Source organism: Amborella trichopoda, chromosome 5, assembly GCF_054954075.1.
Source record: "Amborella trichopoda isolate Santa Cruz 75 chromosome 5, AtrichopodaSantaCruz75HAP2 v2.0, whole genome shotgun sequence".
Taxonomy (NCBI): domain Eukaryota; kingdom Viridiplantae; phylum Streptophyta; class Magnoliopsida; order Amborellales; family Amborellaceae; genus Amborella; species Amborella trichopoda.
In genome coordinates, this window is record NC_142340.1 from 5,520,046 (window position 1) to 5,572,174 (window position 52,129).

The 52,129-nt window shown below is 35.8% G+C and overlaps 2 protein-coding genes across 9 annotated transcripts; both read left to right on the forward strand.

Annotated features, from left to right (window-relative positions):
• The first annotated feature begins 9,236 nt into the window (after positions 1–9,236).
• HAG2 (histone acetyltransferase of the GNAT family 2) lies at positions 9,237–24,118 on the forward strand. Of its 8 annotated transcripts, none has more exons than XM_011628468.3 (10): positions 9,237–9,715; positions 14,233–14,274; positions 17,322–17,431; positions 19,682–19,750; positions 20,186–20,224; positions 20,330–20,406; positions 20,472–20,571; positions 21,135–21,225; positions 21,983–22,143; positions 23,169–24,118. In XM_011628468.3, exons 1-10 carry the CDS (start codon positions 9,643–9,645, stop codon positions 23,856–23,858), a joined length of 1,452 nt encoding a protein of 483 aa, XP_011626770.2. In that variant the 5' UTR covers positions 9,237–9,642; the 3' UTR covers positions 23,859–24,118. The 8 variants fall into 8 exon arrangements, with proteins under 8 accessions (XP_011626770.2, XP_020528793.2, XP_020528794.2 ...); XM_020673134.2 differs by having other exon boundaries at positions 9,271–9,715; positions 20,469–20,571; XM_020673135.2 differs by having other exon boundaries at positions 9,271–9,715; positions 20,469–20,571; positions 21,138–21,225.
• A 5,183-nt stretch (positions 24,119–29,301) lies between these two features.
• LOC18443492 (mitochondrial-processing peptidase subunit alpha) lies at positions 29,302–44,680 on the forward strand. Its single transcript, XM_006853681.4, has 13 exons — positions 29,302–29,450; positions 37,181–37,405; positions 37,504–37,800; positions 37,895–38,062; positions 38,498–38,665; positions 38,783–38,863; positions 39,081–39,147; positions 39,580–39,677; positions 42,397–42,469; positions 42,570–42,640; positions 42,735–42,784; positions 43,872–43,984; positions 44,300–44,680. Exons 1-13 carry the CDS (start codon positions 29,412–29,414, stop codon positions 44,350–44,352), a joined length of 1,503 nt encoding a protein of 500 aa, XP_006853743.1. The 5' UTR covers positions 29,302–29,411; the 3' UTR covers positions 44,353–44,680.
• Positions 44,681–52,129: the final 7,449 nt, after the last annotated feature.

The window sequence follows — 52,129 nt, forward strand, 5'->3', positions numbered from 1 at the left end:
ACACACACATTCTCTTCATCCTCATAATTAATCATACGAACAAAAAAAAAATTCAATTTGCACCATAGATATAGTCAAAATTAGTACCCTCCAACAATAAATCCCAACCGTCCATTTGGTGAATTTCGAGATCTATGCCTTAACAAATTCAAAATAAATTTTTTCCTTTTTTTTAGCATTGTTAATCTAATGATGATAACATTATATAAAAATTTTGGGAGTAAAAAAATCCTTTTGAGGCCTATATCCAATCATCTTATTAAAATGGAAGGCTCATATTGATTGGGCTAGAATAACACTTTCTAGGAAATTTTTTCAAAATTTTATCTTTTGCGATTGTTCTCTAGAATGAAAAGAGTATATATTTAAAAATTCATGTAAAAAAAATGTCTCTAACGTGGTTTTTTACAATGGTTGCATTATATTACTATACAACCATTGCATGAAATCATTCCCCGATATATTATATTATTATGCCTGAGTTAATGGGTAGACACATGCCGCAAGAATAAAAAGAGAACATATATGTAGAGATAAAGCAGGTTGTATGTGCTAGAAATAGAGGAAATTTAAGGTAAGGTACCTTTTTAATTATTTAAATTAAACTTTTATTTAAGACATAAAGAAGGAAAAAGCTTATATGAAGTGTTAGCCTTATATTGTAGAAGTAAGGTGTACCTCAAACAACCATAGTAAAAAGTTGTTTCGTCATTAGAAAATTCTCCAATTGATCATCTTGACCTCGATATATATATCTATGATAAATGATCCTACAGGACCCTCCCCCACTCATGTGTGTAGGACCCCAAAGGATCACCATTAAATTTACCACGGATCTATAGAAAAGTCAAGTCCCACATCCATGGGGTAACTTTTATAGAGATCCATACCAAATTTAATGGTGATCCTTTAGGGTCCTACACACGGGTGGAGGAGGGTCTTATATAAAGAGTAATGATCATATAGGACCCTCCCCCACCCGTTTGTGTAGGACCCCAAAGAATCACCATTAAATTTGGCACAGATCTCTATAAAAGTTACCACATGGGTGTGGGACTTGACTTTTCTATAGATCCGTGGCAAATTTAATGGTGATCCTTTGGGGTCCTACACACATGGGTGGGGGAGGATCCTATAGGATCATTTCTCATAAAAAAAATGAGAAAATAAATTTCAAGTACTCAAATTAGTGTTTTTTTAACACATTATCTAGACCGTCAATTTTCAAGATTTATGTGTTCACATAAATCGGCTAGATTTGCATTGTTTTTGGAGCTTTCAATTGCATTATAAGGGTAAAAAATACACTTCTAGGCCATGATAAGAGGCATGAAATACATCTTTTAATCTAAGATTTTGAGGTGCACCTTACTGTGAATGTTTAAGATTGACACGTTATACAAATATAGAAGATGAAGATTGACTCAGGTGGATAGAATTTAGGGTTCAATTTTTAGGATTTAGATAGATGTTATAGAAGAATGAGAAAATTTTGGGAAGAGTGGATGTGTGAGAGATATTATAGGAGGGGTGCAGTCTGTATAGAGGTGAGGCGTCAGACAATCAAAGTAAAACCCACATTCAAATAGTGTGGAGAAATGTGGTTGCAATGCTGGAAATCTTTATGATAGCCTTAAAATATATTTTCATCTTTAATTATAAAATCTAAAGCTTCAAAAATAGTGTAGATCGAGCAGATCTATGAAATCTTGAAAATTGACGGTCAAAAAATGCATTACAAGATGCACTATTTCAAAAATAAAATCCATTTTTTTCTCATGTCCATGTATCTTGATGTCAAGATGATCAATTTGAGGATATTTCGGTATCAAAACAACCTCTTCTAGTGAAATGTTTTAGGTGGGCTCTAATTTGATTGTTTAGAGCCTTGGCTCCATATAAACTATTTCCTCGTAGAGGATATCATTTACTATAGGGAAAAGTTTAAGGCGCATTGGTAGCTCCTAATATATTTAGATATAAAGTAAAGGGTGCGGCTTGTATAGAGTCTAGGCTCTAAACAATCAAATTAGAGCCTACCTTCAAATAGTATTAAGAAATGTGGTTTCAATACTGAAAATCTTTGTGATAGCCTTAAAATATGTTTTCATCTTCATTTATAAAGTTTAAAGCCTAAAAAATAGTGTAGATTGACATATCTATGAAAACTTGAAAATCTTGAAAATTGACGATCCAAAAATGCATTACAAAATACATTATTTCCAAAACTTGAAATCCATTTTCTTCTCATGTCCATACACCTTGATGTCGAGATGATCAATTTGAAGATATTTGGGTATCAAAACAACCTCTTTTAGTGAAATTTTTAAGGTAGGCTCTAATTTGATTGTTTAGAACATAGGCTATAAATAAACTTTTCCCTTATATAAAAGATGTGCTATTATTCAAACCAGTGTTTAAAAAAACGCCGAGTCGAACCGGACTTGCCCCGGTTCAACTCGAGAATCGCCATGGAGGGATCGAATAGCTTAAAAAAACGAGGAATTGTCTGGTTCTAGAGAGAACCGGACAATTCTGCACAGTGACTAGCCGATTCACTGTACGAAATCGGCGAGTCCTGTGAAGAACACGGGTTGCACAGTGTTCTTCACGGGATTCTTCGAAATTTGTCATTTTTTTATCATTTTTCTTGTTTTTTTTGGCATGTGATCTAATTTGCAGGCTTTAAACAGCTTTATTCAGCTTTTACACGGATTAAATGGTTGAGAAATTTGGTGTTTTTGGATCACGAAACTTGCATTTTTAGGGTTTTCGCCTTTCCTTGTATTTCATGCCAAATAAGGCATGAATCTTTCAAAATTTGTAGGCATTTTGATCGTAAAGTATTTCATCAAAACCTTTTGTTACTAATTTGTGATAATCGTTGAGAAAAATAGAGTTTTTTGGAGATTGAAGGCTCCGGTTCACAAAACCAGGTAAGAAGTTTGGGTTTTTTTTTTTTTTCCGCCATATGATTAATTTCACTGCATATTTTGAAGATAATGAGTTCAATTTGTAGGGTTTTTAATCTTTATTGTGTCTATTATGATTTAACATATTCAATTTTATGTAATTTGGTCAATTACATCATGAAATTTGAGATGAACACAGAGATGTCTGTGGAACCAAAATTCTGCTGTTTTTTTTTTTTTTTCCGCCTTTTGATTTTTTTTTCATGATATATTAGAAATAATGTGTTCAAAATTTAGGGTTTTCTTTATATTGTTGTTTATCAGAAAATGTACTCAATTGGATGTAATTTATTCACTTAGAGGTGGATTTTTTAGTTAAAATGGCTTATGTAAGATGGCTCTGTGAAGAATAGAATTCTTTTTTTTTTTTTTTTTTTTTTTTGTGTAATCCATGATCGAATTTTTTGTAATACTTGATCGATTTTTTTGTAATCCATGATCGAATTTTTTTTTTTTTTTTTTTGTAATCCATGATCGAATTTTTTGTTTTTTTGTTTTTTGTAACCCATGATAGAATTTTTTGTAATCCATGATCGAATTTTTTGTAGTCCATGATCGAAATGTTTGTTTTTTTTCTTGTAATCCATGATCGAATTTTTTGTTTTTTGTTTTTTTTTTGTAACCCATGATAGAATTTTTTGTAATCCATGATCGAATGTTTTGTAATCCATGATCGAAATGTTTGTTTTTTTTTTTTGTAATCCATGATAGAAATGTTCGTTTTTTTTTTTGTAATCCATGACCGAATTTTTTGTTTTTTTTGTAACCCATGATAGAGTTTTTTGTAATCCATGATTGAATTTTTTGTAATCCATGATCGAATTGTTTTTTTCTTTTTTTGTAATCCACGATCTAATTTTTTGTTTTTTTTTTATTTTTTATTTTTGTAATCCATGATCGAATTTTATGTAACCCATGATCGAATTTTTTGTAATCCATGATAGAATTTTTGTAATCCATGATCGAATTTTTTGTAATCCATGATCGAAATGTTTGTTTTTTTTTCTTGTAATCCATGATCGAATTTTTTGTTTTTTTTTTTTTTTTTTATAACCCATGATAGAATTTTTTGTAATCCATGATTGAATTTTTTGTAATCCATGATCGAATTGTTTTTTTCTTTTTTTGTAATCCACGATCGAATTTTTTGTTTTTTTATGTTTTTTTTTTTTTTGTAATCCATGATCGAATTTTATGTAATCCATGATCGAATTTTTTGTAATCCATGATCGAATTTTTTGTAATCCATGATCGAATTTTTTGTAATCCATGATTGAATTTTTTGAAAATTTGTGATTTTTTTTTTTAATCCATGATCGAATTTTTTTTTGTAATCCATCATAAAATTTTTTAAAAATTTGTGATTTTTTTTCTTTAATCCATGATCGAATTTTTTAAAAATTTGTTAAATTTTTTTTTTTGTCCATGATCGAATTTTTTTTTGTAATCCATGATCGAATTTTTTGAAAATTTGCTGTACTTTTTTTTTTTATTTCTTTTTATCCATGATCGAATTTTTTGAAAAATGATGATTTTCGAAAAAGATGTGAAAATCGTGATAAAGTTTTAATTATCATGATGTATTAAACCCAATTTTTAATTTTTATTGTTTGAGTTTGCTGTACTTTTTTTTTTTTTTCCATGATTGAATTTTTTGAAAAATCATGATTTTTTGAAAAGATGTGAAAATCGTGACAAGGTTTTAATTATCATGAGGTATTAAACCATATTTTAAATTTTTATTGTTAAAGTTTTCGTTGAAAAAATTGTATGTTGATAGATTATTTATGCAAAAAAATGCATGTTATTATATTTTTAATGCAAAACTGTATTTTTTTATCTGTTGTTCATGGATTTTTTAGTTGGAATGACTGATGTTAGCTGGCTCTGTGAAGAATTGTTTTTTTTATTAATTTTTTAATGCAAAAAATGTATGTTCTTGATAATTAAGTTGTAGCCATGTTTGGAGCTTGCATTTTGTATTATATTATCTTGAATGTTTGTAATTGACATGTACAAAAATATTATTGTCAATAGAGGTATTTTGCAATAACAAATAACAACAAATATAACTACATGAACTACCGCAACATATTATCACAACACATGGTGATTATTTTTCTTTTTGAACTGTCAAGTTAATTTTATACTTTTTACATCTTAAAACAGTTGAATCATGTCAAGATTTGCAGAAGACCTTGCATGGCAACATGAGGTCAGACTTGATCCCAATAAAAAAGACAAAATTATTTGTAATTACTGTCAAATAGTGATAAGTATTGGGTACATAGGTTCAAGCAACACTTGGCAGGGGTTAAGGGAGAAGTTTCTGCATGCACTAGTGTCCCTAGTAACGTAAAAAAACAGATGGCGGCAATTCTTAATGCTAACAAAGGTAAAAAAATTACCAAACATAGGATGAATGAGGAGATAGCTAGTTTATATACGCCATCAAGAAGGAATGATACAGAATAGTAATATAATAATGACCTAAAAGAGCAATATAATAATGAGCGGGACATGGCCACAAGATTGAATTTACATGAACAATATCAGAGGGAACGTGGGTTTAGAATGCTCGGTGGGTCTAGCTCAGACATACATGGTGGCCCTAGCTCAGATATGCATGGCGGGCCCAGCTCGAGCACGTATGGCGGGCCCAGCTCAAATATGTATGGAGCGGTTGGTGGCAATATGTATCAAGGAGAATCAGATGTTGAAGAAATTATTTCTAGGTTACCTACGAGTGCCAGTATTGCATGTCATGATCGTAAAGACCCATTTTTCTCAAAGCCTAAGTCACAACAGATGACCCTAAAAGGCATGGTTAAATGTACAAGAAACATATTGGGGATATATGTTGGTAAATGGTTATACGATAAATGGATTTCCTTTGATGCAGCTAAATAGCCCATATTTTCCACCTATGGTCAGTGCAATCCAGAGAGTCGGGCCCGGGATAAAACCCCCGATGGCATATGAGCTCAGTGGGCCAATCAAACGAATTCAATCAATGGCACCAGCGTGACCAAAACGAACAACAACGTCGTCTATCATTTTATTTTTAGATCGTATGTTACTAATTTTATGCTTTATTGTAGTCCATGTATGTTGATATACTTATTCCATGATAATTCTATGTTTATCCTTTTGTGTGATGTAAATTAAATACTGAATAGTAGTTCATGCAGGGAAAGAACATATCAATATTCGCATATTCATGCAAAAACATGAAAATTCTTAATGGAATACCTTCATTTCTTATTAAATTCCTAAAAACCAATATTTATAATGAATTTTAATAATTTTTTTGGATTTTTTTGAAGCTTTAATTTGACCGATTCACCCGATTCCCGATCCGGATCGTCGATTCGCCGATCCGAATCGGTTTTTTGGGTGCCCAATCCAGGTCACCGATCCGTTTTTTAAACCATTGATTCAAACTCTATCAATGTAATTAACCCTTATTTATAAGACTTTATTTTCATATGTTATGCTATTTGATATGATTGTCTAAAGTTTCAAGCTCCTTATTAGAGGAACATGAAGCTCAAAAAATGGTGTAGACCTAGTAAATGTGCAAACCAATGGTTTAAAAAACAGATCGGTGACCCGGATCGAGCTTCCAAAAAACCGATCCGGATCGGCGAATCGGCGATCAGGATCAGGAATCGGGTGAATCGGTCAGAATAAAGCTTAAAAAAAATCCGAAAAAATTATTAAAATTCATTATAAATATTGTTTTTTAGGAATTCAATAAGAAATGATGGTACTCCATTAAGAATTTTCATGTTTTTGAATGAATATGCGAATATTGATATGTTCTTTCCCTGCATGAACCGTCATTCAGCATTTAATTTACATCACACAAAAGGATAAACATATAATTATCATGGAATAAGTATATTAACATACATGGACTACAATAAAGCATAAAATTAGTAACATATGATCTAAAAATAAAATGATAGACGACGTTATTGTTCTTCTTGGTCATGCTGGTGCCATTGATTGAATTCGTTTAACAATTTATTGATTCGATCTAAAAACGAATCATCGATATTAGCAGGCATCTGACTATTCCCAAATCCATGAGTGTTAGTGTTTTGTTGTGTTCCCAATCTAAAATCCCCGAAGATTGTCCATCCTTCATGCTCACCTGCATTGTCGTGCTCATCCCTACACTGTTGCTGTTGGGACTCGATATGTGAATAATATGGCTGGGATAGGGTAGCCTCAGAATCATCATCTCTCTCATTTTCTCTTTGAATAATATGGATTAAAAAAAAAAAAAACAAATTTTTTAAAAAATCGATCATGGATTAAAAAAAAAAATCACAAATTTTCAAAAAATTCTATCATGGATTACAAAAAAAAATTCGATCATGGATTAAAAAAAAAAATCACAAATTTTCCAAAAATTCTATCATGGATTACAAAAAAAAATTTGATCATGGATTAAAAAAAAAAAATCACAAATTTTCAAAATATTCAATCATGGATTACAAAAAATTCGATCATGGATTACATAAAATTCGATCATGGATTACATAAAATTCGATCATGGATTACAAAAAAAAACAAACAAAAAAAAATAAAAAATTCAATCGTGGATTACAAAAAAAGAAAAAAACAATTCGATCATGGATTACAAAAAATTCAATCATGGATTACAAAAAACTCTATCATGGGTTACAAAAAAAGCAAAAAACAAAAAATTCAATCATGGATTACAAAAAAAAAAACAAACATTTCGATCATGGATTACAAAAAAAAAACAAACATTTCGATCATGTATTACAAAACATTCGATCATGGATTACAAAAAATTCTATCATGGGTTACAAAAAAAAACAAAAAATTCGATCATGGATTACAAGAAAAAAAAACAAACATTTCGATCATGGATTACAAAAAATTCGATCATGGATTACAAAAAATTCTATCATGGGTTACAAAAAAACAAAAAATTCGATCATGGATTACAAAAAAACAAAAACAATTCGATCATGGATTACAAAAAAAAGGATCAAGTATTTCAAAAAAATCTATCATGGATTACAAAATATATATATATATATATATATATATATATATATATATATATATATGAACAAATTGAAAGTTATTCGATAAATGAAAGAGATTCACTAAATGTCTTCAGGGAGTGGACACAGGAGCATAAGAGTGTCTTGGAATTTGCACTCTCCATGGTTGGAAATTATTGATATTAATGATTCTTGGAGACTTATATATGATGTTTTGGTAATTTTATTTTAATCTAGTTTATATATATATATATATATATATATATATATACACGGAAAAGATGGGATTAGCTCACTAGTTCATATAAATATATGAGCCCCGTCCCAGATTGAATCTGGGCCGATCTGACGACCACGAATGTCAGTTAGTGTCTGAATTTTTTTTTTTTTTCTACAGATCTAAATGAATTAAAATTTTAGATGTGTGTTTTTATCATCAAGGCTCACCTAATAAAAATATAAAAAAAAAAATTTACAAAAAATTAAATGACCAAATACCCCTTGAAACATTTCAGGGGTATTTTGATCAATTTATTTCATATCAAATATTTTTTTGATATTTTTTGAAGATTCACTTACTTTTGATGAATACACGCTTAATATTTCAAGTGATTTGGATTTGTAAAAAAAAACTAAAATTCAAATACTACCGGACATATGTGATCTTCAGATCGACCCAGAATCAATATGGGATGTTGGGCTCATATGTTCATATGAGTTAGTGGGCTAATCTCATCTTTTCCCTATATATATATATATATATATATATATATATATATATATATATATATATATATATATATATATATATATATATATATATATATATATATATATATATATATATATATATATATATATATAACATATGCATAATACTTAGAAGTATGAACCCCCAAGATTTGTGCTTAATATGATTTATAGAAAAAAATATAAAAATGAAATGCTAGATGTGACGTTAAAAAATGGGACATGAAGATAACTATCAAATTCTAGAGATATTTTTTTAAAAAAATTTTGAATTTTTTAAAAAAAAGGCATATTTATATGAATTTACCCAAAAAAATAAATAAAAATTGATGTGTACCTCAATACTCCAAATCACCACTATGGCCTGACCATAGATGCAAGAATAGGATCTCCACCATGGAGTCATGATGTTTGACTCAATGGTTAACGCCCACAATGTAGTCCTATGGGACCGTAGGACATTTCTATCCTTAAAAGCGCTTTTGCCCTTCATTGCTCTCCTTTCCCCGGGCCCTCTCCCTGTCTCTCTCTTCCATGGGCCCTGTAGTGGGTACTCGGCCCACTATACTGACAAATTTCCCCTCTGCGTTAGATCTCTTCCCGCCTCTCTCTCTCTCTCTCTCTCCTCCCCGCCCCCCACTCTCCTCGCCTCTCTCTCTATCCTCGCGTCTCTGTCTCTCCTCGCCTCTTTCTCTCTCTTCGCCATTACCTCTTTCTCTTATACACACCTTTCCCGCTTCCCGCCTCTGCCCCTCTCTCTCTCTCTCTATCTCTCTATCTTTGTGTGTTTTTAATCCAAATCGCTTCTCATCTCTGTGTGGAAATTCCACCACTTTCTCTTCGCAAAGTCTACGCCCAAGGATCAGTGAAGAATGGCGAACAAGAAAAAGGAAGAAGGGGCATCCTCAGAGAAGAAGCGCCGGCGAGTTGGATTCTCCATCATAGGTCAGCTCCATTTCACAATTTGTAACTTTTTTTCTGCCATCGTTTTTACCCTTTTCCTAGTTAGTTAAGCGTCTGGTTTTCTAGGGTTTATCATAGGTTATAGTGGATGGTTAGTTACTGGATAGTTTGATTGTGGAGTTGCCTTTATTTGGGGTTTGTTTGAATAGGGATTGATTTGGCTATGTTTTGCTATTACATGTGTTCAAATTTTGTTTTACTGCTTGGTATCATATAACTAAAAAAAATGGTGTTATTTGATTATGTAATTATTACTTCTCTTTGAAATCTTTTCAATATTGATCTTTCTTGTTTATGTTGCGTATTTTGAAATTGATCTAGTTCTATTAATGATTTAATGTTATTTTGCTGGTGAAATTATGTGTCTCTCTTTCTCTTTCTTGCTGAAAAAAGGGCAAATATCTTAGCTTCACTATCTACTACCAGATGTTTTATATCAATTTGATTGGATGGTTTTCAGTGGTGTTCATGGTTAGGAGCCGAGCCAATGCGATGTTGCATTTCCAAATTCTTGACATTGGCATATAGTTCAATGGAGATCAAATTATTTCTGCATGTGAAGAGTGGTTATACATCACTTAACCTGTTCCATAACTGAAAGAGTACCCCTAGCACTCTGTCTTGGTAGAAGTAATATACAGGAGGTATTATGTGATACATTGTTTACGATGGACTCACTGCAAGTTTTTCTCCGTCACTTTTCGTACATAGGGACCTCACTACTCATGCGCTATCCCACTCAAGGTCAATTGGGAAGTTATGTTTATCATCTTTCCTATATGACTCTTAGGCTTTCATTCCATGAGAGAAACTGATCTTCTTCTATTATAGCGAAATATTTGATGGTGGAAAGTACACCTTCTCTCTTTCTCTAACTAACTGGAAAATTTTATGATAGTTAACCCTAGGAAAAGATTCATTTCTAGTTCCTTCAGCTGCTTGTGAATGTGTACAAACAATTACATAGTAATCAGTTCTACTTTTTAGTTGCTGATTAACTTCTAGGTAGTCCCCATTGTTGGGAAGCCAGCCTTCCTATCTACACGTGAAATGGATCAAAGTACCGAAAATAGGAAAAATAAACCACAAAAAACCACCAAAAGATATGCCAGGTAATGATAGAGAAGCAATCCACTAAAAATATAGTGAAAATGAGGCAGAAAAATATATGTCGAAAACTCGTTTGGGATGAGAAAAACCATGGGGCAAATATAATCCACTTAGGCGATAAAAAGGGGGCTTACAATGTGTCCTAAACCCTGTTTTCTTTGACTTGAGGTTCTCTTCATTTGTCTTATTATCTCTAACAAAACCAAACAAAAAAATCTCTTTGAAAAGGATTCTATGGGTGCTGGTTTCTTGCTTTCTTTTTTCCCTCTCAAGAACTCATACAAAAGAAAACTCTAAACACATCTCCTTGTACAACTCACTTGGGTTCTCTCTTACTTCTTTTCTCACGAAAAAAAATAATTATTGGCACCAAAATGATTCCCATACATTCATGTCAATAAGAAATCTATCGACAAAAAATATTCTCCCTCCTTAAAGATTTAGGTATTATTTCTTAAAGAAAAAAGACTTCTACATGTCCAGACCCTTTAAGGTAAACACCAGGAAAAGAAAATCACATGGGGCCCCAATGAGTCTGGATCCCATGTGCACCCATGGTTTGGAAAATCCTGAAATTATCATATTTTTTCTAAATGGGGTATTTGATTCAATTGAAACTCCAATGGGATTACAGGAAACAAAGCAGTTTAGACTTTAGACCCAAGAACGGGATGATTATTTGCACAAAAGGAAAAAGGACGAATAAGAATGCAGCAATGTTAGAGTCTGCTATTTTTTTGTAATGCACAAGTAGAGGCATCTAAAAGTTCCATGCAATTAGTGAATTGATTAGTGATTGGGTAATCAATCACAAAGAAAAATGTTCTTTGTGGTAATTACAATCTGCAAAAAGATATTTTGATGGACGTCGTAATGGAAAAGATGGAAGCTTGGATGCACACAAATTAGCAGCCATGGGTTGTAATTTATACCATGTATAATAAGTTTTTGTACATTGCATCCTGAATTTTAGTTGTGAAAATATGAGTAAATGCTTAGTGGGTTCTCATAAAGATCTTAGTGGGTTCTCATAAAGAAAGTCCAGTCTATTTTTCCTTTTTGCTTGTGGTTACTCCTATATGTGGATAGATTTTCTGTATCAGTGATTGTTGAAAGGGTAAGTGGTATTCTTGAGGAAATAGAGCATTCAGGGCCTTAGTTTCCTTTCAGAGTCATTTAATTTATATCCCTAGTAAAAGAAAATTGGGTGAGTTGGTTGAGGATATTTTTCTCTTTGCCGCCCTGATTTTCTAGGCAGTATTTGGAGGATTTACATTTCCTTGATCGAATAAATTTATTACTTATTGCTATGGGCTATTAAAAAACTGCAGTATATATTGATGCAACATAATTCTCAACTTGTAAGTCCATGAGAAAGTGCTGCAGAGGGACGAGTTAGTAAACCCATCACTTGATGAATATAACTTGTTATTGCTTCTTTTTGTCAATATCTGTAACACCTTAGTTTGGGTACTTAAAAATATATTGTTTGGGAAATATATTACTGGCGTAATACATTACTTGTAAATAGATTGTTCTGTTTGGGTAGTATCTAGATGCAACCTGAAGAATACATTGCTACTATTTGGTTATGTCTGAAAGAAATCTAGGAAATACATTACCAACATTTTAGCTAGGAAATATTGCGTTAATCTTATCTATAGTAAGGTGGTATTTTTAAATACCTTTTTTTCCTTTTTAGGATAAATAATTAATTAAAACTACTTAATTTTCTAATATGTGAGATAGTATGAAGCATGACCACTTACTCCCCTCCACTCTCTCTCTCTCTCTCTCTCTCTCTCTCTCTCTCTTATTTTTTAGGGTGGATATGGTGAAAAAAGGACCCTCGAATTGTGGTTTCCTTATGGTGGTATGGCTTCAGAGGAAAGCTCAGGAGGTGAAACAATGGCCTTGTTTCTCTTTCTAGAAGCTGAAATAGCTTCTCCCTTTCCATCGAATCTCTTGTTTTTCTCCTCACTTTGATATCCATTAATGGCCCTGCTCTCATTAAACCATCTGTTGCCTTGATAAAGAAGCTTTAGCCATGAATTAGCAGCATCAAAAGACCACCAAAAACCGTGAAAAAAATATATGAAAACATCTAAGCTTATTGCACTGAAAATCATACCAAAAAACCCTAGATACAATCACAAAAGTGCAAAAACAAATGCCCAAAAATCATGACTAAGAGAGAGAGAGATAGATGGCCCATCACCTATAGGCTAAGCCTCTAACCACAATCTTGTTCACAACATAAGGGATCAACCTGTTCAAGAAAGTAACCCCCTCAGCCATTCTTTCTCTGACAAATTTTGCACCAATCTCTCTCTAGAAAGTTCTGTGCCAATCGCTCTCTAGAAGGCTTTGTACCACTATCTCTATGTCGAACACTAGCCTGCCATCAGAAGCCAAGCCTTAGATTTTACTTTTGGAGAAGAAACCAAACGTAAGTGGGAGAGGGCGGAAGGCTTACCAGCGAAGAGAGAGAAACAGCTGGGAAGGGAGCTGCATCCAAGAAAGAGAGTGGGGTTTTTAAGCAGACCTCAAAACATAGAAGTCGATTCAATATTTTATGGCAGCCGAGGCTTATATTACCCGTCAAGCCCTGTAATAGATTTTGCAACTCTCCAAGTGTGAAATGGATTTCACAATTTTCGGGGAAATCTTGGGTAATGCGTTTTCATTTCCAGCCATCTTATGTGTGCCCAAACACTGAAAATAGCATATTTCCTTGTAATCTATTTCCCTGTAATAGAAATACAGGTACCCAAACGGCTCCTATTAGTGCAATGATTATTCCTTTTATAATCTATACTGAAGGTTGAAGTGTACAATCTGGTCATGCTACGGTTCTGGTGTATATATATTGTGTATTTGTTAAGAATGAGACAAATGCATTTACATTTTTACTTGTCAATTTCATATAGTTAGGTCAATTTATCTAATGATCATGGTTCTGTTGTATGAAAATGCAAAATAAAGGTTGGGAAGTTTGTATTAGTTGTTATCGAAAACATTATCTGCGTCTATATATCGCCTTTGTATATCTTCTTCAAAGTTTTTTTGGTTATACTGTAAAAGAAAAGATAACTATATTACAAATATGATGAAGTTGAATCATGATTTTTGTATACGGAGTTTAACCCCAAAATCATCTTTGTTGATGGAAAATTCGTATCGATCATGCATCAGATTTTTTTAATGTGTTCAAATTTATGATGGAATTGGTGACCACATATTGACCATGTCCGTTTCTTTATGAATCTCTTGCTGAACTCCTTTAGTTTAAGGATACAGATCATCTAGATACAGTGTTTCTTTGTTTTTATGAATTTGTTGCTATTTAAAGTGTCTCATGCATCTTACTTGTCATATTTGTTGTGCAGATGCTGGGATTGAAGCGAATGAGTGCATAAAAGTTTTCTTGGGTATGTGTTTATCTATTTATATGTTTCCTATGCAATAAAGTTAGTTGTAAAGGTTTTATGAATACTTTTGCCGGGGTTGTTATTGGATCACTTGGTAGTTAGTAGTAGTACAATATTTAGTCAAGTAAGAAGAGCCATGGATTTGCACTGATCAGATTCCATTTGCTCCTGTCATGCTAAGTCGGTCGCAGGTGGTACTATTTGAGGATTAGGCTTAGTTGTTGAGGTCAAGGTCTTCTAGGCTATTTATATATGCTAGGTTAGTTGGGGAACATAGGCATTGGGATTCTCTTAGGGGTATATCTAGGTTGTTGTGTTGTTCAAGGTTAGGAGATACCTAATTGAGTAAGATGCATTTGTTGGAGAGTGTGTTCATTCCCTAAAGGAGAATAAATTAAAATGTTAGGTTTTGGTGCTCGAAGGGCATTTCCTTTATTAGATGGTTCTCTAAATGCTTTTGTCAATCTGGTAGTAATGATCATCTTGGGAGATTTGTATAAGGTGCTCAAGTGCCACCCATTTTGGTTACAGTTAGGAGTTTAATTCAATGACCGAGCTTGAGTCAGTGGTCCAAATCGGCAGAGTCTCACCACAACTTAACCAAGTCTCTCTATGAAAATAGCGAAGAAGGGTCCATGACCTGGTAAGACTCGGATATGTCTTAGGGTTTTTGAATTGGACCAGGTCCCCTGCTGGCTCTGATTGACTTGGGCAAGTTCGATTGAGTTTTCAAACACTGGTTTCATCCTTAGAAAATCCTCATAAACAAGCGTCTATAACAATTTTTAAGAACTAGGAGTCTAGTTGGGACTCATTAGGGTCCCTATCTGAATTTCTGAGTCTGAATTAATGAGTCTAAACAAGACTAGGTCAAGTCTGTCAAAAAATTAACAAAGAAAATAAAGAAGAAGGTGAGACTAAGGGCAATTCCTAGGGTTTCCTTTCCTTAACTACTGTTGCGTATTTGATTAACAAAAAAAATATCATCATCATCATCATTAGAGTCGTTTCCCAACTATTTGGGGTTGGCTATACGAATCTTGGTCTGCCATTCTTCAGGATTCATGAAAAGTTTTGTCACAGTTGTATGTTGCTTGTCTACCGAACACAACCCACCTCCTATATCCGGGCTTGGGAACGGTGAAGGGAAAGTTTAAGGTCTCCACCCTTCTTAGACCAACGTAAATGTATGGGATTCAATATTAATGGAAACTAACAAGCCTAGCTTCAATGGCTTAGTGAATTCAATAGATTTCCAAGAGCAATGTTCTGAACTAACAATGGTCAACCCTGAATATAACCCTAACTCAGCCCCTATTTATATATGTTATTTGGACTCCCTAATCCTAATCTGCTGTGATTAGAACCCTCAATTAAATTTGGTGCCGAGTTTGACACTTTTTCTTTGACAAAATAAAATAACATAAACTGTCCTAAAAATAGTCCTAAAATGATACCCCAACTTTGCATAGGCATAACTTTTTTTTCCTCCGATATTTGAAATTACTAGTATGATTTCGTCTTGAGCTATTGGGGCCCAAAAATGCCTCTAAAGCCCTGAGTGTCGGGCCTGAAATTTTCTGTTGGAAGTTTGCCTGCACCACTTGTGGAGTTCCCCATCTAAATCGACCTGGGTGAGTCCTGAGGCGGCCCAGCGATTTTTAGTCACATATCAGTAGTACAGGTAACTCTGGTACCTTGACTTCTATGTATTGTGTGGGGAGGAGGCGACAATGGTTCATCTTTTGATCTGCTGTGAAATTTTGTGAGGAGTTTGGATTTCATTGATTCATATGGCATCTCTTGGGTCCTTCTCAAGTATCTAACATGCCTGCTTTTCTCTTGGCCTTCAGAATCCTTTTTGCATGATTCACCTTTTTTGGTGTTGTTGCTTGCTTATGATCCTTGGGTTTACGGAAGTAGTGCAATAATAGGAGTTTTAGAGGTATTAGCTATAAATAAAAAGCTTTAGAGGTATGATTATGATAGTGGATGGGGGTTGGTGGTAACATGAGTGTGTTTATTCTCATTTCTTGGAGTTGGATGCGTATAATGGATCCTGATGAATCTCATGTGCTGGATGCTGATTGAGGGGCATTTTGTTGGGTGAGGGTAGAATATGGAGATGTGCAGGTGCGATACCTTGGAAACTTGGAAGCTTAAAATCTGAGATTAGTTAGTTTAGAAACCAAATACTGGAAGGAATTGGAGGGTGTATCATGGATGCATGGATGTTGTAGAAAAGAACTTTGTAGGATTGATTTGTTGTTCGTGGGTTAATAGGATTTATTAAATCATTCTTAGCCCTCTAGCCCCTCGTAGGAGTTGATTGTGATTCACTTCAAGGGAATATTTCATAAAAAAGGGAGAATGCCTAATTAAATTAGAGTTTATGTCATGTAACGAGTTTCTCCTCTCAAAACATTCAAACTGAGGCTAACAGAGCAATGTTGTCTAGATTGGACCAGGTTTTGATAGACCTGAGTTGACTGAATGGAGTTTTTTTTTTTCTGCTTTCATTTTTTGTCCTCTAAATTTTGTGCATGTTTTTAGCTCTTGTGCTTATTTTCATGTTAGAAACAAAAATAATCATCGAAGATGAGAACTATGGCCTCATTTGGGCGGACCAAACTTTGGGAACAGGGCTGTCTTTCCCTCAACCCATTTATGAGTGAAAAATTGCGCAGCTTGATTCTCTTGGTTATTCATGCGGTCTCCCCTTTTCTCCCCACTTATCAAGAAAACACTCCAGATACTTTTTTAACCTGCAAAAAGGAAAAAAAGAAAGTAAAAAATCTTCCCATTTATAGTTAACTTTCTTGATCTATGGAGTTGTTTAGCCTTCCAAATGGGGGTAATTTCAATTTGAGTTGCTATATATGCGATTGGGGTCCACTTGAAGGAGTCTGTGAAGTGGTAATGACACTAATTCAATTTTCCTATTCAGACGCTAATTACTTGAGGCCTTGTCTTCTTCTTATATTTTTTTAGTTTTTTCTTTTTTTTAATTTTAAATTTTCTCTTTTGTTTTTTCTTGGTCCTTGTAGTAAGCAGCCAGGGAGAAATGAATGGTGCAAATGGATTTTGTATTGAGCCAATAGACCTGAATCAGTTTGCTGGGAAAGATGGAAGGATATATGGTTACAAAGGGTTAAAGGTGATTGTCGGTTTTGATTTGTATTTTACTTCCTGTAAGAAAGCATGCTACTGATAAAAAAATGTATTTTTTAGTCAGAAAATACTAGGGTTTCTGCTTATAGGTGAATCTAGTTTCCTGTTTTCTTTAGTTCTACTCCAGTTAGACATTTGAAGCTAAGGTAGTCTGGGATATAGAAAAGATACTAGAACAATCTTACGATATGAAATGTACTGAATGACTTCTTTTGATGTGGTTCTAAACTCATGTACTCACTATGGGCCAAATTTAAAAATTTATAATGCACATTATTAGAGATGTTGGTAGAGGTCCCTTATTGTGTGAGACCTCAGCAGCCTAGTTATAATTTCTCTGTCACCATTTTGTCTGCAGCTCAATGCAACTTGTTGTATACCTTATATAATTAACTGCATCATACTTTGAGTCAAGGAATATGCTTTTGACTTGTGGAGATGCTTCACACTTGGAAAACTTTCACCGTCTTATTTTGGCTTTAATACTCAATATTCATCCTCGGTTGATGACCATAGGATTAATTCCTATGAAGCTGACCATTGGCTTAATTCCTACAACAAAAGGGCATCAGAGGAAACAGAGCTTTTTGAATAGGGTAATTGAGTAGCCCTTGTTAACGCCTCCCTCCTCTCTCTCCTCTCCACTACTTGCCCAAAAAACCCTGCTCTCTCTGCTCCCTGTACCCCACACCCCACTCACTACCCCCTTAACCCTTGCCCAATATTTGAGTAAGAAAGCTGGGCACATCCAAAATAATCTAATAAGCTTGTCTCAAACAACTATTTCCAATGTTATCAAGGCTGGACCCATCATCAAATTTTTGAGGTACAGGTCCAGTTGAAACCAGTTAGATTGACTAGTTCACCAGTCTTATCTCGCCTGGAGAGAAGAAAATAATAATAATCATAATAATAATAATAATCATAATAATAACAACAATACTTAAAAATAATATATATATGTATATATATATATATAAGATAACGACAAAATGGTCTGATAGGTTGTTCTCTATCTGTTCAACAAGCTGATTCAACTAGCTAAACCAACTGATTCAACTGGTTTGAACTTGATTTGATTGGTTTTGACGAATTATGGATCGGTTTTAGGCGTGACCAGTACCATGACTGGTTCACAGCCCAACAAATCGAATTGGTTTATCTGTTCCAATCCTAATAACATCAACTATTTTGCGATGTCAAATCAATTTGTAATTCTGGTCATATAGAATAACTACTTATGTATTTTACTAGATATGCCATCCAATGTTGAAACTTGAAACACAACACGTGTGTATGTCAATACACCTAGAATGTGGGTCTTGATCCAAAATGATGCGATATTGTAGAGATTTTTAGATTTACATTATTACAAACAAGATTGTGCTTGGTCTTTTTGTGATAAATGAAAGGTGGGCACTAGTGCCACCAATCGGACAAGACTTGCGAACCATGAGTTTCTAAAGAGTGATGTGTTTGCTTCCACTGTGCCTATGTAACTCATTTTTATTCAGCGTGGTATCTTTTCACCTTCATGATCATGAGCAACTGGTATGTCTGATACATTTATTCTGATAAGGATTAAGGACCCTATCGTTATTACAGACTCGTTACACCAAATGAAACTGCCGTGGCCAGTTTCACCATGTATCCGAAAATAACTGTATTATATAAACAATTGGCACCATAATGTGTATCTATGACTTGAAATTTTCGTTTGGGTCATCTTTTGTCTTAGTTGCCTCAGGCAGGCCATTTGAGGTTCTTGTGGCCCTGCCTTTGTGCACAACGTCTTAGCATAAGGCGCATCTGCCTCCAGTAAACTTTGTCGCTGTCTTTTGGGGGGGGGGTGATTTAGTGGTCTTCTCTAACAAAGATGTCAGAAATATAGGCTTGGCTAAAGTTTTTGTGACAATGCCCTTATCAAGTAAAAAGCTTTCACAAAAAATGTTTTCCGAATTGCCCCTCTTACCTTTCAAACTAAGCTAACCAACCCAGATTGTATAGTATCAAGAAATTTAATGTATTAATCAATCAAATGTTTGTTTCATCCTCTCCCTACTTTTACCCATAAAATAATTGTTTCTAGATCTGTATTCCCCTAATGTTCTTGTTGATATGCATTTGTGTTAGAATTCATATTTTTTACAATATGTACATGTTAAACTCTGGCATTAGTCTTTTCTTTTTTGATCAATTACACTATGAATACTCATTCCACCCTAGTTGGTTGCAGATTGAGGTTTGGTTAAATTGCGTATCATTTCAAGCATATGCAGATATAGTGTACGAGAGCTCATCAGATGTAAGTTCTACTTTACTCCCTATGATCTATGTTCCCTTGTAAAACTTCTTTGTCCTTGTCCACCCTGAAACAACCCAAAGAAAATAAAACAAATGAGTTGTCATGGGATGCACAAACACTGTATGAATGTTGTTGAATGGTCTCTCCAGGCTGCGTGCTTCAGGTACCCTGTTTTAGCATAGTTGGCCTGGCTTAATCCAAAGAGGCTGGTAGTATTGGTCCTTAAACCGTGCAGGGTGTAATTTGTATTTTTTTATTTTTTATTTGATACAATTAATAATAAATTTTTTTCATTGTATTGATAATTAGAGTTTGAATGCCTTCTCTATAATAAAGTGAATGCCTATAGATTTCATTGCCTTTTCTAATAAAATGAAGAATTTGAGTTCCACCGACTCATTTTATATAATGACTTGTGCATTTGACTGTGTGAAGTGCGGCAAAGGGATCACGGATCTTAACCAAATTCTACAGGTAAAAACCACTGATACCCAACTTTTTCTTTCTTGTTGACAAATTTGTCATGAAAGGAGCAAACTAATGTCTTTTCTCTCATTTTGGATACTTGCTTTGCAACAGAGCATATTTGGAGAATCATTGATTGAAAATAAGAATGACTTTCTTCAAATGTTTTCGGCTGACAATGATCTTCTCAGGTAAGACTTTATTGCTAATACATGTTTTCATATTCAAGGTTACTTGAAGCTTTTCTCTTCAGCAGACATGTTGTTCCCCTGGGGGAAGTGGTACACTGTGAAGCATCTGGAGAAAAGACGATTTCATTTGAGAACCATTCAGAAAAGGGAGCTTGTTCTGAAGAGGTAGCCTTTAGGTCCTTTACTTGTGATTCCATTAAAATCGAAATCAATTTTGACATTGGAGTTCTCTTCTTTTTTAATTAAAGCTATTGGCATGTGTCAAACTGTCAGTTAATATTTTATTGCTTACTGCTCATTGAAGAGAAAGAGCTAATTTCATTAATGAGAGAGAGTACATAAAATCATATGGGGTCAAAGTACCACTACCTAGCAAAAGAAAAAGGAGAAAGAAATCTGCAATATACAATAGAAGCAAAGGAGTGAGGCAGAATGCCTAAATACTTGAACAAAATAATGCAGCAGATATGTACTAATTTTGTAGCAAAGTCGTCGTTAATTTGATTATTTTTTCCATTTGAAGGGATTATTTGTGATGATTATGTCCTGTCCAATAGCCCAACATTAATTTTCTTTAATTTTTTATTATTGTATGAAATATTTATTTTATTTTTGCAGATGTTCTTTTTTCATTTAATTTTTTGAGAACTACAAGTTCTCGACTCTTTTCAAAGTGATTAGAAAATTTTAATATAAACCATTACAATTATGCAGTTTTTGTTATATAGCAGGACCAGATTGTTGTAATGGACATGGGGAGCATGCACGTTAAAGAGCTATACAATCATCTGGTGCCGTTTCTTCTTCTTCTCGTTGAAGGTATATCTTTGTCCTCTTCTATTTTCAAGCTGTCCAAGTTGGCACAATTTCCTTAGATGAAGAAGGCACAAAACCATAACAAGTTGCTATAAAATCACCCAAATATCACTTCTAAGAGGAAAAAAAGAACCGAATTAGTTCTGGTTTCTAGGAACTGATTGAACTTCTCCACTGGTTCCATACAAGGCAAAAGCATTGTTAGCAGATGTAGAAAATGATTTGTAGACCTCCCCATCGTACTCACCCTTGTGTGTTTCCCTCTCAGCCAGTGTATCCGTGTAACTTTTGGTGTGTGCTAATTTTGTTCCTTTCCAAATATATTCTTGTTAATTTTTGTGTGTTCTAATTTTGTTCCTTTTCAAATCAAGTGTTATTTTCCCATTTTGGTGTCCTTCTACAAGATTTTCCATGGTTGATTTTAACAACTGTTTGAGTCCAAGCAACTTACTAATATCTTTGCGTACAAGATCAAGTTACTAGTGATTATCTACTTGAAGAATTTGCACCACTAGTTTAAAGAAACCTATTTTTCTTAAATATCACAAGATTCTTAGTTTAATCGAGATTTTCTAAGTAGCTTTTTGAGAGAATCGATTTTCTTAGAATTTCCTGAGGACAGCCATAACTTTGAAAATGTGCCAGAAAATTATCTCACCAAAAAATTCCTGAGAATAAAAAATTTTGCTAACTAAACATAGAAGGTTCAGTGGCAAGTGTGTGCAGTGAACTGTAAAATATTGAACCCTCTGCTTTACAGGCAGCAGTCCAATAGACCTCGACGATCCGAAGTGGGAAATGCTCCTCATTGTCAAGAAGAAAGTTGATGGTTCAGGGAACACCCATTATAGACTACTGGGTTTCGCTACCATCTACAGTTTCTATCATTACCCAGATACTTCTCGCTTACGCATTGGCCAGGTCAATTTCTCTCTCTCTTGCAGTGATGCTAATATAGTTTCTCTCTCTCTCTTGATGCTTCCTACTTTCATCTTTATACATACCAATCACAAATCCCCCTCCTCTTTAATGATATGCACCTAGCATCATATTCGTTCTCGAGCCAATACATTTTCTCCATCTAAATGTAATTTTTGCCATGTATATTTTGGAGAATACTGTCATTTTCTTACCATCTAGATTCTATAACATTTTTTAGAGATGGACAGAACACTTTCAATGGCTGACCAAAAGCATTTACTTTTTTCTTCCTACCAACACTTTTGCACTCTTACGAAGGGTAAGTTGCAGTTTCTTAAAGGCATTATCAATTCAAAGCATTAGTGGCTGAGCAGAAGCTTAATTTGGAAAAAAATATGGTTTCTTACTTTTGCGAAATTTTTATGTGAATTAAAAATTCCAATGTAAGAATTCATTTGTTCTCATTTATAGAGTAGTAACCGTACAATTTGAGAAAAATTGTTTTGTGACTTTTGTCAACAGCGTAGAAGCATGAAATTTATAGTTTTGGTTTCTGCTCTAGTAGTTGGCATCTCGTTCTCAATGTGAAACTTTTTATTATTCGGATCTGGGTGGTTAACCTTTAAGTCTGAGGCCATGTAACTCCATGACCCTCTCTCTCTCTCTCTCTCTCTTTCTCTCTTGTGGCCAATTTCTCCCTGCACAGAAAAATAATGGTCTCGAATTAAAGGAAAAAAATATTTATTTTTAGGAAAATACATGCAGTTCTCTCCTTATTCAACCCTACATCAAGGGATCAGGAGGGCAATAAATCTCAGCTCTAAAGGCCTCTTTATTTAACTTATTGTTCTAGAGTTGGGCCATGCTGCCAGGTCATTGTGCATGTGTGTGTATATATATATATATATATATATATATATATATATATATATATATATATATATATATATGTATAAAGGAAGAAAGAGAGAGAGAGAGAGAGAGAGTAAACCATTGAGTATTGACTATTCAACCTTATGGTGCAGGTTCTTGTTTTACCTCCTTATCAGGGCAAAGGGTATGGGCGCCACCTTCTTGAGGCTGTGAACACTATTGCGGTATCACGAAATATGTTTGATATTACAATTGAGGAGCCTTCGGAACACCTCCAAAACATTCGTGATTGCATGGATACAATTCGGCTTCTCACATTTGCGCCTCTCAAAACTATTCTTTCATCTCTCTTTTCTAGGCTTAAGGAGGAGAGGCCACAAAATAGTTCTATTGCATTCAAATATTTCCCTCCTAAAAGTTTGGTTGGAGAAGTCAGAAAAGAGCTGAAAATATACAAGAAACAGTTTTTGCAGTGCTGGGAAGTTCTTCTTTTTCTAGGTTTCTACAAGATAAGTGCAAGCACTGAGATTTTCAGGGCCTGGCTAGCTGCAAAAGTTGAAGCTGAGACATTTGATAGGGGTGAGATAAGTGCTATGAAGAAGTGTGTGATTGATGTGCAGAATGAATGTGGACATGACAAGACATTCGTCATGGTGCGATTTGAGGGTGAGGTGAGTCCAGAGATTGAAACTGGAGTTCTACAGAAAGATGAGTCTGGAGAAAGAGAAAGAAAAGAAGAGATGGAAAAGTTCATTGAGGGGCGGCTGAAAGAGATCAAAGCGATCTCTGAAAAGGTCTCCCTCCACTGTGAGAATTTGGGAATTCCTATTTCCGTTGCTTGAAGTTGGAAAGAATTTTACACCGGAGAGAGAGAGAGAGAGACAGAGAGATTAGAGTCATGACCAACCCTTTTTGAGCTTTCATTGAGTATTTTTGCAGGGTGGAAGGTTTCACTTTGTTCTTTAGAGTTGAAAACTGCAAGAATCAACTGCACTGATTGGACTTGGTGTTTGCGGAGGACTTTGGTTGTAATTTAGTAACTTGACAGGTTTTTCATTTTTGTATTGAGTTGAAAATCCGTAATAGATATTGATTCAAAGTATTTGCCTTGGGCCTTTATTTTTTTCCTTCTGTTTAACAGAGTAGCAACCAGTATGCGTGGCTAAGTGGAGGCTCTCTCCCCCCTCCAGGCATAAAAGCAAGAGTGTTTATAAGTGGGCTGGGTGGCCGAGCCAGCCTAAACAGGGCCAGAGCCCTTTCATGCGGTTGCTAGCTGGCCTGGGCTGGTTCTCGTTTGTCTGGGCTCGGGTCGGCCAAGTCATGGCCCGGCCTCGCCTGAACATATAATAGAAAAGCCCATGGCTTATCGGCCCAACGTGTGAACTGTGGAGGATTTTCTTGATTTTACATGTTTAGGTTCATTTTAGAACCACCATATGATTATTTAAAGAAAAAAGTTTATATAAGGTTATAACCTTAAAATGTAGAATTACATATGTACCTAAAAAGTCTATCGAAGAATGTTTTGTTAATGTTGAAAAGTCATTTAATAAATCATCACGACATCGAGATGTATGAATATGAAAAAAAAAAGATTCAGAGTCTTAGAAATAGTGCACATTGCAACGCATTATTTAGATCGTCTATTTTCAAGATTTTCATATGTTTATAGATCTACTCGATTTGAATAATTTTTAGAGTTTTAAATTATATAATTAGATATGAGAACAGATTTTGAGATAATCCTAATAATTTTTTACATCAAAATTATATGTCATGATAAAATTTGGAGGTATGCTGTAATTAGATTGTTTAAGGTTGCAACCTTATGGAAGCCACACATTTTTTTTTAAAAAAGCACTTTTTTAGTTATTTAATCTTAGGAATTATATGAATAATACCATTTACCTTTGGTATAGGGAAACAACAATTGCGTACAACCAACTAATTTCACATCCAATAGTAAAGATTAATTGTGACCATTTTGTACCAAAAGTAAATGGTCTCATTATATACTCTCTTAATTTTATAACGTGATTTCCTTTTAAGGCAATTCTAGAGTGTGTGTAATGAATTATTCAAGAGAGATTTTTTGAGGGGTCAAAACGTTTTACAAAATCATTAAAAATGTTAAAAGATCTCAATTAATATTAGAAGGTTTACTTTTTAATTTTCATTCACTCAGGGACTTCTTCAAAAAGTACCTTAAAAAAAAGTTGAAACCATGGCATTTTAGTTGTTTAAGCTACTTTGAACAAGCATGGTACTCTTGTCGGTTAGTTGGGACCTCTTAAGTTAGTCAAATTATTGAAATGCCTCAGGTATTTTGTCATTTTATTGGTGCCTCTGGTGTGTGTCAAATTAATAAAAGTGTGTAATTTTATTGGTGCCTCTGGTGTGGGTCAAATTAGTAAAATTCTTCCTATTTTTCAGTAGTGCAACTTGGGCACTACTGAAGGTGTTCTTTAAGGAGGAAAACAAAAAATATAATAAATAAAACCTGTAATGTTGGGCACTACTGAAGGTGTTCTTTAAGGAGGAAAACAAAAAATATAATAAATAAAACCTGTAATGTTAATTAGGATGTTGTCACTCCCTGATTATTCATATAAAGGGTCTTTTATGGTATTTCCCCTTTCTTGGGTTACTCTCTACGTTGAGCAAGTAACATGGTCAGAAACAAATTTACAATTTGCTCACATGAGAGTATAATTTTTTTTTTAACAATATTGTTATATGGCGTGTGCAATGCACAAGTGTGCCCAAATTATTTAAGTTTTGTATTAGATTATTGTAAGCAATAATTTACTAAATAAAAGTAAAAGCAAAAGTGCCATATTTCTTTTTTTTTTACTAGAAATAAAAAAATTAGAGTAACCATAAACTTTAAACCTGTCCAATATGGAAATAAATTATTTTTATTATGACTCTATTATGTAAAATAACTTATTTTTGTGATCCCTAAATTCTAGAGGGAAAAGAAGTAAAAATTTGTAACTAAAAAAATTAGTGTATAGATTAATTGATTGAATAATAAAAATAAAGAAAGCTTAAAATTAATAAAGAAAAATTTAAAAGTAAGAAATTATCAAAATCCCGTGCATCCAAGGAAACTATAGAAAGGATAAATTCCTATTCAACCAAAATTGATTAATTCTTTCCTACTTTTAAGGAGCAAGGAATGATCCAAAGCATATTGTGTTTTAAATAAAACTGACGTCCTCTACTCCAAGAGAATTACATGCAAATACATCATAAGAGCCTCTTGAGTCATATTACTGACATGCCTCTCTTTCCCATGTTAATCAAAAGCAATTTGAAAAAAATAAATATTTTTTTTTTTATGGGAGATACCTAAGTGAAATGAATAGAGAAAAAATAATCCCTCCTTCTATTACAGCATTTGACCCATTCAAAAGGTTTTACCTAGGGCTAGAAAGCCAATCGGGTCCATTTGGCAGATCAACCCGAGAGAGATATCGGTTCAAAAGCATGGACCTGATTATGAATTGGATCAGGTTTGGGTCTGGGTACGGGTTCAAATCGACTTGATGTGACCTGACCTAAGGTTTTATATGATCTTTTAACATATGAACAAATAGTAAAATTGCATTTAACTTAGTTGGAAAAGTTTATATAGAGCCAAGGCTCTAAACAATCAAATTTGAGCCCACCTCAAAAAGTTTACTAGAAGAGGTTGTTTTGATGCCCAAATATCTTCAAATTGATCATCTCGACATCAAGATGTATGGACATGAGAAAAAAATGAATTTCAAGTTTTGAAAATAGTGTATTTTGTAATGCATTTTTAGACTGTCAATTTTTGAGATTTTCAAGTTTTCATAGATATGTTGATCTACCCTATTTTTGAAGCTTTGAACTTTATAAATAAATATAAAAATGTATTTTAAGGCTATCACAAATATTTCCTGCGATAAAACCACATTTCTTGATACTATTTGAAGGTAGGCTCTAATTTGATTGTTTAGAGCTTAGGCTTTATACAAACCGCACCCTAACTTAACAAAGACTTCCACTTAATTTAATTACGGATTATGTTAGGGTACACATACATGCGAGCATTTCGTAAATGTACTAAATATATTTTAATATTAATTACCTTTACTTTGTAATAAAATTCATTTTGGAGCAAAGGTGTACGATAAATATTTTTATAAGAATTTAATACTCCATGTAGGTGATGTAAAACCCATATAGATGATATCATTCTCTATATAATTAATAAATGTTACTCTTTCGATCATGAATTTCTATTTTTTGCCCTTAAATAATTACCTAAAATACCCCTAAAAAAAGTTACTACATTATAAAAAAATATTATTAAATGTAAAAAAAATTTTGAATATATTTAATAAAGAGAAAGCATAAAATAAGACATTTATTCTTTTGTACAAGGTGGTCACAATAATCTTGACTATTGGATGTAAAGTTGGGTGGCTGCAATTATTCCATTGATCAAGCTCAAGCTTCAAAATAAATTTTCTCAAACTTTTTGACACTTCCAAGCTATCAATTTTCACATCAAATAGTTGTAAAGCATTGTGACCAATGGAGAAAATTACAAATAAACTCGCAAGGCTAGACTTTCTATGCAAAATACGCCCAAAGAATTTTTTGTTCTCACTTTTCCCCCTAAAATATAATTCTCTCAAATTCCCCCACGTAAAAGAAAAAGTACATTTTTTTTATATGAAAATACCCTTTTTTGTGTATAAAATTTTAATTTTGGTTGGACATTCACATGGGCTGCTGGACTGCTGTTTGACATTGCCAGACCCCGTTAAACTAAAAAAGTGTAAGATAAGTCTTTGATATTACTGGACCGCATGCTGGACCGCATGGGCTCATTGTCGGACCGCTCTTTGTCAGTACCGTACCACCACTTGTACAGCCAGACTACCACTGCTAATTACTGAACCGACATTACACTGCCAGACCACTCTAAAAATATATTGGACTGCCTTTTGGTGAGAAAGAGGAGAGAGAGGCATGGGTAAAAGTAATGGAGGTAGTTTAGACTTTTTTTTTTTTTGGGTTGGGAAGGTTTTTGTTAAGAAAGTATATTTTCGGGTAAAAAGTGAGAAAAAATATTTGGTTTGGGGGTAACTTGCAAAGAAAATCTAGTATGTGGTATTTGTAATTTTGTCTAAAAGATAAATGGTCTTATTGTATCCAATCCCTTTAGTAAATACTCACATGTATGTTACACAAATAATTTCAAGATGAAAATAATAATTTTAAATTTTAAATTGTAAAATTAAACATCTTAGCTTTTGTACCATGATGTATGCCGAGACTCCCGAGTCAAGGTTGGTTCGGGTCTAGGTTTGGTTCTTACCACCCATTAGATCTTAGTCTAGCTAGAATGGTCTAGGATGCTGCCGGGTCAGAGTCTTGGTCCATTATGTAAATTGTCGCCTCAGTCTCGACCCGGACCCAACTCAACCCATTCCAATACATAAAGGAAAAAGTTTATATAAGGATGCAACCTTATAATGTAGAATTACTGATGCACCTAAAAAATCCATCGGAAAAGGTAGTTTTAATGTTGAAAAACCCTTGATTGATCATTTCGACATCGAGATGTATGACCACTAAAAATAAAAAGATTTTAAGTCTCAGAAATAGTGTATTTTATAATATATTATCTATATCGTTCATTTTCAAGATTTTCATATGTTTATAGATCTAATTGATTTTAACCATTTTTGACATTTAAAATTTTATAATTAGATATAAAAATAGATATTGAGATAATCCTAAGAACATTTTACATCAAAATTATATATTATCATAAAATTTGAAGGTGCACCTTACCTCTACAACTACAGATGCATCCGTATGCCAATTGCACCCATACATAAAAGCTAAATTTTTTACGATGCTCGGATTTGTAAATGAAATCTCTCCTTGTCGAAGGGAAAATTGTTTCATGCGGGTTGGATGGAATTTCTACATATATTAGAAAATGAAAAGCATCTATCTTAAATATGGATGCAAGTAGGTGTTCCATCTAAAAATAATGGAAACTAACTATCCAAATATTTTCTTAATAAAATTATTATTTGTAGTTTTTAAAATTTATTTATTTATTTGCATTGACGATTTCCATTTTAGAGATTATATGTCTTAAAATCCATATAAAGAATAGATTTATTACAGGCCCGCATTTCTACATGTGCGGGCTTGGCCGCATAGAACCACTTCTTTGCCAAAAATGCCCTTGCTGGAGTACTAATACCAACAAAGCTTTAGTGCTCGCCCATTCCCTTCCTGAAACCAGAGACCAGCACGTTCTAGGGTTTTCTCTCTAATTTTTTTAGAGTATTATTTAAGGATTTTAAAGGGCTTTCGGGATCCGTACGATAGCAGCAATGTACAGAAGCGCGGCTTCACGCCTCAGATCCCTAAAGGTGAGATTTTTCGCCATCAGTTGATAATTTCTGGGGCTCGTTTGATGTCTTTTTTGCAGTTCGTGAAGTCTCCAATTATTGTTCAATTTCTTGATAAGTTTTTTACTTCATTGATTATTATTATTTTATTATTATTATTTTAATGGTTTTCTCATTAGATTGATTGATGAATGTGAAAATGCCTTGTGCAAAACGATTTACTAATAACAAAAACAGTGTTAATTAGGAGAACACTTGTATTGGTCGTAATACAAACAATTTGATTTCTGGATCCTTCTAGTCATATGATTTTTTTTCACTTTTGAAACTGTTCTGCTCCCTTTAATGCTCGTGGTTACAGTACTTATATAATGTAATTCTTCAGTTTTTGAATTTTTAGCGTTCCCTTGAACTTTTTCCACAGTCTTCATAAAAAAAACTTTTTCCACATTCTGGTTAAATTTGTGGATGCCATTGAAAATTTTCTTGCTCTTATTAATATTATTATTATTTGATGATATTTATAGTTGATGATCTGTCCGTTTCTTATTTTTTCATGAAATTGAAGACCTCAATTTCAACTGGATATCAGTTGCCAATACGAACAGTTGTTTAGTATTTTTGCTTCCTGAGATATTGGGGTTCATCATTCATTATTTTTCACCATGTGGCTCCGAAATTTGAGGTCATCACTTTGAATACAACATCAAGGGTCATGATTGCCATTGTCTCATTTTGAGACTATCCGTTCAAATAAAACTTGGGCTTTCTATTACATCAGCCCTTTGATTTTCTCTATATACATGTATACATACATGTATAAATATGTGAAGTAATCTATGGAAATCAGATACGATTTTTATCTTTTCCCTTACTTTTCATTCTATATTCCTGCATTATGTATGGCACAACAATGCGTGACTGTTAAGTGCGCTATTACCTTGAAATTCTTCATCTTAACTGAAGAAGCTAGCTTAAGTTTGCTTTTTGTTGGGAACTAGTCTATCAGTTGGGAGTTATGGGGAAGAGCTGGTTGGCTTGTGAGGGAGATAGTGACTGGGAAATAGTTGATGGAATGGAAACTCAGGGGAATTTTCATTATTCTCCACCCCCCCCCCCCCCCTCCAAAAAAAAATAACAATTAAGAAACTTAGGGGAATCAGGATTCTTAGTTCTTGGATTTATATAGGTTGGAAGGCCTACCTAGTATACTGGTTTTGGACCTCAGAAGTGGGATTGCGTATAGTTTGAGTTTTCCTTTTATGTGGTTTCAGTTCATTGGATACTTTGGGGATCTGCTGGACATTTGGTTTTGTTTAGGGGTGATTATTTATGCCAATGTGGGTGGTTTACTGATTTAAGCAGATGGATGTTAATGAGGTTGTTGATTTTTTGTTTTTGCCTATTATTTTAAGTCTTGTAATGTTTGGATTTGGAAGGGACTTGATGAATAATATGCCAAAGACTCTGTTGAGCTTGCTTGAGGTCCCAAAGGGCACTTGCATCTTGATCTATGCAAGAGAGTGAAGAATGGTATGAGAGTTGTTGGCTATTGTCTGCGTTGGATTTTTCCATTTTGTGCCTTGTGGTTATTCTTTTGTGGTTAAGTGTTGAGCTCTGTTTAGGTTCCTTGAGGGGACTTTGTTTTAGTGGCTAGAGATAAAGATACTGATTAGAACCACGCTTAGTGTTCAGTTTTTCACTATCCCAAATTTTCCATGTTATGAGTATATGTAATTAAAGTGTTGAACACGTTGTCTACTATGATTGTGAGGGAATTTTAGGGTTTCTTTTGACATGATTGCTAATATATTTTGTCCATAGGAAGGTGGCGCAGTGTCTTTTCAAAAGGGGTGTAAGATGTCGGGTTCCGTCATAGTTCACACTGTTCTTTTAATGTTTTGGGTAAGTTGGATTGTTATCAACTACAGTGCTCCCACCCAATTATGGATTTTATTGGATGGTTCCTTTGAAATTGTCTTAAATTTAACTTATCTCTTAAATTTAATACATTTCCACCCCCTTCACGTGAATTTCGGTTCTATACTTTTTAGGTTTTGGGATGGGTTGCTTGAGGTAAATGGCATAGGATCTCATGTGTAAAGTGTCAAAGTGGGTGATGTTTTTTTTTTTTTTTAAAATTTAATACCGGTTGATCACCAAAACCCCTCGGTTAGCGGTTAGATTGCTCGGTTTTGCGAATGCCGGTTCCAGTTTTGGGCGGTTTTGGTGATCAACCGGTATTAATTTTTTTTTAAAAATATATATAAATTCTAAAAAATTAGGAATTTGATTTGTAATGTATTTTTTAATATTCTTTACATTATGGTAAAGGTTAAAAATTGTTTTAATCATTAATACTCACTTTTATATTTTTCCATCTTTTTCAAAAAAAATTAAAAATACCCCTAGGCACAAATCGCTTCGTTAAAATCCATTTTTTTCATTAATTTTCAACTTCATTTGAATGTGTTTTGTTTTAATCATTCTTTATATGCTTTTCATATTTTAGTAGATTATTTTTTTGTATCTTTTTTATTGTTTTCAACACTTTTTGACTGCCCGGGACTTGCCCGATTAGAGCGGTTGAATCGACCAGTTTACCGTTTAGGCCAGTTAAACTGCTTCCAGGCCCATGTTTGGTTAACCGTTCCTGTTCGATATTACGAACACTGGTTTATAGATAGTATTAGTTGGATTGTGATTTCTTAGCGACTATTTGTTTGCAAAATTTTGTCAAATGGTGTTTTTTCAATTTGTAATTGACTAAATGACAATTTGGTCAATTGTCATTTGTTCTATGTGGGCGTTGGATTATTACAATTTGAATTATAAGTTATTATGTGGTGTGATGGTGATGGTGGTAGTGATGGTGTGATGGTGGTGGCATAGTGTGGAACTAATTATGCTGCGATGTGGTGATAGTGGTGGTTGTGATTAATTTTTCAAAAAAATGCCCGGAGGTCTAGGCTATCTAGCGCCTAGGTGGGCGCCCGGGATCTGGGAGGCCAAGGTTTGAAATGGGGCAAGGGGTGTCTAGGATCCTGTTTTAGGTCCAGATTTTGTATAAGAAATGCATGAATAAAAATGCATATTTATATATTTTTTATAATCCAAGCAAAAAATACCAAACTGGCCCACCTGATGGTAGTTTTGCACCTAGGTGGGTGCCCAAGGACTGCCTGCCTAGTTGGTCTGCCCAGGCCTGTGCAATGCCCCTAAGTGCTGGGCGGACCGCTTTTTAAACTATTCTTGTTGTGGTGGAATAGTGGTGGTGGTGATGGTAGGTCGGCATTGGTGAAGTGGTGTTGGTGGTGGCAGTGGCGGTGGTGGCAATGGAGGTGGTGGTGGAGGTAGAGTAGTGGTGGTGGTAGTGTTGTGGTAGTGGTGATAAGATGGTGGTGGTGGCGATGATGGTGGCGGTGGAGATGGTGGTACAATGTTGACGGTGGTGGTGGTGGTGGAGGAGCTAGAGTGGTGCGGAGGTGGGTAGGTGGTGTTGGAGGAGCTAGAGTGGTGCGGAGGTGGTGTTGGAGGAGCTAGAGTGGTGCGGAGGTGGGTAGGTGGTGTTGGAGGAGCTAGAGTGGTGTGGAGGTGGGTAGGTGGTGTTGGAGGAGCTAGAATAGTGGTGATGGCGCGGTAGTGGTTGTTGTATTAAGGTGATGGTGTTGCCGGCTGAAGTGGCTGCTAGGCGGCAGCGTGGTGGTGGCTGCCAGGCAGCTGTTTTTTGAAAAAAAGTCAAAGCTGTTCTTCAAAAAATTCAATTTGGGGTCCAATTGTAATTAGGAATTAATTCCAATTAGCGAATTAAACTATCTTCAAGGTCAAATTGATGGTGAGAAATTATCAAATCGGTCAAATTGGAATTTGGCTAGGAAATCATATGGTGCCTAGTCTTTTGATATTGGAAGAGTTTGAAGCACTGTTTTTAGGTTCGAACCAGTCAACAGACCTTGAGAAGTTATTGGTCGGGTCTGTAATCACTAATTGCGTTTAAGAACAGTTTAAGCACCATTTGGTTTCCAAGCCAACTTGTTCTTGAAAATTTATCGCCAAACAATTTGACACCAAAGGATGTTTGATTCACAAATTTGAATTGATTCCCAACTGCAATTATGGCCCTAAATCAATTTTTTTGCAACAGCAGAGTCAAGGGCATTCAGGAAGTATCGCAACAACACATTCTCACAAACACTCATTCCCCACCCCCCCTTCTTCCCAACCCTCAACATCACCATTGCTGCCATCACTGCATAGCCACCACCCACTCACCACACCGCCGCTTAGGCATGACTGCTCCACCACCCACTCTACCACCACTGTACTGTGTAGCTGCACCACCACCACCATCACCACTGCCTAGCTGCAACTGCTACCACCACTACCTAGCAGCGATTGCCACCACCACCATCGGCAAGCCACCATCGCCACCATTAGTGTATCACCACCACGTAGGGGCTAGGGCTTGCAATGGGCTGGTTGTCCCAACCTGGCATTAAAAAACCTAGTGCTGGAGCCACAAAATGTGGCCTAAGGGCCAGCCTAGGGTTGGGTCACTATGGCCCAAGGGCGGGGTGGGGGCCTTGGCCATGATGGGGCCGGTCTAGTTTGGTCTGGCCTGGTCCCTTTTCCTTTTTCTTTTGTTTTGTTTTAATTGTATTTGGCCCCGTCTGGCCTAGTCCGCCCTGGTCCAGCACCTTTTCAGCCTGGTTTACCATCATCGCCTACCTGCCACCACCACCATTCCAAGAATGACAACCCGTCGCCACCACCATTACTCCACCACAACAGCCACTAGCATTCCATTGCTACTACCACCACTATTACGCCATCACTACCACCACTATCATCGTACTACATAATACTGATTTATTATTCAAATTATAACTATCAAACACCCATAGTGAGCAAATGACAATTGACCAAGTTTCCATTTGGGCAATTATGGATGGGGGGAAAAACCAAACCATTTGACAAAATTTTGCAATCAAACGGTCCATTATTGCTTCACTTATTTTTCATTTCTGGATAAGGTATCATAGCTTCCTTTGAATATGAACAAGAATATTATATGTTTGTCCACAAATTGAGTTAAGCGTTAGAACTTTGGATGGTAAAATAATTTCGAGTGATTGATACCATGTCTTGTTCAAGTTTATAACACATTATGTCATTTGTTTGTTGATATGCTTGCTTAAGGGAAACCCACATATCCTTCATTGCTATAATTTGTGAAAACTCATTGTGAATTATACATTAATGTTATGTAAAATCCATTGATTCATCATCCACAGGTTAATTCCTTATTGTCCATGGCCCGGCTTCACTACAGATCATAGTCACCGGGATCTCCTACTTTGGTAGAAGATCCCTTCTAGGATCTCGATTCTGTCACTCCCGGAATGGATCTTTCAAGAATCTCGATTTTTAAATTTTGGGATCTCGAACCCCACTCAAAGGGATCCCGATCCCAACCTTAAAGACCAAGACAACGACCAAAATGATGATTTTCGTTGTTTATAGCCAACTAGCAACAAAACTATTACTTGCTTGCTATCAATAATAAGATTATCACTTTGAAGAGTATACATAAATCCTAGATTATCATACACTTTAAGGTTGGTAACAAGATCCCCAAATAATTGGGATAAAGTTGCCAAAAGGCCGGGATCAAGATATTCAAAGGTTGGAATCTCAATTCCTAACATTTTGGAATCTCGATCCCTAAAATGTGCATTGTACGGACGGTGTTCCCAACTACAGGTATCTTCTAGCAATTCACGATCCCTCGCTCCCGATCCCGATCCTGATACCGTTCCCGCTTCCGTTTTCGATCCCAACAACTATGCTACAGATGCATTAATGTAACATCGTAAGCATAAAAAAAAATGTAACATTGTAAGAAAAAATATCTCCCTCTTTGAAGTTTCTGAAGTGGAAGGCTAAGAGTGTACTCCTTTTCATCTACCTTGATGTATTGCACTAGGTTCTCAGCGGGGGAGGTCATAATTGATTTTTCAGGGGATTTTAACCCATAAGTCGGTTGCAGAAAGAGAAAAACCTAAAAAAACGGCGGAAGCCAAACAAATGTGGAGTTAGAAGCTCTGAGATTTCAGTACTGGCTCTTGTCATTGTTGATCATGGTGGCGGGTGCAACAATGTGATGTCTAGAGTTCCATTTCCACCAAGGTCCCATGTTAACAGTCACCCAACAAAAAAAAAAAACTCTTAGATTATGATGCAAGATGGGTTAGGGATAGGAATCATATGGTTGTCGATAAAATGGGATTTATAGCATTGGTGAGGAGGAACAACTAAACAGGCTGTAGAGGGTAGCTCTAAAGTTATCTTGAAAGAACTTATCAAATTCTTAACTCGAACAAATGTGTCCCGGAGTGAATCCCTAGGTTATTCTTCTTTGAAAAAGATGAATCCCCCAGGTTAATAATGGGATGGACTTCCCACTTTTATATGAACAATTTTGATATTGAATCCCTTGCAGCAACTTCTTGGCTCTACTTCAAAATTTACTTTGATGAGAATTTCATATGATCGCATAACTGTAGAGAAGATAATGAAGTGATGAGAGATAGATAGGGAGTGCATCAGAGTGAATATTTCTTTATGCATGCTGTTTTATTTGGCTTTTATGTTATGGGATCTTTGTGCTCTTTCCTTGATTATTTTGGGCTTTCAGGTGCCCTTTATTGCCAGAGAGAAGGATCTACAGTTCCATGGGCTTAATTGTTTTCCTGGTCACCATTGTAATGACCTTACATGGGGTGTTTTTGGCATATAACAATCAAGTTATGTTTTTGCTTGAGATGTTGGGTTCTGCAAATGTGGTATTGTAAAAAACTTTAGTTTCTTTGAAACTTTCTGCATTTTGCAGGGAGTAAGCACTGACGGTGCATTAGGTTGCATTTATTCTGGGTTTTGTCTTTGTAGCCCAGATTTGTGGAGCTAAGACTTGCATCATTGGTTGTGGCTTCCTATCAAACTGTTAATAAATTGATGGAGGAAAAAACTTTTCTGCTACACTTTCCTTCTGTGTATTGGACTACTGTGCATGTCCCACAACATTGTCTTTTGTGCTTCTTTTATGCATGTACTATCAATTTGATTATATGTATGCATGGAACAATTGAGTGCTTTCGCTCTGCAGGTTTGCGTATGCATTAGTTAAAGTATCCTATAGACCTATCGAGTACGAAAATATCATATCAGTTACACTTATCCCCATCCATCAAAATAATACATGGTGATGGCGAAAGAGTGGGATTCACCATTAGCATTATGTCTTGTTCTGGTGGACCTCCTTCCCCTCTCCATTGCGTTTTTATCATTCACCCTTTCAAATAAATAGTATTGCCAGGGTTTTAAACATCATTTCGGTGCCTTGAATTGTCAGGGCATCAATTACCATTGCACCATTGCGGATCGACAATTCATTGATCAAGATCGGTGTATCGATTCAACTAAAAAAATAAATAAGTTGAAAACCGATGGTGGGATTTTGCAGTCCTGGGATTCCCTAGACCTGGATTGTCCCCCACCAACTGGTCCTGGGTTGAACTGGGCAAATCTGGTTTTACCCAATTTTTAAAACCCTGGTGGTGAACATACGGACTATTTTTTTCTGCAGTCCTCGGCAATATACAAAATTTCGCATAAAATATTCAGCATATAAATGTCTCTTAAGGATGGGATTTGGATTTGTTTGAAATTTATGGTATAATGTTTGGTTTCAGGGTCTGGCTGCTGCGAGATTTGCTAGTACAGAAGTTGCCAAAAGATCAACTTCTGGGGGCTTTTTCAGCTGGCTTACAGGCGAGAAATCCAGTACTCTTGCACCTCTAGATGTTCCTCTTCCAGGTGTTACGCTTCCACCTCCTTTGCCTGACTATGTTGAACCAGGCAAGACAAAGATTACAACTCTACCCAATGGTGCAAAGATTGCCTCTGAAGCATCAACGGTATGGATTTTTGGAGCTTGACATATCTAATGTTCATGTAAAGGAGTTTTACTGCTTTATCCTTCATTTCATCATTACTAGATGAATTTATCGAACAGAATCCAGCTGCCTCAATTGGGCTCTATGTTGACTGCGGCTCTGTGTATGAGACACCATATTCTATCGGAGCTACACACCTGTTGGAGAGAATGGCATTTAAAAGTACAACAAACCGAAGCCATCTTCGTATTGTACGAGAGGTAGAAGCCATTGGTGGTAATGTTACAGCGTCGGCTTCACGTGAGCAGATGGGATATTCTTATGATGCTCTGAAAACCTATTTGCCTGAAATGGTAGAAGTGCTGATTGATTGCGTTAGAAATCCCGTTTTCCTTGACTGGGAGCTTAGTGAGCAGGTACGCAGCTTGTGTACTGTTGATCCTCTCCTTCTTATTGGTGAGTTATTGTTGCCATTTTTGACCATATCTACTTTTTTATGTGGTGCTGCAGTTGAATAAGGTGAAATCTGAGATAGGGGAAATTTCCAATAATCCACAGGGTTTGCTTTTGGAGGCAATTCATTCAGCTGGTTATTCTGGTGCATTGGCGAATCCTTTATTGGCTCCAGAATCTGCATTGAACAAATTAAACAGCACAATTTTGGAGGAATTTGTTGCTGTAAGTCCTATTGATCCATATTTTGTTATACATAACTACCATATATGTAGGCAGTTTTCCAAAACTTGAACTCGGGGGACTGACTCATTCAAATCAAGCCCAACTCGATTCACTGAGTTAAACAGTCAACTCAAAGAAACTTGGAGAAGGTTTTCAAATTTTATTCTAATCCCTGAGAAATAGGTTTTTGAAATGGGATTATGGTCCTAGCTTGTCGCTATGTCAATACCAATACTTTCCATGTGAGCAACTACCATCTATGGGTCAAAATAACAAACAAAATAGCATATGTAATTACTCAGGTCTTTTCCATTCATAAAACATGGTGACTGACAAGTTGATTTGGCGAGTTTTTCCGAGTTAAAAATGAGTTTTTGATCAATATTTGTTGGCAATGTTATTTGATATCTCAACCTTTTACATGGGAATTTGCAGGAGAACTACACTGCACCTCGTATGGTATTGGCTGCTTCAGGAGTGGATCATGAGGAATTGGTATCGATTGCAGAGCCTCTTTTGTCAGACTTACCTAAAGTACCTCCTCATGAGGTCCCTACGTCTGTGTATGTTGGAGGTGATTATCGCTGTCAGGCTGACTCACCGGTATGCATAAAGAATACTTCACCTCTTTCAGCTGGATTATTTAGATGTTTGTATAGGTATTTGTTCATTTATGTTCCTCATTTTTTTGTCTTTCTTTGTCCTTGCTGTCTGGAGCAGAGGACCCATGTGGCACTTGCTTTTGAAGTTCCTGGAGGCTGGCTGAAGGAGAAGGAAGCCATTACATTGACTGTACTTCAGGTTCTGCGGTTTCATTTTGCCTTTTGGTTTGTTTTCCATGTTTAAAATGATTTCAGTTTTTGTTCCCTTTTTTGTGTTTTTATTACGAAATCACTTGTAATTGTCTTATGCTCCAGAATAAACTAGATGATATTCATTTCCTGCATTCCTTGTATTATTAGTCACATTGCAAAATCCGAGTTAATGTTTTAATGTTAGTTGTCATTTCTGGTCCCAGATACTTATGGGAGGAGGCGGCTCTTTCTCTGCTGGAGGTCCTGGAAAAGGGATGTATTCTCGGTTATGTAAGTTATGACTCTGGTACAGAATGTTTTATTATCCTGGTATCAGTTGAGCTGCTGGCTTAATAAGTTGGATACAGATTTCTGTTTAGTTAGAATTTACGAGCGCAGCTATTTAAGTTCGAGTCTTGTACAATGATTTATTATCCTTGCATCAGTTGAGCTGCTACAGAATTTCCTTTGGTCAGAATTTAGGAACCCCATCCCCCCGCTTTTCTCTCTCTTTCTCTCTCTCTCTCTCTCTCTCTCTCTCTCTCTCTTTTTCTTCTGTCTCTCAAGTTTATAGTTAGAAATTGTTTTGTTCCTTTTCCTGAGCTTTATATCAGAAGTAATCATTCTATTCATCCATAAGCTAAGTTGATTTTGGGTCCTTGCCTTAGTTTCTGCTTGTATTCTATTGCGATAGATGGTTAATTAGTAGAAGTGTGTCAACAGATCTTCGCATTCTGAATGAGTTCCAGCAAATACAGTCGTTCTCTGCTTTTAACAGTATATACAACAATACTGGCATTTTTGGAATCCATGCAACCACGGTAAGCCTCCTACTTAAGCATTCATGTAACTTGGTAGAACTCACATTTTCCTTCCAACTGGATTTAATAGGATCATGGTTAGCTGTTTCATTATCTCCTCATGTAACATGATAGTTATATCTGGATTTTAGATCTTAGCTTTAGTACTCGTAACAAGAAAACTAATATATCCATATTTGACTTTGTAGATCGTGTGTGAGTTTTAGGGGTATGTCAAACCTTTAGAACGAGTTTTGAAGCAATTTTTATGTACACCCATCTGCAATGGCGCATCAAGCAAAAAGAGTTCTGATTTTCTACTTTTTGTTATTTTTTAATTTTTACAAGTGCACTGGAAGCAATTTTTTTGTATGCCCTTCTGTAATGGCGCATCAAGCAAAAAGAGTTTTGATTTTCTGCTTTTTTGTTATTTTTTTATTTTTACAAGTGGACAAAAACAGTTATCTGTTTTTATATCATATGGACCTCTTTGACGTCTACCCAAGCCGAAATTTATTACTTTGTGGCTTTCAAAAAGACTGGGTTGACCACAAGTGCATTGACCACAAGTCCACCGCCACCTAAGCAGGGTCAAATATGTTTTCCAATCGATGCCAAACTGGCTCTTTTTTCTGTCAAGGAAATTGTTTCATGGAAGACAAGCTTAAGGTGTGGTCCACTAGGAAGCTATTATTTGAGGAAGGATAATTGATATTAGTAGATAATATCATGAAATCTAAGTTTTAAGAGGCCAATTTCCTGGACTCAATATGAGGTCTTGAGAGATTCTCTTCGTGTTGAGGTGGAAATTCTCTCCTTGTAGAGTAGTTGGATGGTTTCAGGCACTTGGATCAGTGAAAGTTTGATGCAGAAGTTTGACCCTTTTTTACTGGATTGTGCTTTTTCGGCAATTTGCTGGGTCACCCTTTGATGGTTTTAGTTTCAACTTTTGAGTGCTTGTTAACAGTGTAGAGAAAGTGGCTCGGTATTTATGGATGATTCAGTTGGCAGTTCTGCACTTATCGTGGATAGGTCCTTGGACCCAGATGGTTCTCCCCTGCTTTCATTCAGGATGTCGGGATGATTGTTTGAAGTGCATGTCATTGTAACTACTAAGAAAGAAGGATGATATTGAATTTTTATGGCATTCTTTATGGGATAGGATGCAGAGGAAATTTGAAGCCTCACGGCTCAGGCAGCATGTGCGTTGACTCTTGACCTATTACTTTAGTCGATGGCTTATCTGATGTCATAACAAAGGTTTACAGTTTACTTCTCTCGTCATATGGTGTCTTATGTTTGTGATCTCAAGGATGCTATTTATTAAAAGACTGAAGGATTCTAGACGTGTTTTCTTGATTAATGCTGTATTGGATTTTAGGTTGATTTGGATGGAACTGAATGTGGGGGAACCCGATTATTGCGTGGCTGGTGGTGGAAATGAGATGGAATGCAAATTAAAAGTGTTATGGCATTTTGCCAGATGCTTAAGCTTGCATTTTCGATTGCTAGTTTGTGCATCATGCCATCATTTGCTTGTGTTTCTTTTGTGGACTACAGTAGACTGGTCCATTGTCTCCATATGACTTCACTTTTCTGGTGGATGCTCCTGGTTGTATGTTCAGTGGCTGGCCTTTTAAGATGATATGAGGTTTGAAAATAAGTGGCTATATGTTTTTTATGACATGTTTTTCTAGTGGTTGCATCAACCCCGCTAGACTGAGGCCCCATTTGGATGGATTAAATTTTTGGAACAGGACTGTTCTTTTTCTTCCACCCAATTTAGGAGTGAAGAACTGCCCAGCCTGGTCTGCTCCACTATTCAAGGGTCTCAGATTTTTATAAACTGCCCAGCCTGGTCCGCTCCACTATTCAAGGATCTCAGACTTTTATAACCTGCTTATCAACAAATGCTGCTAACATGTCCCTGATCCCCCCAATAAAAGAAAAAAAAATTGAAAAAGAGAAAAGGTTTCCCCCCATTTATAACTAATTCCTATGCTTTTTGGAGTTGTTTAGCTGTCCAAACAGCCTGAAGTATCTAGTTTATTCTTTAGTTAATTATTTGGAATAAATTTCAAATGGAGGACATCCATGCTCTTTGCAGGAAACCTGTATTGTGTTGATAAACTAGGATATCCATATGGAAACTTTTGAAATGTTCTCCACCATTTGAAATTCATGCGGTGGCTCATGTTGAAATCATGTGGGGGTGATAGGTAGCACTTTTTTCATATTGAATCTTCTTGGTTTATGTGCGGTGCAGAGTTTTTTTTTTGGTTTGACCTACATTTCCCCTTGCTAGAACCAGTGTTACTCATGAAACTGTGTTGATTCACATTGAAAATAATTATCGTCTTTCAAATGTTCTCTTTATTTGTTTATCCAGAATATTTTAAATGTTCATAGCATCTTTTTTGTGTGGGTCTTTACGCTTTTGTAAAATGTGTTCATCTGTTCATTGTGCACATGGTTTTTCTGGATTTCAAAGAAAATCAGGGTTGCTTAGCTGTCAGATATACATTGGATCTTTCCAAGTGTTTATTCTTTTTATTTCCCTCCTGGTTAAGTGGCGTTCTTGTTTTTCTAACTAGGATTCTATGGGATGATGAAATTGTAGAGTGAGTTGAAGCGTTTGATAAAATTATGCTGAAAGCTGTCTTAGACTGAATGCACCTTTTTAAGCACTTACTTTTTCCCTCTCCTGAATGGGTGGTGTACTTCTCATCATTCTTATCAGGGTCCTGAGTTTGTTTCTAAAGCTGTAGATTTAGCAGCGAGGGAACTTATCTCCATTGCGACTCCTGGAGAAGGTATGCTGCCTCAGCTCATTTTGATTCTATTCTGAAGTGTATTAAAGGTGTTCTTCAAGCCAATATGATTATCTGAAGTTTTCTACTTCCTTTTGAACAGTTGATAATGTACAGCTGGACCGTGCCAAGGCTTCGACAAAGTCAGCTGTGCTGATGAACTTGGAGTCTAGAGTAAGTCACTGGGTTCTTACCATTGTAAATTATTGTTTGCTAATATGTATACTTGTCGGCAGTCAGTGTATACTTATATTCCATTGACTTTCAGATGGTCGCTGCAGAAGATATAGGCCGCCAAATCTTGACATATGGAGAGAGGTTTGTTCTTGATTCCATCTCTGACATGGAATATGACAATTTTGCATGAACTTTTTGGGTTAAGAATCTTAGTTTGGTATTCTCAATAACCATGTTTGAATGCTACGTGATTTTGCGATGGGATAAATGACAAAGAAAGCCCTCATGATTAAATGTATAGTACCCCCCTATGGGTACACAATTATTTAAACTTGCCCCTTTCTGTGCCATTGCAAATTTCTGCTTCACATAATACAAAAGCAAACTTATTCACACAATCTTTCAATACTGGGCATCTTTAGTACCAAGAAGTTGCAATTTATGAACTAAGAACAATGTTTGGCTTTGGCCATCATTTTTGTTGGGGGATACACAATCTTGAGAGTGGATGCGCCTGGAGAGTGATCAAGCTGTTAATGAATGGCTTGTAGAGAAAATAATAATTACCTTCAATATCCTCAGCATGAAACACTTGTTTTGCTAAAAAAAAAAACATGTTATTTTGGTTCTTATTGTATAATTGAGTCGGTGGGTGTGGTTTTTTCTTAGAGCTGCTCTACACTAAGTAGTGTGTACCGTTCACTCCTCCGAAGATCTTAATTGAGAAAGTTTTTTTACAATATTTTTTTTTGTTGAAGTGTTACCATTTCTTTGTTTTATTTATTTTTTGTGTTAGTTTGTCTAAAAACCAATAACAAAACCAATAATGCAATCCGTAACTGGGGCATCTGAGTGACTAGGGCAGCTTGAAGACAATAATTTTGCATTTTATCAGAAACCTCTTCATAGTTTAGTCAGATTGTTTCTTTTTTCTGCTCGAATATTGGACCCTGATCTGATCACCTATCTCTTTCAAGTGGTTGTAGCATGTGGGCTGTATTCCGTTCTAAAAGCTTTTCAATGTCAGGAGCCAACTATTCAAGTGTCAAGTCAGAAGTTAAAAAGCAAAAACTTTCCCTAGTTCAGATGAATTTCCCTGAGAAAATAGAAATGAGACTAAATATGTGTGGCATGCGTATACGGCTTACTTCGAGTGACTCTTCATTTTTAGGACGAGTGGCTTTATAATGAATCAATATCATAAAAGAGATCATTGCCATAACTGCAGGAAACCAGTTGAGCATTACCTGAAGGCTGTGGATGAAGTCACATTGAAGGACATTTCTTCAATTGCAGAAAAGCTAATCTCTACCCCCCTAACAATGGCATCTTGGGGAGATGGTACTCAATTTTTACCTCTTCTTTTTTTAAATATTTAATCTCAGATCAGAAATCAAATTCCACAAACCTTTCGTTATTTCTGTAAGGAAAAAGTTGGGCTTTAAAGCCGAAAATATGTTAAAACCATAGCCTCATTTATTTTGTTCTTTGGATGAATTGGTTTTTGTTTTTTGGATGAACTTGGTTTTTGTTTCTATATTCCATTTTCCTTTTTCTGCCTATTTGTTTAAGAACATAATTATGCTGATACTGTAATGGCTTTCTTCTTTTGATAAATTGATATTTGTTTTTCTTTTTTAAATTTCTTTTTTGCAGTTCTTAATGTCCCAAGTTATGAATCGGTCAGCCAGAAGTTTCATGCAAAATAAAATGCCAGCGCGGATTGAGTCAAGTTCTCAATTATGTTGCAATTTTGGGATGGCTTCCAACACAGCTGCCAAAAATAAATTAAAAAAAATATGAAAGTCTACCAAATTCCATTTGGTTCCATAAATTGGTGAGCTTCTGCAGTGTTGTAGCATCACCGAGGCCTGCTGCTATGGCTTTGCAGCTTCTGTTTGGTTTCCTTTATGTAATATCTATTTGTTAATCACAAATTCTTTTGTCTTTTAGAGACTAGCATACTTTACTATTAACCAGCATTGACAATTTGGTGATAGGATCACTCTTTTTACCAAAGAATAATCTTTTGATTTTTATTTTCCTTTTAGTTTTGAAATTGATGAATTTTTGCTTTTGCTTTTTGTTCGCTAAGGGTAGACTAGCTTGTTTTGGTTCTTGGGTAAACCAGGTTCGAACCCATATATATTTCATGCCTATGTTACATGGACACTAATATGTGTCTCAGTCACATATGGAAGTGTTCAGTGTTGGAAACATCAAACTACAAAATAAGCTTTTACCATATATGCCGATGTATTATTCCAAGAATGGTAGAGGTGGAATTTTAGGTCATATTAATGCTTGTTGAACTGTGCGAATCTCATGGATACTCCAAATTCGATGGTCAATGTTTCTATTGTGAGATTTCAAGAGAAGTCGAGGAAAAGAATCTTTGTTTATAAACTTGCAGATGCAAATGTCATGTCTTTTAGCGTGTTGATGGAAATTGATCATATAAACAAGCATGTGTGTGTGACATTGTCTATTGCAAATATTCTAAAGAAAGTGCCTTTTGGGGATTAAAACGTTAAGATTGAGGAAGGAATATATAAATCTGTGGGTGCATGGCATATGACAGTCCCTGTAGGTACATCCATAGCTGACTTTCGCCGGCTGGTGATGAAAATTGATCATATGGTTTCAATCGGTCATGAGTGGGATGCCTCTTTCACTCGATGGACCTTCCCAAAGGGTTGCCGGTCACTGTTGAGCCCCATCCATGTTCCTGGTTAGAATGGTCATTGAAGAGATGTCGCCAACAGGTGTTTCTCAAGACGTCAGCCTGTCCACTCTCACCATCCACCAAACCTCATGCCAAGACCACAACTCTTTAACATGCCTTCCACCTGGCTGGCCCATCAGGTATTGCGACTCTCATTTCTCTATTTGGCTTTCCTTTATCTTTACTATTATGTCTCAAAACCCTCTTGAAATTCAGTCCCAAGTTCATCAGGGGCCAGGACCCTCAATCATTAGGCTCACCATGGTGCAATGGGATAGGGGATTCACTTTGGACAATCTTAATATAAAAGTCCCTTAGATGTTGGCTGAAGAAAAGCACCTCTAAGGCATACTTTGTAGCGAATTGCCCCTGTCCTTCCCTATATCACGGTCACAGAGTCTTTAGACTATTCTTTTGGCTAGTCTTCCCATAGGGCTGTTAACTAGAAGCCTATTAACTCTGAGAGGGTGGCCCTAACTAAGGAGAAGGGGTGATGTGCTTAAAGCAATGAAGATCTTGTTTGAAGGGAACCCTACAGGTGGTGGAAAATATCCTTTAGGAATCGGATGTGGAGGAAGTGCTAGATGGTGTGGTCATTACCCTTTAACCCCGTCGTTTCTGATAGAGGCAGCATCTCTAGGGGGAAAAAACCTTTTAAGCCTAAATAAAGGTCATTTCTTGGAATGTCCGAGACCTTTCTAGAGGAGAATTTTAAAGCAAATGGTGTAGGTAGTTATACCCACCTTCTCTTGCAAGAAACCAAGTTTCTTAACCCAGACATCAGGTTGATCTGGTCCTTTTGTGGCTTCTCCAATTGCGTTCTCCTTTTTTCGTTCCTCAGGAGCATTTAGGGGTTTAAGGGAAATTATCATAAATATACTTTAATTTTTTGACAAATTAAATAAAACCTCTTAAACTATTATAAATTTTATCCCTTTTTTTTTTTTTTTTTTTTTAAGTTTTGACATTTAAAATACTTCGAGTTATCATGGCATTTAAAATGCTGTATAAAATGCAGTTATTACGTAAAAGTACCGTAATGTTAGAGCTTCACAATAATATAACTACTGTGAAGGCTATTTTGGTAAAAGAAGGTCAAAAAATAGGTGTGGATGAAGTTTAAGAAAGTCGAAGTTTTGTTTTTTTTTTTTAAAAATAGAGGTATATTCTGATAATTTCTCATGTTTTAATGAATCAATTTTGGTTTGTACAACAAAATGCTTTCTATGGTTTTTGAAGGTTCTGTACTAAACACGAAATGGTGTTTATATAATGCATATGGGCCTAATTCCCTGAATGAAACACGAATTGGTGTTCATGTAATGCATATGGGCCTAATTCCCTGAATGGAAGACTATCCTTTTTGCTCGATCTTTCTATGCTATCTACCCAGTTGCCTTGGTGTAGGGCAGGGGACTTTTAACATGATTAGGTGGCTTATTGAATCTAGTTCTCAGAACTCTATAACCAGTTTCACGACTAACTTTAATAATTTTATCCAGAGGCACAAATTATTAGTCCTCAATATCGTGGGAACTACTGTTACATGGTCCAACAATTCGATTATCTCCCCATTAGATAGATTCATGTATTCAGCCATCTTGGGAGGTGCTGTTCCCCAAAACAACAGGTTAGACTCTTCCGTAGTTAGCATCGGACCACGTTCCGCTTCTGTTCGACACGGAAGGGCAACCCTTAGGGCCATCCCCTTGTAGGTTCGAACTAATGTGATTAGAAGATAGATGATTTGGGAAGAGGTGAGGGATGTGGCATCAATCTAATGTGCAAGGTTAGGACTTTGTCCCTTTTAAGGAAGTTGACGTTGCTCAAAGAAAGACTGAAGGTAGGGAGCAACAAGTCAATAGAGGTTAGCACGAGAGATTCCCTCAATTGAGCTAGTTAATCAAAGAGAAAAAAAGTTCGAAGGGGTCCTCTGGCTGACTAGAATGAAAGAGAAGATTTCAAGCGAGTTCTAGATGCATCTCTGAAAAAGGAATTAACGTTTTGGTTTCAGCACTGGAGGTCTAAATGCGTTAACGAGGAGGATAATAACACAAATTATTTTCACGAACTGTCAAAATTTCAGGTGTAAGTCCAGCTCAATAGAAGGCATAAAAATTCAGGGGATGTAAGAAAATTATTCAGAGGGTAGGGATCAGGCTATCCGAAACTACTTTAAAGTTGCTTTCTCTTTGTAGATGAGTATTTCAATTGTTCCTCGCTCCAAACTTTCCACTGGCCAAGCTCAAGACCTGGAAAAGGACTTCACTTTAGAGGAGATAAAGGAAGCAATCTTTGCCCTTCCAATAGATAAAGCTCCTGGTCCAGACAGCTATCCATCGGCCTTTTATAAATCTTTTGGGAGGTTGTTAAGGAAGACCTCTTACGGCACTTCATTGAATTCCTCCAAAGGACAGTGCTGAACATAGCAATTAACTCCTTCATAGCTCTACCAAAGAAACAATTTATGGAGAACTTGAACGATTCAGACCCCTCAGCCTACTCACTACCCACTACGAGATGCTTATGAAGGTCTTAGTGAATAGGCTCGAGCAGGTGCTCAACAATGTTGTAAAGTGTCCCCCGGTTGCCTTCTTATGGGATAGTCGAATAAAAAATAGCATTCTAATAGCACAGGAAAGTATCTATTCAACAAAGAAGATGGACCTACAAGGGTCTGCTGTGCAGATTGAACTTTGGAAAGGCATATGACACACTGTGCAACTAGCTATGTTGCATGGGATTCGATGATGGATGGATATATGGATGCATGGATGCTTGTCATCTGTCGTATAATCATTGGTAGAGTTAATCAATGGTAGAGTTGTTGATTCTTTAAAGCTTCTTGAGGACTTAGGCAAGGGGCTCCCCTCTCCCCTTTCTATTCACCGTTGCGGAATCCTTCAACCAATTGATAAAAAGGGTGTCCTAAAATGACTTCCAATTATGTGAATGGCCCAAATATATCTCATCCACTGGTAATAGGAAATATGTTGATTTTCTGTGAAGCCTCCCTCACTTAGGTGCAGCACCTGTGGCTCTTCCAAAGGTGTTGCAAACTCGTATCAGGATTCAACATCAACATGGAAAAACCCAAACTGATGGGCATGAACTATACCAAGCAGGAAGTGGCTAATTGGGCTCTATGGATGGGATGTGAAACTGATTCTTGATCAACCAAATCTTTGGGGCTTCCCCTACTGGATTATGGACCAGATAGGTCAATTTGGGAACCGGTAATGCAAAGATTTCATTATAAACTTCTCTTTGGAAATATAAGATATTTATATTTAGGAGCTTCCATCATCTTGATCGAAGCCACCTTGTCGAATCTCTTGGCATATTACTTCTCCTTGTTTAGAGTTCCAAATCAAGTGATTCAGACACTAGAACATATGATGAGGTATTTCCTACGGAGTATATCATTTAAAAAGAACAGATTTCATTTGGTGAAATGGAGCATGGAGTGCCTGCCAAAGGATGGTGGATTGGCTATCCATTGGCTCAGGCTCATGTTTGAAGCGATGCTGACTAAGTGGTGGTGGAGACTAGCGACAAGATCATATGAGTTATGGAAATGGGTCATAAGTATGGGGTTGAGAGAGATGGCTTCTTGACAAAAAAATGATTTCAGGTGCATCTTCGGCTACATTTATTTGAAAAGGGGTTGACTCCTCTAGAAACATCGTTCTTTCACATAGTAGAGTCGAGGTCGGGGATGGTTGTAAAACCTCATTTTGGTAAGCAAAATGGATTGGAGAAAGCCCTTTAAAAATTGGTTTCCAAGAGTCATATATATCAGAAAGTAAGGATGTAAAAGGAATAAATAGTTGGAGAGGTTTTTTAAGGGGAAAGTAGGAATACAATTTGGAACATCAATCTGAGCTACAAAAGGGTAAATTCCACAATGGTAGATCAGTATGATTTTGCTGTATCAATTTTGTTCCTTCTTCTATTATTTTGAGGAGGGAAGATGCAGTTCTTTGGGACCTCAACCCAGAGGCATGGTTCACAGTGAGATCCATCTATAATCACATGGCTAGAGATCGTTATGTTCGAACAATCCCAGGGGTGAATAAAGTGTGGAGCTTCAATTCCCCTCACATGGTGAAGGCATTTTGGTTGGTAGAGATGATGCCTATCAGTGGAACAACTTAGAAAGAGATAGGTGACTATAACAAGGGTACGGTTTGTATAGGCGAGGCTCTAACCGATCAAAGCAAAGCGTACCTTCAAATAGTATCGAGAAATGTGGTTTCAATACTGAAAATCTTTGTGATAGCCTTAAAATATATTTTCGTCTCTAATTATAAAATTTAAAGTTTTAAAAATAATGTAGATCAAGTAGATTTATAAAAACTTGAAAATTGGCATTCCAAAAAAGCATTACAAGATGCATCATTTCTAAAACTTGAAATCTATTTTTTTCCCATGTCCATTCATCTTGAAGTTGAGATGATCAATTTGAGGATATTTGGGCATCAAAACAACCTCTTCTAGTGAAATTTTTATCGTGCGTCCTAATTGATTGTTTAGAGCTTCGTACTTATATAAAATTTTTCCATATAATGTAAAAGGGAAGAGGATACAAATGCTCACCTATTTATTAGTTCACCTATTTATTCATTGTTCATTGGCTATGGCACTGTGTAGTTGGGCCTTTTCTATATACGAATTAAGTTCGTCAGTTCCTTAGCCACATACTGACACAACGGCCTCCCCTTTCACCAAAAAAGGAAGTCAATTGTGGCTAGTGTTCATGGCAACAACTGTTTCACACATTTGGAAAGAGTTGAACAATAGAACATTCCAAGATAAGGCTTATATTTCACAAATTAAAACCTCAATTCTAAGACCAATTTTGCTTTTTAGGGTAGAATGTTAGGCGGCTAAAAAATAACATATCTATAGGATGAGTATAGATGAGATTAGGATGTTGAGATGGATGAGTGGCAATATAAGAATGGATAGAATTCGATATGATTGTATCAGGGAGAACTTAGGCGTAGCTCCAATGGACGATAAGATGAGAGAAAGTAGACTTAGGTAGGCTGACCATGTACAACGCAGACCCAGTACAATACTTATTAGGAGGTGTGAGTTGGTTCAAGTGGAAGGCTAAAAAGGAGCATGGGGGTAGTCGCCTTAAAAGTACATGATTGGAAGTAATGAAAAAATATATGGAAACTTATGACCATATTGAGGATATAGCTCTTGATAGAGCCATATAACAGATCAAGATACATGTAGCCGACCCCAAATAAGAAAAATGTTATTATGATAATGTTGATGATGAAAACCTCAATAATGAATGAATTCTTTGTGTTCTTGGCTTCAATCTATGGATTGTTTTGGAGGAATTTCTAATAGGGGCATTGCGTTGCATCTTCTTGCCCATTTCGTGAGCATTAGACACTAACATGCCTCATAGATTGACACCGCCACAAACGTAATTTTCATGGGAGTGTTAGAGGGACTTCGTAGCATGTTTTGGTGGTCTATTAAGGGATCATTTAAGAAACATTATTCCAAAGCACTGCACATCCAATGAGGCCCAACTGTCGGCCCTCAAATATGGGGTCTTAAGGTTACAACCCAGTTATGAGAGTAATAATCGAGGGTGATTTAGTAAATGTCGTGTAAATCTCCTTACACATCTCTTTAGTTTTTATTTTTTATTTTTTTGATAAGGTTACATAAGAATGAAACTTGAGACATAGTGATATAAAAACCCAGCTATCGCCTTGACCCAAGCCCACGCCCGACTCCTTGAATCACTCCCGGTAGGTAACTATGGATGAGATTCAAGCGGAGTTGGAGGGCAAGGAAGTAGTCAGTTGACATGTATTTAGAGAATGTAATCCGGAAGCAGATGGCCTGGCTAGAAGTGCAACTCTACTGGGTGCAGGGTGAGGGCAAGGAAGTAGTACGTCAACGTCGACCTAATCGGATACAAGTTAATTAGACCTGGACCAGGTTTGGGTCCGATCTAGGATTATAAATAAAAAATTATAAAATATTTTAGATATTTATAATGTATCGTTAATATTATTCGTGTCTTTTATACTAATATATACCTAGTTATGTTTATCCTGACTTGACACAATAGGATCCAAGTTGGACTAGGACCCATCGAGGACATCGTTTGGGTCCAAACCTAACCTCCGTTGGGTCGACCTGTCGGGTCCATAGGAACCCATTTTCCACCCCTAGTCTTTTTTACCTTTTTCAAGTGTTTTAAAACCCGAATAAGGTGGTAGAATTAGTCATCACTAGCTAGGCCAATGCAGATCGCCAATCGCACCAAATCAAACCGTTTTTTCGGGGTGGGAATTGGTCCAAAAATAATTAAACAATACTTTTAGATTTGAAATGGCTATAAATAATTGTGACCTCTTTATATCAAAGGTAAATAATCTCACAATCCCATAACAACATTACCGATACTTCGTTCTTATGTGAATAGCGATTCCTAAGTACTACTACTTAGATTTTTTAGATTTGACCGTTCCAAAACATGAGTAGTCTATGTTCCATCTTAACACATGATTTATTCATCCATATGGAGAGTGCACATGACACTTTTTTATTTTATTTTTTTAAATTGGTTGCTTGATTGACAAAGTTACATCCATCAAATTTGTGGGCCTAGATATACTCTTACATAAAGTTTTACCTAAGAGAGTGAACATGAACAAACCATCATCATCACCTTGTTTTCAATTAATTGGGATCGGTTGGAGTGAGTGAACAAACCAGTT

What these genes read in the sequence shown, in the direction of transcription:
- HAG2 (XM_020673134.2), top strand. Translation starts at nt 9,643, where the DNA reads ATGGCGAACAAGAAAAAGGAAGAAGGGGCATCCTCAGAGAAGAAGCGC. An exon ending in TCTTCTTCTTCTCGTTGAAG is followed by an intron (nt 21,226 to 21,982) that starts GTATATCTTTGT and finishes TCTGCTTTACAG; the next exon opens with GCAGCAGTCCAATAGACCTC. An exon ending in CTCGCTTACGCATTGGCCAG is followed by an intron (nt 22,144 to 23,168) that starts GTCAATTTCTCT and finishes CTTATGGTGCAG; the next exon opens with GTTCTTGTTTTACCTCCTTA.
- LOC18443492 (XM_006853681.4), top strand. Translation starts at nt 29,412, where the DNA reads ATGTACAGAAGCGCGGCTTCACGCCTCAGATCCCTAAAG. An exon ending in TTTTGGAGGAATTTGTTGCT is followed by an intron (nt 38,063 to 38,497) that starts GTAAGTCCTATT and finishes GGGAATTTGCAG; the next exon opens with GAGAACTACACTGCACCTCG. An exon ending in AATGGCATCTTGGGGAGATG is followed by an intron (nt 43,985 to 44,299) that starts GTACTCAATTTT and finishes TCTTTTTTGCAG; the next exon opens with TTCTTAATGTCCCAAGTTAT.